The sequence below is a fragment of the Vigna unguiculata genome, chromosome 3 (assembly GCF_037176805.1).
Source record: "Vigna unguiculata cultivar grain cowpea cultivar isolate G323 ecotype 2 chromosome 3, ASM3717680v1, whole genome shotgun sequence".
NCBI lineage: Eukaryota > Viridiplantae > Streptophyta > Magnoliopsida > Fabales > Fabaceae > Vigna > Vigna unguiculata.
The window spans coordinates 54,398,463-54,470,551 of record NC_140794.1 but is presented as its reverse complement, the minus strand read 5'-3'; the positions used below and the strand labels follow the sequence as shown (position 1 = coordinate 54,470,551).

The 72,089-nt window shown below is 31.7% G+C and overlaps 5 protein-coding genes and 1 pseudogene across 12 annotated transcripts; 3 read left to right on the top strand and 3 right to left on the bottom strand.

Annotated features, from left to right (window-relative positions):
- Nucleotides 1–12,357: 12,357 nt before the first annotated feature.
- LOC114177222 (protein TPX2-like) lies at nt 12,358–20,191 on the top strand. 3 transcript variants are annotated; one of them, XR_014993455.1, is made up of 17 exons: nt 12,358–12,736; nt 12,938–13,096; nt 15,438–15,579; nt 15,874–15,979; nt 16,567–16,617; nt 16,950–17,047; nt 17,143–17,218; nt 17,308–17,370; nt 17,524–17,607; nt 17,727–17,782; nt 17,874–17,952; nt 18,951–19,013; nt 19,109–19,171; nt 19,354–19,431; nt 19,553–19,597; nt 19,763–19,839; nt 19,938–20,191. XR_014993455.1 is itself a non-coding variant. In XM_028062489.2 (16 exons), exons 1-16 carry the CDS (start codon nt 12,547–12,549, stop codon nt 19,954–19,956), a joined length of 1,404 nt encoding a protein of 467 aa, XP_027918290.1. In that variant the 5' UTR covers nt 12,359–12,546; the 3' UTR covers nt 19,957–20,191. The 3 variants fall into 3 exon arrangements, 1 of the variants encoding a protein (XP_027918290.1); XR_014993454.1 differs by having other exon boundaries at nt 19,553–19,839; XM_028062489.2 differs by lacking the exon at nt 19,553–19,597 and having other exon boundaries at nt 12,359–12,736.
- A 2,331-nt stretch (nt 20,192–22,522) lies between these two features.
- LOC114178475 (Nucleotide-sugar transporter family protein) lies at nt 22,523–25,730 on the bottom strand. Of its 2 annotated transcripts, XM_028064406.2 has the most exons (3): nt 24,309–25,730; nt 23,203–23,280; nt 22,523–23,030 (listed from the first exon to the last, which is right to left on the bottom strand). In XM_028064406.2, the coding sequence occupies exon 1, from the start codon at nt 25,441–25,443 to the stop codon at nt 24,385–24,387; it is 1,059 nt and encodes a 352-aa protein (XP_027920207.1). In that variant the 5' UTR covers nt 25,444–25,730; the 3' UTR covers nt 22,523–23,030; nt 23,203–23,280; nt 24,309–24,384. The 2 variants fall into 2 exon arrangements, with proteins under 2 accessions (XP_027920207.1, XP_027920206.1); XM_028064405.2 differs by lacking the exon at nt 23,203–23,280 and having other exon boundaries at nt 24,309–25,729.
- A 5,597-nt stretch (nt 25,731–31,327) lies between these two features.
- On the top strand, nt 31,328–35,110 carry NUDX14 (nudix hydrolase homolog 14). The gene is made up of 7 exons (XM_028062175.2): nt 31,328–31,761; nt 32,052–32,157; nt 33,048–33,125; nt 33,675–33,767; nt 33,855–33,947; nt 34,108–34,206; nt 34,657–35,110. Exons 1-7 carry the CDS (start codon nt 31,556–31,558, stop codon nt 34,891–34,893), a joined length of 912 nt encoding a protein of 303 aa, XP_027917976.1. The 5' UTR covers nt 31,328–31,555; the 3' UTR covers nt 34,894–35,110.
- A 468-nt stretch (nt 35,111–35,578) lies between these two features.
- Nucleotides 35,579–47,601, bottom strand: CCS (copper chaperone for SOD1). Of its 2 annotated transcripts, none has more exons than XM_028064610.2 (6): nt 47,264–47,595; nt 47,154–47,180; nt 46,987–47,059; nt 46,285–46,419; nt 38,384–38,607; nt 35,579–36,115 (listed from the first exon to the last, which is right to left on the bottom strand). In XM_028064610.2, exons 1-6 carry the CDS (start codon nt 47,489–47,491, stop codon nt 35,852–35,854), a joined length of 951 nt encoding a protein of 316 aa, XP_027920411.1. In that variant the 5' UTR covers nt 47,492–47,595; the 3' UTR covers nt 35,579–35,851. The 2 variants fall into 2 exon arrangements, with proteins under 2 accessions (XP_027920411.1, XP_085527720.1); XM_085671594.1 differs by having other exon boundaries at nt 35,816–36,159; nt 47,264–47,601.
- A 6,240-nt stretch (nt 47,602–53,841) lies between these two features.
- LOC114179476 (non-specific lipid transfer protein GPI-anchored 9-like) lies at nt 53,842–55,781 on the bottom strand. The gene is made up of 3 exons (XM_028065825.2): nt 55,307–55,781; nt 55,144–55,176; nt 53,842–54,223 (listed from the first exon to the last, which is right to left on the bottom strand). The coding sequence occupies exons 1-3, from the start codon at nt 55,617–55,619 to the stop codon at nt 54,123–54,125; spliced, it is 447 nt and encodes a 148-aa protein (XP_027921626.1). The 5' UTR covers nt 55,620–55,781; the 3' UTR covers nt 53,842–54,122.
- A 13,916-nt stretch (nt 55,782–69,697) lies between these two features.
- On the top strand, nt 69,698–71,259 carry LOC114179325 (21 kDa protein pseudogene; annotated as a pseudogene). 3 transcript variants are annotated; one of them, XR_014993707.1, is made up of 2 exons: nt 69,698–69,840; nt 70,332–71,259. The product of XR_014993707.1 is annotated as a 21 kDa protein pseudogene, transcript variant X1 (transcript). The 3 variants fall into 3 exon arrangements; XR_014993709.1 differs by having other exon boundaries at nt 69,719–69,840; nt 70,337–71,259; XR_014993708.1 differs by having other exon boundaries at nt 69,723–69,840; nt 70,329–71,259.
- The last annotated feature ends 830 nt before the right edge of the window (nt 71,260–72,089 follow it).

Below are 72,089 nucleotides of genomic sequence, written 5' to 3'. Positions count from 1 at the left end.
AATAATAATTCTACTAATATAAATATTAATATTAAATTAAATATTAATACTAACCATAATACTAATACTAATTGTAATATTAATAATAATAAAATCAATTTTACAAATACTAATAATAATATATAATAATAATAACCATAATTAAATAATACTAATATAAATATCACAACTATAAATTAATATTTTCTAAACTAGATTAAGTATCTTTAATAAAATAATTACATAGAGAATAAATAAAAAAAATATATAGTAGAATTTTAAAAAAATATATTAACTTTTAATATTAAAAAAAGTGAACATGATAATAATAATAAAACAAATAATAATATAAATAAATATACAAATAACAAGCATGACAAAATGCACTCTCCCATACTGTATTCCACGTCAAAATAAGATGTAAAGATAAATAAAAAAATATTTAAAATATAATCTCGTATTAAATAAAAATAAAATTCATGTATAACTTAAAATCAAAATATAGGTATATTATGAAATACGAAACAAGTCATATAAATAAAAATATAAATTAAAGTATATAATAATAATAAAAAATAAAAATATAATAACATAAATAAAATTAAATAATAATAATAATTATAATAACAATATAAAAAGTATAATATAAGTATAAATAAATATACAAATAATAATGATTAGAGATGACACTCTCCTTGGTAGGGATGACAACGAGTCGGGGCGGAACGGGTTTCACTATATCATACTTATCTCCATAAAAAAATGCATCCTCATCTTTGTACCCAAATCGGGTATCAAACTCTTATCTCATGTCCATCCCCATGGGTAACGGACATATTCTCATACCCATTTCAATATTAATTAATTAATTTTTATAAAACAATAAAAAATTACGGTAAAGATAACATAATATATTAAATATTCAATATTAAAAGAAAGATTGTTACTTCAATATAAAATATTTATAAAGAAATTATAATTGTATACATTTCAAACTAGAATACCAAATAAAATTTCATGAAAACCAAAATATTTATTAAATTTGCAAATATTAATGAAACCTAGTTGATTAAAATTTAAAAACATTTTTATAAATATATAAAAGAAAATAAATATTCAAATTAAAATAGATTTTAGATTTCTGTATACTTCCATTTTTTTTATTCTAATGAATATCTTTTTTATATACTAATAAAAATTAGAATACATCACTTGATCAAAATTGCGCAAAGAACAAATATTAAACTAATAATAATAAAATTTTAACATAGACCTTGTATCTTTTAAAATTCATATATGTTAGATGATAATAAAAAAAATCATGGAAATTACATTAAATTTTTATATTATAATAAATAAAATTTATTTATACAATTATAGTGACAAAATTATACCATGATTATAATGAATTAGAAAATAAAACATAATTATATAAAATATATCAAAATAGTATTTGACATGATAAAAATAAACAAATAAAAATATTAAATAATTATCGAATGTGTGTCTTATAAACAATTTGAGACACAATTGAATGGAATTGCATGAAGGAAAGCAAATGTAAAATGTATGATTAATGTATGATAAGATGAAGAATACCTTAAATATATAAGAAAACTTTTCAAATATCAACATAGTCAATAGTTGAAAAATAACGAAAATTGTTTTAGCGAAACAAAAAAGGTTTTTTAAATGAAACAAGAATTAATAATAATAGAGTCAAAAAAATAATTTTTTTTTATGTTACCTAGTAAAGGAAAAGTCTATGATATTAAACACTTAAATGGAGAGTCTTAAAAATATATATATTAGAGATGCGAATGAATTTAATGAAAAACCAAACAATTAGAAGAAATAAAAAATAGAAAATGTGTAGTAATATTATATATATATATATATATATATATATATATATAAGGTTATTTAATTAATTGTGAATATTTTAATAATTTAAGCAGGAACGAGGATATGGCGGAGACGGGTATGGGGACGGGACAAATATGTACATCCTCATACCCATCCTCATACCCAATTGAAAAGTCGGGGATTTCTCATACTCATACCTAATTGAAAAGTCAGGGATTCCTCATACTCATACCTGTATCCAGTTAATGCAGAGATTTCTCGTCAAAATGAAGACGGGTTCGGGCAATAACCACGGGGGGAGTTTATTTGCCATCTTTACTCCCTAGTACATTTTACATCAAAATAAGATATAAAAAAAAGTACAAGTAATTGAGATATGATAACGTAATAAATATAAATAAGATATATGTACAAATTAGAATTAAAATGTTTGTATGTTATGAAATATGAATCATCTAAACAAAATAAAAATAATTTGAAATTAATATTAAAATTTATAAACAGAAGCACATATGAGATACGTAGAGTTTACAAAAAAGATATATATTGAAAGGTGTTGTTAAGTTAAAAATGTAGACCTTTCGTGAAATCTAATACAGTAAAAAAAACAATACGAAATTGATATTAAAATTTATAATAATTAGAATACTAATAATTAAAAAATTTATAACCAACTAATAATTATAATTATAATAATAATAATATAAATATTAATTCAAATAATAATATACAATAATTAAAAGGAAATACGAAATATTCATAACTATAATTCCTAAACCTAAGACGGAAATACAAAATACATAATTAAAAATTGAAAGATAGATTATGCTAAGTGATGAAATTATTAAGAGCACTTGACTAAAATTCGTATTAGTTTCTGCCTTATAAATAATGAACATATATTTTAGGTGTATTAATATGTAGCTCATGGCCTAAAATATGGTTAATGAGAAATTTCAAATTTAACGTGTGGCTAAATAGAGAGGAGTGTTGGTTTTAGCACCACAAGCGAGTATAATTTGAATGAGCAATTGAATTATTACTTTTGTTAGAGAGAGTTTTGCGATTCATGCAGAGGAAATTGATTTCGGTGACCATTTTTCTTTTTTGTGTGTAGCTAATTTTCTTTGGTAAATGGTTTACTTTATGGTTAAAAAGTGTTTGTTATAGAATGAAGAGAAAAGTTAGTGGTGGTTGTGTTTTCCAAACATTCAACACGGAACGAAGAACTGCAAAGCCACCTAAATTATCCAGTAAAGCATCCTCTTCAACTAGGGTAGTTGTTGTGAGGTCAATAACTTAATTCCCTTCAAACTTACAATACCAAATTCCATTAAATAAAAAATAATAATACTTACATTTTAAGAAAGAAGACCAAAGTTTATATATAATCAATTGTAGGTAATCAATTATGCACAAATATAATGTTTAAAAACCAAATTATTATCTTTTTAAATATTATGTTATAAATACATATTGATTTCTTTTAATGAGAATAATATTTTAATAGTTATATTAGATAAATAGTTAATGGTAATATTGAAATAATAACTAAATAAAATTAAACAATTTAAATTTTAATATTAAACAAAATAAATTTTTTCAATATATTATTATTATTTAAGACATAACAAATTTATATATTATAAAATTAAAACTATTACATCAAATCTTAATTTATATATTAATTTTTATAAAATGTATTTTTTTATATTAAATTACTTTTTAAATATATTAATATACAATAAATCTTATTCTATTACATCGTATTAGCTATAAATTATACAAACCAAACAAATATATAAATTAAATTTTAGAAGACTTAATTACTTATTTGATTTCAAATTTAGTTGAAAAGTTTCATGTTGCTCCGTCCTTACAATTTTGTTTCAATTGAGTTCCAACTTTTTAAAAAATTGACTCAATTAAGTCTTTTCCGTTAGTACCTTACAAATGGTATTACTGTCACGTAACTGCAATGTGTAGTTTTTAAATTTTTTTAATTGTTTTTGTAAAAAAAAAAATTGTCCACAGGTCCCATAGTGACACATGTGACACTATCAGTGTCACGTGATAGGACAGTGCCACAATGTGTCAGTTTTAAGTATCATTATCATGTATTCAGTTTAGTCTCTATATATGTTTTTTTTTATTCAATTTAGTCTCAACTTTCTTCAAAACAGAGCAGTATTGTCTTCTCCAAATTAAGACCAAATTTATTAGTTGTATAAAGTTTATATTGGTATTTTTATTAAAAATTGACTTTTTGTTAAATATTTCTGGATTATTTTGAAACATTACTTTGTTTATTTTAATAAGTCCCTATTTTTTATTTCCTTTTTTAAGTTTGGCATATTACTTTGTTATTTATGGTATAAATATTATTATATTTGTTAAATAAATTTAAGTTTTTCATTTACAAAGAGTAAGTATTTAAAACTACTACATTATAAATTCATATTTCTATATAAGATTAAAACTAATTAATTTAAATGGTATCCAATGGTAGAGTTGGTTTAAAAATAATTTCAAAAATATTTAATAAAAAGGTCAATTTTAATTTAAATATCAATATAACATTTGTATAAATAATAAATTTGGTCCCAATTAAAAGAGGGACTATAGTGTTCCATTTAAAGAAAAAAAAAATTGACTGAATTGAATCAAACAAACTCATATTTTGCATTGCCTTGTCATGTGGTACTAACGTTGCTACATGTCTCACCATAGGACCAAACATTAGAACAACAAAAATTTGCAAACAAAATAAAAAAATTATTACGAATTGACATGACATTTCTCTAACATAGTTTGTAAGATATTAATAAAAAGACTTAATTGAGTCAATTTTTAAAAAATTGAGACTCAATTGAAAAAAAAATATATAATTGGGAATTGACTTAAAACTTTGCAACCAAACTTAGAACTAGGCGAGTAATTAAGTCATTTTAGAAATGTAAGCCCCTTTTTCAGTTTTATGAGTTAGGCCTGGCCTCTTCGTAGGCCCAAGGCCAACCCTACAGTAGAACCCCAATACCTCACTCAACCTTCTCATTTTCGTTTGTCACCTTTCCAGAAACAACTCCTTCCCCTCTCCTGTCTGCTGCTAGGTGCTCTGCTAGGGCACAATCTTCTTCCACCCTGAGCTAACAAAATCGACCCTGTACTTCCTGGTAAGTCAAACTCTAGAGCCTTTGGTCTTCTTTTCCCTCATTTCACTGTTTGAGCATGTTGGTTGGTTAGGGTTCCATGTATTTACCTCGTTTTATCCTGGTAATCACGTTTCAGCTCGTTACTCGCATTTCTGGAGCAGAGGTATTCCCTTAGTTAGGGTCTGTTGTGTTTGGTGCTCAAAACAGAGGTAAGGGAAGCTAGATTTAACCATTCAAAGCTGTTTTTGGGTGTCTTTTTGGTTTGTTGCATGTTTATAAGCTTGAGAAGTATGTGTAATTGATTGAAACTGGGTGCATGTGTTTTTGGGTGTTGGATTGAACTGTTACTCTGCTGCATGTGTGGGGACAGTGGCGAGAACTGTCGATCTCGCCCAGGCGAGCTCATCTCGCCTAGGCGAGAGCGCCTGAGACTCACCCAGGTTCTACTCGAGCAACTCGCCCAGGCGAAAGGCCCTTGTCTTTGAGCGATGCATTGTCTCGCTCAGGCGAGAGTACCTCGCCCAAGCGAGTTCTCGAAGAAGAACCTGATGTGCTCTGTTTGCGTCCTCGTCCAGGCGAAGGATTTGATTTTGGGCGAAGGGTGATCTTGCCTAGGCGAGCTGGTCTCGCCCAAGCGAGATGCTCGCAGAGTGCCACTGTTCCAGGTCTCGCCTAGGCGAGAAGGCCTAGCTTAAGCGAGACAGTCGTTGCAGCTTAGGCGAGGGCTTCTAGCCCCGGGCGAGAATAATGTAGTTTTATGTTTTTGGATTCCTGTTTACCTTGGGTGTGGCTAATTATCTCGAACATGCAAGATTTTGGTGTGATTCCATGAGTTGTATGAGTTGTATGCACTGAAATTTGTTTGGTAGCATGAGTAATATATGAAACTTTGTTTGGTTGGTTGAGAATGTGCATGAGAAATGAATGTCGGGATAACAAGTGGTGGTTATGAGATATGAAACATGAGATTGGTGTGATATAGGCGTAATTCCATGAGTCTCGTGGGGAGACTTCATGGTGGCGTGTAGTGTGTATATTGAGATATGGATTCAAGTAAGGACCGCATCCCGAAACTCTAAAGGGTCAGTGAGTCTCATGTAGAGCAAACTGACCCAAGTGGTGAGAGTAGCGGGAGGCCCTAGTCTATGGCAGGATAATGGCCTTAGACGCTTAAAAGCTAACCTTGTGTGTGGTAGGGTGAAACCCATTGGCAATGGCTCTGTAGAGCAGTAGAGGCCACCACAAGTGCAAGCGTCCAGTGAATCCGATCCTAATATATTTATCCGGATAATTGAGTCATAGTGTCCTGCTTGTTTGCTACAATATGATGCCTTGTGTTTGTGGTGTAGCATGTTAAGGAATGTTTAAGTACTTGTCCGTTGTATCATAATATGATTAAATTGCACTAGCTTACCCTTGCATTTTCTGTTTATGTTCTTGTTGTGTTTTTCTCTTTTGCGATGATCACCCTTGGTGGGAGCAAATGGAGGAAACTCTGGGAGTAGGCCTGGTGGTAGCAGTGGTGCAGCTTAAGGGAATTTGTTGTGTGACTCTCAGGAGCAGTCTATGGCCCTAGTGCCCCTTGTAATCCCTAGCTCTAGGAGCTTTTCTTTTGCATGACTGTGAACTTTCTCTTATGTTGTGTATGGCATAGTAGTATGCCCAAATTTGTTTTCACTGTACACTTCTAGATGACTGTAACAGTTACCTCTCCTACGTTTTATGTTCATCTGAGTGCTTCTCGTTATTATAACTGTGTGAAACTTTATTTAATAGTGTAATCTATTAAAATGGGATGTCACAAGAAACATGTAAAATGGAAAGAAAAAATATCATAATTTTACGTGTCATACAAAATATCTTATAGGAACATTTTTAATATATATATATATATATATATATATATATATATATACACATTTTTAATATACATACATACATAAGATGAAAAAAAAATAATATCAAACTAATATTTTCCTATCAAGAGAAGGGAGATAGTTACCATTTTTTTTCTTAAAGAGAACCAATGAGAACTAAGAGCGAGAGAATAAATTTATATATAACTTTCTATTTCTTTTTTAAAACAAAAAACAAAAGAAGAGAGGCAAAAGTAATGACTGAATGTGAGAAACTTACAATGGAAAAGAACAAAAAATATATCTCAATAAATTTTATTATATTTTATTATGTTTAATTTTTTATTTTATTATGTATTCATATTATATATTATATTTTATAAAAAAAAAAGTAAAAATCAATTTAAAAAAAAAATTAAAAAATCTTTGCGGGGGGCCATGGCCCTCTTGCAAACCTTCTAAGGTTCGCCACTGGTTTAGAGTCTTCACATTCGAAACTTTCACTCTTAGAGACTCTTGAAGTGCCACTAGAGATATTTCTTCTTCTTTATAGTAGAGACTTTAAAAATTTCAAAATCATTCTTTTGTATCAGTACATTATTGTCTAAAACTTCAAAAGGGTATTTTTGTCTTTATAAAATTTGTTATATGCATTTATACCATCTTAATTAATGTATTTAATTATTTCAACTTTCAACATAAAAATGAAGGAACCAATGCAAATTAATTATTGTTAACTAGTACCTTTAGGGCACGGGTTAACATTCTCCATTAATTAATATTGCATTTTGTAAAAATTCATAAATAATTGTAATATTAAATAAATTATAACCTTAATAATTATTAGTGCACTTTTACTTTATTTAAAATACAAAAATACCCATAAATTTTATACATCTATAATTGATCATTTATTATAATTAAATAATAATTATATTTTAATATTGTTAAAAATTAAAATATAATTAAAAGAAAAAATTTATAAAATTAAATGGATATAAAATATTGTTTTTTAATAAAAATACATTTAACATAATATTGTATTAATTACAAAAATAAACAATATTTTTTATGTTTAATTATATTTTAATTTTAACAATATTAAAATTTAATTATTTTATTATATAATTATTTTTAACTTTTTTGTATGAAATAAATTATCAATTACAAATATATAACATGACTGCTTTTGTCCTCTAAATAAAGTAAAAGTGTATTAATAATTATTAAAGTCAGGAAGTGCCCTTAAGGCACTGGTTAAGGAATAATAGATATGCTTTGATATCATCATTTTTACATTGAAAGTTGAAATAATTAAATACAGTAATTAAAATAGTATAAATGCACATAATAAATTTTATAAAGACAAAAATACTCTTTTAAGTGTGTAGACAATAACTTACTGTTACAAAACAAGTTTTTGGAATTTTTAAGGTCTCTGCTAAAAAGAAAAAAATCAATTAAGTCTTAAATTGACACTTTAATTATTCTTTTTTTGTAACAATTTTTAGATGTTTAACAATATTTTTTTTGTTGGTTTTTCTGTTAATTTATACTTTCTTATGTTTTTTTTTTAAGTTTTAGATGTTTAACACTATTTTTTTGTTGGTTTTTTATTATTTTAAATTTTAACATTTAAATATAGTTATTTTATTATTTAATTAGTTTTTAAATTTTATTTGTGAACATTAAATAAAATATTAAATACACATGTACAATATTTATGGACATTTTTGTCTTTTAAAGAAAATAAAGTTGCATTAATGGTTATTAGGTCAGATTTTATTTAATATTACACTTATCTATATATTTTTGTAGGATTCAATTCAATGTATATTAATTATGCTTAACCAGTGCCCTAAGGGCACTAGTTAGCAAGACCCTTAAAGTTATGATTCATTTAATACTATAATTATTTGTGAATTTTTACAAAAATTAATGTTCATTAATTGCTCATTAAACCATATCCTTAGATAGCATTCTCTAATAATTATTAGTGCGCACTTTTACTTTATTTAGACGACAAAAATACTTTCTTTGATGAAAAAAACAAGAAGTTAAAAAATAATTAAATAATAAAGGTTTAAATACTATTTTGGGTCCCTATTTGGTCTAGTTTGTTCAATTTAGTTCCCTTTTCTTTATTTGTGTGTTCAATTTGGTCTTGCTAAATTATGTTCAATTTGGTCCTTTTCGTAACGGTGTTTAAATTGATAACCACAAAGTGTGCTGAAACTGGTCACATGACATGACACTATTCACATTATGACTGATTGTGTTTTATTCAAATAAGTCTTTGTTTTAGTTAAATTTCTTCAATTTAGTCACACCCTCCATTATTTCATGATCCTTCACTTCACTAATGTTCAATTTGTTTTTTTTATTTGTTTAAATATAAAATATATAATTTTATTAAAAATTTAATTTTAGTATTAATTAAATGCGTTGTCTAGTGTTGGTTTTAACTAAGGGTGGCAAACAGGCCACTCTGACCCGTTTTGGTTCGTACCGCCCTTGATTCGTCAAAAACGGATTGGAGATGTCTGACCCACCATTAGAAAATGGGCCAAAAACTTCAACCCGCCACTTTTTTTTTTTAATTATTTATAAAGTTTGTTGATATATATACTTGTAAATATTTAGAGCATATTTAATTATATAAATAATTTTTAAGCTTTTAATTGATCAATTAATATATTTAATTGAATAAATTAAAACAATTATTATATTTACATGTTAAATTACTTTATTAGAACTTATAATTGAAACTTAAATTGTAAGTGTCAATGATTTAAATTATAATAATATTGCATATTTACATTTATTCAAAAATATAATATAGATTTTTTTTAATTATTTTATTTAAAAAAAATAAAATTAAAAATGGACCAACTAGTTAAGAGTAAATTGACCCATTTTTATCGATCAATTCGACGTACTAGACGAAATGAACTAAAACGAGTTAGCAAGTTAAAAATACCAACTCAATTTATCTTTTTTTTAACAGACTAATGGGTGAACCCAACGACTAAACCCATTTTAGCATCTAATTTTAACCGCCACACAATTTTTATTTTTGTCACATAACCCACTAACTAAAAATTTACACCACATATAACTACAAAAAAATTAATATAGCTGCAAAAATAACTGTTTTTAAAATTATTAGCGTCAATTTAAAATGTCTCAATTAATTTTAAAATATTCTCGTCCAATATTTAACTACAATTATAATAATATGGAAAGTTATTACCTTTTTAAGAAAGAAATAAATTTATTTAATATTTAGTGACACTTATAATTACCAGCAAAATCACAACTTTTCTAAAATAAAAATAAATATGAAGAAATTAATCAAAATATAACTAAGAAAAAATAGAAATAAATTTATATGAAAGAAAATTTATATAATAATATATAACAAATACAGAACCTCTATTTGAACACTAAAAACAAATAAAAAAAATTAAGGTATAGAAGAATAGAGAATACTTCATAGTCTTTGAAAAACTTGACGAAATATTTATATGTCAATTATTTAAAAAGTTCTAATAATTATTTAAAAATATTGTACCTTATATCTATAAAAAAAATAAAAATTAAAACAAACTTTTCAATTAATATTTAAAAATACGAAGGAGTCGCAATAAGTTTACTCAAAACATAACTGTTCATTGGATTCTCATAGGGTCCTTAGTTGGATATGGGAGTCAATATTAGTACAAGGAGTGGGACCCAGCTGCTCACTATTGCGACAAGACAAGAGAAACATGCACCTGCAACAATGCAATAGTTTAGCTTTAATTTTATTAAATATTCAATGTTCAATAAACAAGGCAGAGTTATTTGTTTAAGATAATTAAAAACTACAATTAATGTAATATTTAATTATTTATTTTAAAATACATATTGTATTCAAATAATTAAAAATGGTCAACATTTATTCAAGTAGTACTTAGTTATGCTCTTTAAATAATTTGTATAGCAAAATTTATTCTAGAGACTAATCATTATTAAAAGTATTAAATATTTACACCCAATTAAAAAAAATTCTAAAGCATTTTCAAATATATTAAAATATTTATATTCAAGCATCCATTTAGTTTAATATAAATTTATTTATTGGTTTAGTATCTTTAATTTATACCTTAACAAAAATCATGTTTATCAAATTCAATTTATAATTTATCTTATATTTATTTATTTATTTTGTTTATATTTTAACGAATATGATATTTAGACTAAATAAAAAAAATATAAATTTCAATTTTTTAAAACAAGGTTAAAATAATCATTTAGTTTTCTAATTCTTATAAAATATTCAATTAGATTTTTACTATTTATTTGGTTTAATTTAGTTATCTAATTTTATAAAATAATTCTAAGTTCTTTTCATTAGATTGAAAATAAATTTTAATTAAAATTAATATTCAAATAACTTTATCTAAAAACTTAAATATTCAAATTAATTTTATTTTATAGACAGAATGATTTAATGTATAAATTATAAAAAAAAATATTAATCTAAAAAAACCTAATTAAATCATTTTAAAATTAAAATTACTAAATTAAATAAAAAAATGAAAAATATAATTAAATTTTTCATAAAAATTAAAGAACCAAGGAATTTAAACCTTAAAACAATTAATACCTCGCTATTTTGAAAGCAAATGAAGATTTAACTTGTAAGTAGATACACGCATAATTAGTAAAGAAATATTGTAATTATTCTAGAAAAACACAATGGTAATAGAAATTGACATCTAAAAAAAAAAAACAGAAACAAGGCAGGCGCCGAAATTACAGAATCTCTCGTGAACAGGATCATCTTATCCCAAATCTTGAAAATTAAACTAATCCTAATTATCAAAACATAATGTCACCCCACAAGTAACACACAGTAGACAGAACAATGAAATTCCCCAGCTTGTATAGTTTTCTTCGTCATATGGATAAAATATTACCATAATTTCACCAATTTCTTACTCCCATAAATATGTAATTTAAGAACCATCCTCAATACATTCAAATTTTGTATGCTTATTCACACCTACCACACTTTGACAAATTTGGTACCCATATAAGATAATATATAACTAAATTTTTTTATAAGTAAAAATATTATTATAAATTAAATAAATAAAAATTTATAAACAATTTTTTTTCAATTTTGGAGATTTTATATAGGTAGAATTGGTATTAAATTCTTGCAAAAGAGTATTTTTAAAACGAAAATTGAAAAATTAATTAAATAAACGAAAAAGCTGCAAGGGGTTCTGTGCTTTGTCTCCTGCTGCCACCTTCCAAGTAAAGAATGGTAGTAGTACATTCCTCTTCACCTCGCACTAATATATTTCCTTTTAAAAACATAATTAATTAAAATTAAAATTAAAAATGGTATGATAGTACTACTTTCCTCTCCTTCACCATGCACTAAATATATTTCCCTTTAAAAACATAAAATAATAATAAATTACCATTTATTTTAATTATAGTTTAAACCAAACCCCTTCAGAACAGAACCCACTTCCCTCTTTCACTGTCACTGAGCAGCTATCTCTCTGTAAGCCCAAGAAACAGATTCTTCGGTGTTGGGATTAGATTAGGAGCTCCGAACCCGCATTGCACTCAGTTCACCTACTAAACGACAGCGTAGAGAAACAGATAGTGTCAGTGTGTGTGTGAAAGAGGTAATGTCGATGACGATGGTGATGGAGGAAGACGAAGACGCAGAAATAGAGCACGTCTTCGTTGCTCATGAAATCGATCTCGATTACGAGTTCGACGCTGCTCGGTTCTTCGATTTCACTCGACCGGAGACTCCAGCGGAAGCTCACCAAGCTGAGTTTTGGTTTCAAACTGCTGCTAGTTACCCTCCTTTGCGTTAGTATCCTTCTCTTTCTAACACGCTCGTCAAATATTTACATGAAGCGTTTCGTTTTCACATTTTTCGTTTGCCACATTCTGCCAAATTGTTTGCTATATTCGTTTTCCCTTTTTATTTTCGTTCTTTTCGGTCTACACACCCTTTTCTGCTGTTCTTGCTGAAATTACGAAATCTGTGTTGTTTTTTCTTTGCTTCAGCGTTTGTGAGAAGGCTGGTTATGAGAAAGGATTTGTTCTTGGACGATTTTAGCGATTCGCCAAAATCCGAACACCTGAACTGCACGAGTAATGTTGATGATGAAAAATCCAGTGTTCCGTTACAGACGGGAATTTTGGACACGGCTTTTGAAGATAATGGTATGCCTCCACCATTTTACTTTCTTCAATGCCGTTTGCTTGTTCTACTGAGTTTTCTTTATCTTTATGCAACTCTCATTCCCTCTGAAAGTTGTCCAAAACGACGTCGCAATCAACTTGCTTTTGTATATTTGTATATTCTACTTGTCTTTCCAGTGCTTCCTTTTGCCTGATGAATTTTTCAATTTCTATTATTATTTAGGCCTTAGGTGATCCGATTAAGCAGTAATTAGTTGTTACACTGATATTTTGTTTAGTACAGCTTCAACACTAGGGAATAATCATTTATCTTCATGAAACTCTTTTCTCAAACTAGCAAAAATAATTTATGATTTCTCTTAAATAAATTGGACCAAACACACTATGTAGTTTATGTATTGTTTTTGTTAATGTGAATTAAAAAGAATGGAAATCGGGAAGCTTAGTTTTCTGGCCTGGGATGTTCTGTATTTACATCCGCCTTTGTTGGGTAGGGTCTCTCTGTTGGTCATCATGTGGACCTATGTGCATTAAAATGTTCCGTGTTCTATCTGCTAGTTGAAGTGGAACCAATGAAAGTCATTGTTGTTGAATGTGGACACATTTTCTACCGCCTGTTACTTAGCAGAGAGTAAAATTTTACCAGGCTTGTTCTGTACAAGCCTTGGCGTAATTTTTAAATTATCACACTCTTGTTGAGGTCCTTCTCAAATAACTGCAACAGTGACCTGTATGCAGTACATATCTCTATTCCACTCGAAGTGGTAAGTTGAAAACTTTGTTATGTAGTGGGTTTATACAGAGATACATTTGTTACATCCAAGCTTTCTGAACTCAATACTTTTTCTTGACTTGTTGCCAATAACTTGGTATGCAATTGATAAGTGTACTAAATCACACAAGTAATAGAGTGGGAAGTTCAAGTATCATTTCCAAGAGACTTGTACAACATTTAACAACTCTTACAATCCATAACTCAATTAGACAACAAATTTCACAAAAACACCAAACAATATACTTCTACTTCCTTCTCTAGGATTCACACCTTTTGTCTAAACTTGAATAATAAAAACCCTATATCTAGCCATTTTTATTATAAGTTTGCATTAATGATCAAGATTCTGATTATGAATGACTAAATGTTCCACATCTATGTCTAACATATATTCCACATCTATGTTAGTATGTGAAATCTATTAGTTCTTTTATCCTAATCAGAGAGTGATGGAAAAAATTATATTGAATAGTGAAATTTACAAAGAGTTAAGAATACATTACTCCTTATCGGTCTGAATACTAGAATAAGAATAGAGATGAATGCCTCCAGCTTTCAGGATGCGTCTCTACCTTCTCTCCTTTTAGGTGAACTGTCCTTCTCCCAACAACAATAAGTGTACTGGAGTAACCAACTTTATAAATATTTTCTCTTGTTGATAACTTTCATAATCAATTTCTATTGATATTTTTCTTATTTTCTTTTATATTTCCACTTATGTGCAAAATATTAAAGATGTAAACTAAATATTTATCTTTTCCAATTTTATTAAATAAAACATAAAATCTCTAGAAAGATAGTAATAAAATAACAATAAAAGATCAAAATAAATAAAAAATAAAACATGATAATGCCAATATGCCTTCTTCTTTAACTGTTAGGACAAAAAACACTTGGTGGAAATATCTCTCAATTATTGGTTGGAATTCTACAAAATGATAGTACAAGACCGCTAAAAGTACCTACGGTAGCAATCTGATACCAATCATCCAGATGCTAATGTATGAGGGCAGTAAATATGCTCAGGGGCTTAGCACATTATAATCCTTATTATTATGTGAATAAAAGTATCATCAATTGATTAGTTTCATGAATGCATCTTTGGAGCAATCAGTTTCTTTCTAGAAATTAAATATACAATATCATGTGCTAATGATATTGTTTGATATATAATCCTGATTTTATGTTGCAAGTGTCTCTTGTGGTATGGTTATTCTTGGTATGACTGTGATTTCATTTTTTCTAAGGATTAACTCTCCCCAAAGCTTAAGGTGGCGACAATGTGTGATCTCACCTTACCTTATTTAGTCATGAAAAATGATGGGGCAGGAATCAAATTCCATACTACATAGTCATTTAGGCTTATACTATGTCAATAACTACTCTCCCAAAAGTCTAAGCTGTTAGATGGAAGTACTCGAGTGGTGTATATCTTTAACACGGAATTATTTTTTCCCAGCTTCTGATGTTTATAATATTGCTTTTGCAATTCTCACTCATTTTCTCTATATATCTGCCTTTTCTCTCTTTCATCTGTTCCAACTTATTCTTATTCTGCTTGAAAATTGCATTTGTGCATTTTTCTAGGACTTACATTTGGAAGTAAGACAATCGGGAATAATTTGAATTCTAAGGCTAAGTCTGCCGTGTCCAAGAGTTCAACACTAATGAAACCTACCACCAGTCAATTGGCCAAGCAAAATCTCCCTGCTAAAATTGTTGGTTCAAGGTGAATATTAGAATAAATTTCCATTTTTCATATTTAAAGTGACATGGTTTTTTCTTTGGGCGTGAGGAATAGAATGGCAATATAAATTGCCATTTGTTTTGAAATGTACCATTTCATTGAACTATACTACAGCATCTTTGTTTGCTTGAAGCGGTGAAATCACCAAATTGAGCGGGCATTTTATTTTCAATGAAGTCATATTTTTTAATAAGTATGTCTGTATATCTTTGATTTTTATTTTTTTTATGAAAAAAAAAACAGATAACCCTATATCTGCAACTCTTCCATTCTCAGATTTCAAAAGCTACTATCTCAGAATGAACAAAGTTTATCTATCTCTTCTGGGGTAGAAAGTCAAGCTGCCAAGAGGCAAAAACTAGAGGGCGGTCTCTTGTGTAAGGTCTGCGAGTTGCTCTATTCTTTCTTTTATAATTTTACAATACTTAAAGAAACTGCCTTAAGATTTGTCTCTTTGATCATAAGTAGATGTATACCAGAAATTTATCACAAAGATGACTATATAATGCTGTGAAATTTTACTCAGTTTCTAGCAAGTGGCAAATGGTTCATCTTCAGAAACTTTTCCTAACATTGTTACATTTGGATGTATCAAATTGCTCTATGGAACTTAAGTGCTTGGTTGATATTTGTCATGGGTAGCGGTCAAATGCATTAGTAGATTACATTTTTAGGGTGTGTTTGCGAGTTGGGTTTTGGACGAGAAGGGATGGGAGAACAAACTTCTCATTTCGAATAAATGTTCTCTATTTTTATTTTTTTGTTTATTTTGTATATTACATAATTTAAAAATAAAAAATGTTCTCGCGCTTTCCTTTACCCTCAAACATGCTCTTAGTCTTCAAGGTTTGGGTGGCAGTGGGAAGTACTTAAAATGTGGATCAGGAACTCGAATGCTGGTTAAGTAATGTTGACATCACATTTATTTTAGACAGGGTGCTTGAAATGCTTACTGTTTTGTCTCTGCAGGTTCCAGATGTGAAGCCTCAAACCAATTTTTTCCACAAGACTCGAATGAGGGTATGAATCCTAATGCAGAATTGTTGAATCTTCCCTTGGTAAATGTAAATTATTCAAAAATTGTCAAGTATTCTCTTGATATGATTTGCACGGTACTTGTATTTTTGTCCTTAAGACGTTATTCGTTATTTGATTTTTCAAAAAAAGAAGTAACAAAAGTTCATTTTTTTTTCTTAATACAATGCTGTTGTTGAGTGGAAATTTGTTAATGGCTAAAGGTATCCTCTATTAAGTATGAATTTTGTATATCTTTGAGGAATATGATCTTGTTTCTTAAGGGGGCAGGAAAAAGGTTCATGTGATATACTCTACCCAATTGTATGTTCGTGTAGGATGTCATGGTTGAACAAAACTCTACATGTTCGAAGCTGAGGCTTACTATTCCAAGGGAGCCTGACCTTAGAACAGCACAGAGAGCACATAGGATAAGGTTTGTGATTGTGAATGTATGATGTTCACTGAAATTTGGATGATGAGTGTTCTTCTTTAAGACAGTAGCCATTAAGAAATAAATGTGTTCTGCAGACCTAAAAATGTTGCTGAGGCAGAGCGAGTAACAGTTGCAGCTCCCAGATTCAAAGCTCGCCCATTAAATAGAAAAGTTAGTTCTTGTTTAAGTATAATTTCTTTTGTTTGATTAATTTGGTGCATTGTTCTCATCATCTTCACTAAATTATGTTCACAATCTAGATTCTTGAGGCTCCTTCATTGCCACCTCCCAAAAGGAGCACTCCACGGTTGCCTGAATTTCAAGTAAGCTCGAGTTCTGATATTTAATTTCTCTATTCATCCATATTTATCACCATACTGTTATTATAAAAGGAAAAGTACTGAACAAATAATCAGGAAAATGATTTTGTTTCTACGTATTTATCTTTAAGTTCAGGTTTCTGTATTACTTCTCAGGAATTTCACTTGAAAACTTCGGAGAGGGCAATCCAACACACATCTGCTACGTCATCTTCACTTCACTGCTATGATTCTGATAAGGTTAATTTCATACACTTGTTATGTATTTTTTTATTGTTGATATGCGTTTTTTTGTTTCATTTTCCTGTTGCACGATAGATATGATTAGCTTGTCTGAAACCGAAGTTATCTGGTTGCAGGGTTGGGACAAGCATACTAACGTTTCTTTAGAAAATAGAATCAAGGATTTAAGAAGGTAATAAATTTGATGATAGTGATAATGGTCTTTCAAACTTTGACTATTCATGAAACAGTTGTACTAACTACAAAATACTCTCTGTCCATAGACCTACCCCAGGAGGTGCACCAACGTATGATGGATTGGGGTTTACACACATTTTTAAAGCTCGGCCACTTAATAAGAAGGTAATGAGACGTCAATAATAAATTTGGATGAGGTACATGATAGTAACTTGTTAGCAAAGAATAAAATGTAAACCATTATTATATTTTCTGGTGGCATGATGAGATATGATTTTAAAATTTTTCATTATGATTTGAAAAGTTTTCCATTTGAAATAGTTTATACAATCTTCATGCTTCGATGATGAAAATATAACAAACTTGCACAGACGGTAGTGTTTTTATTGCATGAAACAATAGTATTTATCTCTTTCATAGTAGTATAGGGCAACATTAAATCATTGATATCTCATCACCATCAAGCTGTTATATAAACACAATTCATATTAAAGCCGGGTCTAACTTAAGTATATCATTTATAAAAAGAAGTTTTTCCTGAATTATCTTGACTATGATATACATTATGGCTTATAGATGCATGTAGCTACTGATACTGACTTCTTTCTCAAACTCTGCGTCTGGGCCTCAGTATTTGTTAAGCTATATAAACATAATTAAGCACGTAATTTGATAATAAATGCAGCGCTATTCTTTTACCATCCATTTTAGTTAAGATGAAGCTGCAAGTGAAAAACACCTTCTATAATTTTGCTGGATTCAATAGTATCTTTCCGTTTCAATCCTCTTTCTTCTATATTTTTACGTCAAATTTTCTTTCAAACTCTAATTTAAGCAAGTCTTCAGAAGAAAGGCGATTCTTTTTTTAAAGAGAGTTCAGGATTTACATATTGTTTCAGATAGTATCAGAATAACTTTCCAGGGGGAAATTTTGTACACAATCCTAAAGGCAATATAAGTAAAACTGATGAATGAAACTATTATGAGACAAGTAGATAACTCTCTATTTAGTTCATCTTATTGTCTTTTCATTATTATGTATGAGTAATCCGAGTTCTGAAAGATACCTGCAGAAGTCCGAAATTCAGATTCTTTTGTTCTCCCTGTTGTCTGTAATTTTGTCTTTTAATTTCATCTTTCATTCTTCCAATGTCTGACTACAGATAACTCAAAGTAAAGGAGATGGTGGTTTCCGTAACTGCAGACAGGAAACAACACTCCCAATGGTATGGCATAGTGCTTATTGATTTTTTCTTCCCATGACATTTTCTTTCTCAGAGTAGAAAATATTAATAATTGCGCCTTGCTTCAATTCATACAGGAATTTGATTTACAGTCTGAAAAGGAGGTTCAGCAAGATCCGCCAACTGAACTCTTTAGCAAGGTGATTTTTCTTTTCCTTTTTAATTTATATTTCGGGCTACCTTTTTGCTTGGTGTACTTTCTTGAGTTAATTCTCGAGCCTTGCAGCATGTAACTTTGGCGCTTGAAATTTCGTATGGTTTTGTTGCTAATCATAAGATATATTTTAACGATTTCAATCTTTCAACTTTCTTGAAATGTTAGCTTTCTCTGGCATCTGAGTGCCAGCCAAATAATGGATCTCATTTCAAACTGCCTCAGCATTCCGGGATGTGTAGAAAGGTTTACCATCTACATTACTTTCTTTTTATAGTTTGTCCTACAATTTTGAATGGCACGTAAATGATCTTGGATTACTTTTTCGTGTTTGCATTATATTGAGTTATTTGTTTCTTGGTGCAAGGACTCAAAATAACATATATTAAATTCTTTTCGTCCGGACCAAGAGGTAATAATATATTAAGAATGTATTATGAAGAACACGACTTCTGTAAACATTTGCTTTTCCTATAACTTTCTAATTTTTAACATTTGAATGTGATATTTCTATCTTTAGTGATTCACCATTAATGACAAATTTCATCATCTAGCTGAGCTCAGACACGTGTTGCAGGAGAAGACTTTTATGTTTGGGGCAAGTCAAACTTCTCGAGGGAATCGCGGTTGCATCAATCTGATGGGTGGAAGGAGGTATGGGCTCTTCATGTTTAATTCGATTGTTAAATCAGAACTCAACATCAATTGATTGCTTATATAAGTGTGTTCAACATCGAACTGAAATATTCCAGGAGCTTAGGAATTCGGTGACTAAACTAGGGAAAATGTGCAACCTGCTTAGTTATGGGCATCAAACTAGAATTTTTGCTGACATGAGATTGACTGTACATAGTTGAATCTGACCGCGGATGATAGGTGTATATTTTTTTCTGTACACAGAATCTTACATTTTTTTTCTAGGTGAACAGCTTGTATCTTCTGTAACTGTCCTTGATCATAATTCAAAAAGTATATGATTAAAGGCGAGAGTGTTGCAGTCCCTTAAGCTTATGTTTAATTTCTCTTTTCATAGCATTAATCAATATGTAATTTATTTATCCTAATTTCTGGAATGGTATATGTAACTGGACCGAGTTCGGATGCGCAATCGACTGGTATATCCCTTTCACATTTCTTGGTCATTTCTCTTTCAACTTGAATTAACTTTTTGAAACGTATATGTAAGAGGTGGGAACAAACTTCCAATAAAGTTACTATCTAATCTCAACTCTTTGCACTTGTCATTTCTTCCTTTCTGATCTAGCCACAACCTAAAAGGAGCTTATATTTGTTGGTCCTCTATTCGATGAAGGGCCTAAGAGGACCACCATTTCACATAAATTAATTAGTATTGTATATCCGTCGTTAGACGTTGAATATAATTAAATGCCACTAATACAGTTGGCCAATAACTTGGCTCCAAACAAAGAACAGATGACATGTATCGCCATTTGGATTTTCAAACAAAACTAAATACCTTTTAGTTCCTAGAAATGACTGTTACATTCTTATGTCTGTTGCAAAAATTGAAAATTTAGTGTTGATTATTAGGAAAGTTGTAATTTCTCCTTTTATCATGTTCTCTACACTTCTATTCCTGTGAGGAGTGACGGAAAAGTGATTTTTTTCATGGAAATATAGGAAGTTATTATTTCATCAACGCAATTTTACTTAAATTATTTTAGATTTTAATTTTTAAGAAATACTAAAATGTTTTATCCAGTTATGTTTTGAATGTGTTCAAAAATAGCATTATTTTTAATTATAATATTCCGTGAAATGTTTTTATCATTCCTCTATTTTCTTTTTGCACTCTCTTGTAATTTTTATCATTCCTCTATTCACTCTCTTGTACTCGCAGTCAAAATTCCAATGCTTGATTTCATTCCCAAATGGCAGGCGCCACAATATCAAATGAAAAATTTACTTGATCCGTCGGCCGGACTAACTTTTTTTATTGTATCACCTTGTAAATAAGATTGATCAATTTATTTCGGCCACTTCCCAAGTCTTCAGGAATTATTACAGATAAATGTGTAGAGACAGTATTTGTACATACAAAATTTGACATAAAATTGTTTTAAAAATAAATATTATTGTTCTTTACAGGATTTTATATTCTGAAAACTTAGCATGATTTTATTTTTCATTTTTAACACTATCAAAAATCTCTTTGGCAGTGACACACGATGTACCTCGAGACTCTGGTAGAAGATAGATACAAGTGGTAATCAATTTTAGATTATAACAGTGGAAGTGTTATTGTGAATACAGGTTATTAAAGACATAATAGATGTTTAATTATTATGAATGAAAACAGTGGAAGGGTTGAAGGTTGAAATTAAGTAATTTCTTTTATTTAGAAAGTTTTTTATTTTTAATATTTTCTGTTTAAAATAATAAGTATTATCTATTTAAGAAAGCACTAATTTATTTGTTCTCAGAAAATAGAAACAGAAGCTTCAAATGTTACAAGTTGATATTTTTTTTTATATCGTTATTAATTATCTAATCAATCTTTATTGGAAACCTTGATTTATATAGTTCATACATAAAAGAAAATGTATTAAAAGTACGGACAAACAGAAACCACTCAAGGAGCCATGCTTCTATTGCACTATAGAAGCTGAAAACTTTAGTGGAGCAGCTTCCCCACAACTCTTAATATTAATATACACCCTCAAATATGTCTAGGGTCAGACTGCACCGAAAATCCTAATGGAAGATTTGAAGAAAATGTTTGTCTCATCTTCAATGTGTGTAAAAGTTGACTGAAGATAGTTCAATTATTTCTTTGAATCATTGAATGTACACCTAAGATTTTCTTATTCTTGTAATGCCTATGTATTGATACTTAGGTAGGGATCAAGGGTGACCAATGTTTAATTATTTGCTATGTTGCATTACATTAAAAAAAACTTATTGTCTCTCATTAAGGCTATTTATGATGAGAATATCTTAGTTATATACTTTATTTTGTTTATCAATAAAATATCAGTTCCATGTTATTTATCACTAAAATATCATTTCCATGTGGATCCACATATGTGATTTTCAGTTGTTTAAAATTATAGCGAGTTACTTATCAATTTTTTTTATAATGAGCAACATTGAACTTTGTTTTCTAGGGTAAACGAGAACACGGCTCAAACGATTCCGGAAATATAGTATCTATGGGAACCACAATCTTATCGAATTCAATCTCTTTAAAAACATTAATGTTTTGTCCCTACAAAAGGTGAATTTAAAATGAAAATGAATTGCATGTCCCACAAATACGCGAATTGAACTATGATCACGTGCTGTATTAATTTAATATTTTAGGTAAGAAGTCACATGCCGCCTTGGCGTAAACAAAATCCATTAGTGGCATTATTACACACCTAACATCGACCTAGTACACAAGTCAAGTGAAGTTCGTATATTAGTCCCAAAACAACTTATGAAGAATAATTTATTAAGCTGAATCTGTAGTGGGATTAGCAACATCCTAGCAATACTTAAATAGCAATTTGACCGGCTTTAAACATGGACATCTCCCTACCCCTTTGACAAGTTTGGAAATTTAACAAACCAACATCTTAAACATATATATATATTCTGAAATACCCAATGCAACTTTCAATCAGATTGACTAAGATGGAGTAACAGCAGCTAGTTTCATACATTAGGCCAAATGGATGCAATGAATGTCATTTTTCAATATTTTAGATGGTTGTTGTTGTTGTTGAAGTGTAACCCACATTGAAGCTTAAAGCACAGTTTAGGACACAGGTGATTGGTGGTGGTGAGTATGAAACATGACAGTCTTTTCACTTAGTTTAGCGGCCACACTACGCTTTGACCTAGCAAGCCAAGCAAAACAGAAATTAGCAAAATCAGGTGCAATTTAGGCAGGGAGGGAAGAAGTGTTGTTGATGTATTTCAATTTGAATGCATTTTGTGCCTGAGATATCACACGAGAGCATGGGGAACCAGACTTAGTTTTTGGAGTTATACTTAATCGGAATTACTCACCATAAGAAAGCCAATAAACATTCTCCCCAATATCAACTCAATTTATGCAACTCAATGTGTTCAATTGTACATTTGAACCTGCACAACAATTTCCATACATTTTGAACCAAGCAATACATACAAATCATCTTTGTTCCATTCAACTGCTGAAAATGAACTCTAATTACTAATGGTTCTTTAAGCAGAGAAATAAAATCCTGCTCAGATGTTAAAAGATTTGTGCTGAAAGAGTAAAATAATTTACACTAAACTTGGCTATATCCATCAAAGTTGCTGTAAACACTAACACTCAGAACAAGTGGCCATGAAATATAAACTTCCAAAAGGTCCTTTGAAACTAGCCAGATTATGATTAACATTGACAAGCCTTATCAATAACTAAGCTATCACTGGGACTGGTTTCAGGGTACTCAGTTTACTCCAGAAGTACTTTAAGAGTAATTAATAAAGTTGGCACTGGATATATGTGAAAGAAAGAGGAGCAATGGGTGACTACATAGAACTGAAATTGGAAGCTTAATTTCATGAATCGCAGAACAATACAAAAAGAAACTACAATTCCTTAACAAACAAACACAAACAAAAGAACAATGTCTGAATCGTTAATATTACTGCATTGACAAATCGTCATTATGAAACGGTTCGGCGGATAAGGTCAGCCCTAGATGGCCATAAACCGAAAGAGGCAACCATACAAGCAGTTGGCTCTAAGCTCACAATCGAATCTGACAAAGCACCAAATGAGGAAAAGACAAGAGATGAAAAAAAAAAAAAAGATTATGTGATTGGCAAAATGCAGCGAGGGAGAATTTTCCTCCCTCACGAAATACACATAAGTTTTCGTTCTTTGAACGTTTTATGTATGTTGCCAAAGGGCACAGAGCGTTTGATATATAAGCTTACACAACAGGTGAGAGAAAATCAGAAACCCAACCCAATCCAAGAACAACAAAAGTAACCCTTCCCCTCTTTCTGTTTCTCCGTCATTCCTATACAGTCCAATTGCTGTAATGAACTCCCTCCAATATCCACGGAAATAGAATCAAATCAAAGTAAATCGGCGCAACATAAAAAAGAAGAAGAAGATAAAAGAAAGAAAGAAATACCCGAAGATGCAGGGTGGGTTAATAATGGCTTTATGAAAAGGCAAAGGAGAAAAAGAAACGGCTTCGTGCGAATCAATCAATGAGTCGTAACTTTGGACCTCTTCTTGGCTTCGCTGTAAAGCACCACCCCCATGATCGTGATTCCAAAACCCGCCATTCCCATAACCGTCACCGGATTCCTGAAAATCAAAACCGAAACCACAGCCGCCACGGTGGCTTTGGCATTCCCCAACACCTGAAGCGTCAACGCGCTGGTGTGCTTCGTCACCAAGAAGTTGGTCAAGTTGACCAAATAAGCGACGGTGGCATTCCCAAGCAGCAAGAACAAAATGAAAGGGTCTCCCCTGGCTTTCTCCACAGTGAGAGCGAACACATTCCCTTCGATGTAGAGAGTAAACGGCAACAGTATGAAAGCCGCCAAGGGAGCCATGTAGAGAAGCAAGTTCATGGAGTGAAGCTTCTCCGCCTCAGAGGTCAAGAGAATCCCCTGAACCACGGACTTCAAAGCTCGACCGGCAGTTGAACCGACACACACCAAAAACCCGAACAGATGAAACAAAGGCTCGCTATTGCTCGCAACCACGATCCCAAAGACAACGGGCAAAAGCGCCAGGTAAACCTCCGCGGTTTCCTTCTTGCAGGTGATTACGAAGGCGAAGATGGCGGTGAAAAACGGCGTCGTGGCGCCGATGGCTTGGTTGAAGGAGACGGGAAGGTAGCGGAGCGAGGTGTTGCCGCAGACGACGGAGAAGCAGAATATGGCGCTGAGGGCGAGGATCTTGAGGAACTGCTTCTTGGAGTGGATGTGTTGGAGGGGAACGATTTCAAGAAAGTTGATGGAGGCGTAGGAGTAAGCGGCGCAGGATAGCATGTGGAGCATTGTGAGGAAGATGGGGTAGCGGTAGCCGTAGTAGCTGAGGAGGTACTTGTTCAGGAGCAGGACGCCGATGTTGGATAGGTACCACGACGCAATGATGAGGGCGGTCACCACCGTCGGCGAGAGTCCCCCGCCGTTGGATCCGAAACTGTTACGGTGCTCCCCCGGCGGCGTGGGCGGAATGTCGAGCACCTGCTCCGTACTGTCGAGCCTAGGATTGCTCATTCGGCGCGTGGTCCATGTCTGCGCCTCCACCATCGCCGACAGCACGCTCCGCTTTCGGGGATGCTAAGGTTTTTGTTCGGTTTGAGCGGCCAGATCTGAAGTGAAGCGGAGTAAGGCGATGGTGTTGTGGGGAGGGAGAGTAATATTTGATCGCACGATGGGGTTGGGAGATTTTGGAGCGTTGGATGAAGATTGGAGGGAAGAATAATAAATAATTAAAGAGGGTTTGGTTGAGTGTTGGGGTGGGCCAGGGTTGTTTTGCGTTCCCCAAAGATGGATGGCTTACACACCTTACATCCTCCGTTTAGTCTCTCCTTGCACATGTTCACCTTCCTGTCGGTGTTCTCTTCTGTAACATCTTGATACCGATTACCTCTTCTTCTCTCTTTTTTCTTTTTTTTTTTCCCTCTCAAATTTCACTTCCTTCTTCCATTTTTTATTTACCTACTATATTCTAATATAAGATATGCTTCCTGTATTTCAAATTATACAATTATTTCAACTTTTTATTGTTTCAATTTTTAGTTCAACTATTATTTGCATGCACTTTGGATCTGTCATTCAAAATTCAGTTCGAAGAAACTAAAAATCCTCGTAACTCTAAGAATCATCAATTAATGTGAATTTAAAACTTCCCTTGGATCTAAGAAGTCAACGAGTTTTAAAATCCCATGATCGAAAATTAAAAAAAAAAAACATTATTTTTCGTGGAAAAAAAAACATTTGTGGTTTTGTGGCATAAAATATGGAACTAAAAGGATCTAAAGCTTAAGTGTTTTAAAATGGACTTAGAATGTGAATGCAAGATTGTAACGATAGGAGATGCGATCTTTGTCCCGTTGATAAAGTGGTGTGCTTATGATATTTGAAAGATTAGCGTGAGTTAGTGGTGTTTTGTTGTGTGGGCTTAAAACAAAATATAACGCGTCTATTGGTGTGTGGATTTTTTTGAATAAGTTTTAAGCAACAACTTTGACTGCTGCTCTAAATTTGAGGACTCTTTTTACAACGTCATTTTGTTTGATTCCATGACTTCGCACAAAATCCGGGTTTCTGCACTGTAATAAATAAACCACTCCAACTACAACTTCACGTTTCTAATTAAAACACTCCTTTATGCTAAACACCTTAAAAAATACATTTACTTATTATAAGAATCGTTAAATAATATACTTGGTAAAAGAAAATTTTTGTTATTCGTTGATGATTTTCACAAATTAATAATTAGTGTTCTCATAAAAATTAACAAATTTCTTTTATTTAAATACATTAAAGTCTTGTTCTCATGTCACTGTCTTTAATATATATGCTGAAACATTTGTATTTATTACAGCCTTTTTTTCGCGATACACTTGGCGTGTTACCACGTTCAGTTGCTTCCGATCAAGTCTGAAGGGAATTGATTAATTAATTAATAATGCAGACAGAGTATGGCAAGGCCAATATTTTAGTTCTATTTTTTATTTTTTTTGAACGCAGTGAAATGCTTATGCTGCATTGTGACAATCAAAGAATAACCGAATCTGAAAATTTTCGCATATTTTGTAACTTTCAATGGATTAGTTGCAAGCTTCATATGTTATTCTTCATCTTTAATAACATTAAAGTAATATTTACCCTACTATATATGAGGATTATTTTATGCCTTTTTTTTTCTTTTGTCTTTCCCCGAGTTCAGGTTATAATTAGTTATTCTTTTTGGGATTATATTTAGGTCTAAATCAGGAATTCATAATCCTTTATTATGTTCATTGTTGTTATGATAATTAATTATTTGATTGATCTGGGGAAATATGAATGATTTTCTTATTACACTCAATTGCTTCCGGAAAGAATTTTATATTTTCGACAACATACCAATTTGTCATTGGAATTGGCAAGATACCTATTAACATCATAATAATTTTAAATCCAAATTATTTAATTGTAAGAAATGGAAATAGAGAGATATACAGAAGAAAATAATTTTGTAGTGTTGATAGTTGGAATATTACAATAACAAGGCAAAAAAGCATCTAGTCCAATAATTGAATGTAGTAAATAGGCAAAAGAAACAGTAACTAAAATTAGTAATCAGTTTATAATCTATGATACCTGGATGAAGTTGGATTATGTATGTTATCTAGGTTTAGTGGAAGATTCTTTTTTAAATATAAAGAATATAATATTGTTGTTGGAAGTGGTTTTCTACAAGTTGAAACGAAGAAAAAATAGGTAAAGGTTGATAATTTTGTATAAAATCATCCCGAGGGACTTTAAAGTATGGGTATAAGGAACTAAGTAAAAATAAATTTGGGAATGAAATTATGAGATCTATTTTCGTTTATGTTTGAAGTTTTATTAAAGATTTTAACCTCCATGAAATTCTCACAATAATTTTTTTTTCTAGAGTTATGTATATGGAAGTTATGGAATAACATTTCTCTTTCAAAAATCGAAGAGTTTAAAAACCTTTTAGTATTGTGGGAAGACACGTCTCATTTACTATGATTGAGAAAGTACGTTGTAAATGTCTTATATAATAGATAATAACTATTATCTTCATTTATACCAAAGAAGATTTACTTTTACGGTATATATATCTTTTTCTAATTTTATTCTTAAATAAATAACTGTATTTTTAAATTAAATTAATGATTTACTAATTTTATTTTTTAAATTTAATCATTTTTATTTAACTTTTTTTTTTAAATTAACTATTTTTTAAACTAAATTAATCCTCTTTTACGTCTAGCCTTTACATGTCATATGCAAATATTATTCAATTATTTACATATTTTGGTTTCAAGGGTTGGAAAATATAAGGTAGAAGTGAATATTCTTTAATTTGCCAATAATACAATTTTCATAGAAAAGGCTTGTTGGAAAAAATGTAAAGTACTTAAAGCTATCCTCGAATGTTATGAAATGACATCATAACAAAAGACAAATTTTAATAAGAGTAGATTTGGAACATTTGGGATTAATCATGAAGTGGTTAAAAGTATAAATGACAAATTAAAATACGAAATTTTGGAATTTCCTTTCATTTGTTTAGGGATGCCCGTAGGTACTAACCAAAGGAAGTAAAGTACTTGGGGACCTCTTATGTAAAAAGTTAAGGAGAAACTTGGGAGTTGGAAAAGGAAGATAATTCTCGGATTGGGAGGTTGTGTACTTTAAATTTTGTTATTAACAATTATTACATTATTTTGCATATTTTTCTTTAAGACAATTAAAACAATGGTGAGAAAATTAGGTCATATGTTGGTGGATAAGGAGTAAAGAACAACTATATGTTTTAACAAGGGATTATTAGGCAAATAAAAGTGAGGTTTGCCGCAAAAACAAAACTCAATGCGGTGTAAAATCCTTAAGGCCAAGTAGGGTGGGAAGAATGATGATAATGCTAATAAGAATAAAAGAAAAGTATATATATGGTGGAAGGATTTCAAGAAAGTGTACGGAGAAGACAAATGTTAAAATGGATGGTTTGATGAAAATATTACAAGAAAAATTTACAACGGATATGAAGTAAGTTTCGAGTTGGTCTTTTGGATGGAAATAACAACAAGGATAAATGTGTAGTGAGTTTAATTGTTTATTCACAATATCATAACAAAAAAACGAGAATGTTAATGAGATAGGGAAATAGGTAGAAGGAATATGGAGGTGGAACTTGGTACAGAAAAGTAGGCTTGTCAAAATGAGTTTAGATTTATGGGTCAACCTGATCGATGACATATTTAATTATAAAACTTCATTTTTTTTAAGGATTAAATATGTTTTCAATCTTTAAATTTTGATGTGAAATTGAAATCTATTCATATTCTAAACTTTAATATAGGTTGGTCCTCAAACTTTAAAAATTAATGAATATAATCTTCTCAATCCAACTATGATAAAAAAATTTAACATGTCAAACTATGTTTTAGGCTAATGTTTGAACTGTTTATACTGTTTCACTCATTTCAATTTAAATGTTAGTTTGAAACATCGTTTAAGATGTAAAAAAATTAACAAAGTTTGATTAAAATGATTATATATATTTAATTTTAAGGTTTGAAGACCAAAATATATAAAAAATTGGAATATAAACGAATTCCAATTTTGCATTGAAATTTAAAAACTAAAAACATATTTATCTGTATTTAATATGAATATTTATCTTTTTCTTTAATATGGGTTATAATCTACTTTGCAACAACCTTTTATAAATATGTTTCATCATTTTTTTCACAATAATTATTTACTACTGATAATTATGTGAATTGAACCTTTGATTTTGTTTCAAAAGGATTAGAATATTAATTGTGCTTCAATGGTTTGTATTTGTTTGTTCAGTTATATTAAGTAATACTCTTAATTTTACTCGTTATCTTTACTGTATCAATTTTTAAGTACGATCAGTGTTTAGTAAAATAGATTAATGTTCTCGTTATATTATTATGAAGTTGAGTTAATTATAATTTGAAACAAGTTTGGAGAAGTTTGGAGAGTAGACAAGCACAAAATTTTTAAATCATAAAAAGAAACTAAAATTCAATTAACTTTATTTTTTCTTAATGCTCACCGAGTCACCCTACGTGATTACGGATTGTCATGTTCCAAATTTGTATAGGGAGTCAAGTATATCTCGGGCCTACCTAGGAATGAGTACAATCCCGTCTCAATAAGTGGTAGATACATATTGGCTTAATCCACATCTAGGCGTAGGGGGTACAAACGTAGATCTCGGTCTCATCTAGGGATGAGTACATCGTGGCCTCAACAAGGGGCAAATATATCTTGGCCAAATTCACATTTAGACTTAGAGGTAGAGACATACATATGGGTTCAGGCATACAAATGTACATGCATACAAACGTACATCCCAGCACACATGGGTTCAGGCTACATAGGTACATCCCAATACATATCTCAGTCATTCAGACGTATAGGGATGTCAAAACAATTCATACTTGCGAATAAAACCCGCAACGAGTAGAATATGGTTATTGTAAATGGATATCCGCAGGTAATGGATACAAATTTATTTTAATACTCGCATGTTAACGGGACGGGTACGGTATCATAATATTCATACTCGTGGATACCTGTACCCGCTATACTCTAATTTAAATTAAAAAATAATAAAAAAATATGATTAAAATATTAACATATTCATTTTGAATGAGTTATTTTTTTGTTAATTAGTTTAAAAAAAATCATTTATTTGTAAACTGTCATTCAACACTATTTAAATGATGAGTTAGTTGGACTTTTGTTTAAAATTTATAAATGTTATAAAATATTGTTAAATATTTTTTTTATTTTTTTTGTAAATATCAACGGGTACTCGTGGATATTAAAAAATTATGTGAGTACTTACCGACAAATATGAATACATAAATAGGACAGATATTTATCCAGATAAAATACGAGAGAGCTACTACTTCTGTATTATCCGCCTCGCCTCGCCTCGTTGACATCCTGCAAACGTACGTCCCAATAGGCTTAAGCATACATATATACGATGTACATTCCAGTACATAGGCGCATACATCACAGATGGACAAATGGGATATGAGCTATAGGAGTGCATTCAAGAATTATGGCAACATAAGCGGCATCAGGGAATGTAACGATTATGGTTACTATAGGCCATTCATGGAGTTTATTGATATTTATGAAGAGAATACAAACAGATACAATGGTAAGGTAACGAAGTTAAGAGTTAAATTCAGGTGATATAAAAAAATTTCAGTCCAAGTAAGAAATCTATCTTTTATCTCTTTGTCACCCCATAACTGGAAATCAAAGATAACTCGCTCTCATACAAGAAACAAAAATTAGTATCAAGTATCGAAAGGGCTTCGATCAAAATGCAAAGAGCTTCAATAAAAATAAGAATGTGATATATTGAACGAAAAAACGCGAGAGAAAGTGTATGACCAAGATAAGACACAGCTGGAGTAGGACGGTGGAAGAAGATGAGAAAGAACCACCAACAACTTCGGTCTTTTACACATTCCCACGGAGGTGTAAGAAGAAAACACAGGGTACAAACAGAAGTCCCCCAGTTCAAGAATTTGCAGATTTGGGCCAGAAAAAGCCTCGTTAATGAGCCCAAAAATAGGTGGAAGTGATTCTGCATCTTCTTGCTGAAGCCGAAGTATGAGCTTCAATGGCTACGAATGTTGGCGCTGTATGTGGTGCGCTGAAAAGGTTCAGTCGGCCTCACGCCTCCAATTGGGTTTGGAAGAAGAAAGTTTTCTGCTGCAAAATGTCCACCGAGTCACCTTCCTTGACTCACACAATCACACTGCCTAATAAACCCAATGAACCCGTTCACATTGTTGCTGCTCCTGGCGTCTCCCATTCTGATTTCTGGTCATCATTTATATTTCCTCTTTTTCTACTACTTAATTTTGAATGTGAGAGAAACGTAGATATAATCAAATACGATCTTGTTCCTTTGTTTTAAAATTCTAATAGAATCTAGAAGGTTTCATTCGGTTAGGTGTTATTTTTTATTGGTTCCCGTGAGAAACAATTGTAAAATAAGATTGACATGCTTGTATGTCGTTGTTGTTTGATAGGGGTAACTTGTTTCATTTTCTGTAACATTAGGTAGCTGGGGGGGTCCTTTAGGATTGTTGTTCACGTTGCCCTCCTTGCAGGAATGCTGTTGAATCCTCTTTGTTCAAGCAGTGGTTGCATAACTTGCAAACTGAGAATGGGATTCTAGCTGATGGCACCATGTCTCTCAGACAAGTTCTAGTTCAGGTAATCAAATATGTTTAGCTAAAACTTTTGATGAATGATACTTTGTTCGTGGAAGAGGTTTCTCTGCATTACTCTAGATCTTGGATCTGCATCACATTGGTTTAAATTTTGGACTATTTCACATTTAAGACGAAGGATTGGAATCTAATATATGCGACACCAAACACAACATGCATATCTCAGTCTAGAATGCATGACAAGCAACTTAATTGGTGTTGTTTTACTCTTTCTTTCGTGGCTTTAACTAAGATTGTGATCCATAGAAGGTAGTCATTTCAGAAAATATAGTTATAAAGCTTTTGTAGATTATAAGAAGCATATGTGATCTGATATGAGGCTTTGAGTATGGGCGAAGGGCAATGTTCTTGCGTCTGCAACTTCTGACGGCTGAATTTTGAAGGTCTCCTTCACTTTCACCTTGGTGATGGATGGAAATAATGGAGGAAGGAGTGATAACGAAACCTCCGTGACACATTGGTACTCAAAAATTTGAGTATGCAAAGGTTCAAGCAATGAGGGTAATTGGGCAAGTATATGCTCTGATGACCATAATTGGGTTTCCTATCCTTGCTTTTATGGAGGAGTTGCAGTGTCCAATTAGAAGTCTTCCTCTTTGACCTAATAAGTCTGGGGGAAGGCTGTAGTTTCCCCTTAGGTGTCTCTATGCGAGGTAACAAAACCTAGGGGCCAACTCTAACATTAGTTAGGAAGATGGGTTAGATCATATTGGGTTTTGATGCTACAGAGTCTTGGTAACCTTGCCCTGAACAATTTGTTTTTTGATCATCTAAGGATTTGTTACAAGGGAATTTAAGTAAAAGGATTTTTACATTGTATTCTTCGTTTATTCATATTTCCTTATAACTAACACAAATTTTATATATAAACAGGGAGTTGACATGTTTGGAAAGCGCATTGGGTTTCTCAAGTTTAAAGCGGATATTTTTGACAAGGAAACAGGGAAAAAGGTATGAGATGGTCTACATAATAGCTTTTCAATATATTAGCATTATGTCCTGCATTACTTTACTTACAGCTATGAGCTATGAATATTGAATAGTAGTACGCATATTGTCTTAACCTTCTCTCTACAAATTATTAAAATAAATGCACTACAATATCTGAGGGCAAGCCCAGAAGCAGTCATAAGGTTTTTGCTTTGTGACCTGGATCCATATCCTCAAAATAGCCTCTCTGCATCTAACTTCCCAGACCGAATTAGGTGCCCTTTGTGTTGTGCTACACCTTGCAATCTCACATAAGCTGGGGCTTTGTTAGATTCTCGTATGCTTGGAACAGCATTGTATTTCCACACACATCATGCAAAAACATGAGGGATTTGACCTGCCTATAGTAATCTCATGGCCATGTATCAAACACATCCTCTTTAGGGATTTAAGATGATTAAGACCTTGGACTTGCCGACTGTTTAACAAATATTTAACCACTTCAATTATCTATATTGAGTGCTCCCAATGCTGATCTCATTCCTTTATAATAAAGTACATTATAATTAGATTCCAGGCATTGTATTTGCAAGAGGACCAGCTGTGGCGGTGCTGATACTCCTGGAATCAGAGAGTGAAACATATGCTGTTCTTACAGAACAGGTAGATGCTGGTGCCTTGCAGCTTTTTTGTTTTTTGGTTAATTAGATTTATGACTGAATTTTTGTTATGACTATTCTTATTCATAAGGCAAGGGTGCCTCTTGGAAGAATTATTTTGGAATTGCCTGCCGGAATGCTGGATGATAACAAAGGTGATTTTGTTGGGACTGCTGTTCGCGAGGTCTACTTTTCTCTCCCTCTTACACAGTTCTTTTTATACATAGCAGTGCTGAAAGTGCACGTTTTGTGGCCTTTTTACTTGTATACACGACATTTTTTATCTTTTCTAGTACTATATGTCTTAAACTATACACGCTTTCTTGTATTTATGACTTTGATAGGTTGAAGAAGAGATTGGTATCAAGTTAAATGTAGAAGACATGGTTGACCTCACTGCTTTCCTTGACTCTACAACTGGATGCAGATTTTTTCCCTCTGGGGTGTGTTTCTGAGACTTTTGTCTTTGGGTTGCTTTTTCAAATTTCATGATCCTGCTTTGCAAGTTTTATTAATAATTTGGCATGGCAATAAGTATAGTTTAGTATCGTATCGTTATGTTAAAATGTTGCATTTATCAAACAATTAAGAAGCAGTTCAATTTCTGGTCATGTGAGGCTAATATAATAACTGTTGATTAATAAACCTTGCAGACAAGCCTTATACCGCTACATACTGAAAATATTTTATTAGTCCATAAATTTGTTGAAATGATTTGCTCGGAGTAAACTTATCAAATTAATTGACTTGTAAAATGTTTCAAAATTATTCTTAAGAAAGCATTGAAACTATCTAATCACTACATTTCTTTATACATTTAGCTGATAGAGTTTGTCCTTACTGCTTTTATCGCTTGGAAATCTAATTTTCATCTTTTTTGTTTTGGTGATAAGGGAGGATGTGACGAAGAAATCAGTATTTTTCTTTACAGAGGGCGTGTTGACAAAGAGATAATCACACAACTACAGGGAAAAGAGACTGGCCTTCGTGAACACGGGGAGCTAATTAAGGTACGCGTGGTACCTTACAAGAATCTCTGGCACACAACAGCGGATTGCAAAGTTTTGGTGGCTGTTGCACTGTTAGAAATGGCTATGAAAGATGGGCTATTGCCTACTTTGTCTACTTAATTAACTATTAGAAATAGAAATATATAAAAAAATAGTTCTTTTAACGACTCTAACTTTATCCCTGTTGCATATTGTACCCGACAAGAAGAATTGATTATTATTGTTGTGCTTAGCACTATTAGGACCTTGCAAATGGATACTTAATTGTACACCATTGCCATCAATGATTTGATACGGCCAACATAACATATTTAAAAGATGACCTAGTTAGAAGGAAGGATAGAGAAGAAGATTGTGAATTTGATCTTTTTTCTCATGCTAACGATTTGAAAAAATAAAGTTAATTTGATGAGATTTAGAAGGAAGAGACTGAGTTAAATTTTCTAACCAAAAACTAACAACTACCGATAAATTAAAACAATATTTAAAAGACTGTTTTCCTATTGTTTCTCTTTTAATCAAATTAGTGAAGCATTTCTAAGGTTATTACCAATCGGATGGATTATCATAACCGTTGTTAGAAAAGACATGGAGAAGTGAAATTTAAAAATCAATGCAGAAACACTTTTTCTCGTGACTTGAGTAATTGGTCAAACTATACCCAAGTCTCATACTGTATAATTAACACCCATTTTTTAACTAGAGAATCATCGATAAAATATACTGTGTGCATTTTAAAAATGGTTAGATCAAATAATTAAACAAGGAATTATGTTATAATACCTGCAACCATACACAATAATCCTAAACTCTGAACAATTTTTACTACATTTTTTTTATTATGCAATTTTCTTAATGTCCAACAATTATTAAAATATCTAAAATAACTCTAATTTATGTCAAATTAACATCCATCTTAACCAAAAAAATAAGTTCATAATTCTGGAGAAGAAATTCAGAATAAATCAAAGAGAGATGAATTACATCTGAAAGAGGTATGCGATCTTCAGAAGTACAATATTGCTGATGGGGACAAGACAACTAAATAGCAATGCTTTGCTTTCAGTGAATTACTGTGTCAGGCCTTGCTGGATACAAAATCTTTATCCGTGGCATCCCATATAATGGTGCCATCACACGTACAGAGCTTTTTATAGTTCTCACCGACTCCTGCACTTCTGGCAATTACTGCGGCAGTTATACCATCTTTTGTTTTATCTTCTGTTGCATATACCACCACAGATCTTCCAATAAGATCAGCCACCCTCAGCTTTTCTTTGACTCCAGTGTAGAAGGCATCACCATTTTCATTGGCTTCTAGTGTTCCCAGGTCGCCAAGTGGCTGAAAATCCAATCAACCGGATCTCCTTATGTTTGGTTTGAAATCTAAAATTTGAATATTTTTTTTTTATAAATTAACTTTACAGTTTTGAACCCAATATGAAAAATACGGTTTGAATTGACTTTTTAATCAGATCGTGCTTGAAACACAATCCATATTTAGGATATATTAAGTCTATTAACTAATAACTGCAAAATTGCCAATTTCAACTGTTAAAACTAAAATCCGCTGAAATCCGACAAAATGTGAACGAGCTAATTTATACCAAAATAAAGAAAAGACTTTAAATCATAGTAGTTCATATTTTCCAACTTCCAAACACAGAATTTAATTTATAAATTGAATCAAAATATTAAATTATTTGACGCAACATTCTTAACACTCTATCACTAACAACAGAACTCAACCAAAAAGAGGTAAGAGTACAACAAAAAAACTAGACCGACTGCAAGGGACTCAAATCACCGGTCTTCATTTCCTGCTCAAAAACTCTATCCCTCCAATCAAATAATGACACTCAATTAAAAAATCCACCCCATTTAATTTAGTATAACTGTGTTTGTATGAACAATTTTACTTTAAATTTATTTTAACCTTATAAAACAAACTTGTAAAATAAAATTTGCTCCTAGTTATATATTATAATGTTTCTAGAGAAAGTAGGATCTTCATCATGTTATAATATTGTGTCATTAACATTCTTATCTTAAACATTATTTCCTGAAATGAGGAGCTGACACATACTGAAATACTATAAACCACCATAGACGGTGGGCTGAAACCTGTGGAGTGTCGTTGTTGGCCCCCTAGTCTCCTCCCTCAACGACAGCCTATGCAAGCTCCTAGACATGATGACGTAGATCATGGGCCTAGTACTAGTTAGTCACTGTTGCAAGCAAAGACAACAACAATCCTCTTCTTGATATATACCAATTTCTAACCTTTAGATTTCCACCCTGAAATTTATCAACATGTTTTCTATTTCTCTTCGATCTCATACTGCAGATTGTACTAGAAGAAGCATCACTCTCCACTCGCCTCGCCCCAAATATAACTGCACTCTGGTTACATCTCTTACCGAAATCATTTTGAAAACTTAATTAAGAAAGGAATTGACACTACTGCATGTGTGAGACAGAGTGTGGGACATGGGATTTGAGTCCGACGACCAGTAAATGATTGTGGAATTATAGTAAAAAGGAATGTCATGCATCAACACAATACTTACTGCTCAAGTAGAGGCAAGGACGCAGAGAATGCATTATTCAATTTGGTAAAATAGGCTTTTGTTCCACTCAAAAAAGGCTGTCGGAGGCCTCAATCTAGTCAGCCCGAGATAATAGGAACTGGCTTTGAAATTTCCATAGTCTTTGCATATGGCTTCTTTTTGTCAACTCTGCATATCCCAAGGAGCTCAAGGGCCGACCTCCTTAAAACTTCTCATTGGATTAGTCCAAATCAACGGATCAGATTATTTTGAGTACCCAGTCTCAAGCCAAAGGAACGAAGAGACCACCATTAATTACTATCAGCCCTAGGAAGTTCAGGGGCTGACCACCTTAAAACTTAGTCGTTGGATTAATCCGAATAAAAGGGTAGGATTATTTCCTGAGTGTACAGTTTTAAAAGTATCTTGTGTAGCCTGAAGAAGTTTTTTTTTTGAGGTATTCTATGTGCATCTTCCTTCCGACCTACCAACCCCCACCCCTCTCAGTGGCAGAATGAAATTTCTAGAAGAGATGTCAAACATCACACTTGAGAGGAGAGCAGCCTCAATAACAGAAGTATTCTACGAACTTAATAGACATCATGATGCGACCCGACACTTTCTGATAGAAAAATATTCACTATCCTAAGCTAACTGTTTTGTAATAATATATACACTAGTGATCAATCCGTAAAAGAAAGATTAATTATTGAATTGGTCCTTACTTTGCTTCATTCTTATGTTTTAGTCCATTCCAACACCAAGTAACTTAGGTTTTCTAAAACTGCTACAAAACTGAATCTGGCAGAGTAAAATTGACAGAAATTTTCTGAACCACTAGAAATATAAAACAATTCATAGTTTTTGTAGTGGTTTTTTTACACTAATTTTGAGTGGGCTTCAATTCTGTGGCAGATTTAGAGAACTAAAATACTTAGTTTCCATGTATACGGACAACACAAATTGTGGGCAAGTGTAAGAACCAAATGAATATTTAAACCTAGAAGAAATATGTCTACCATGTAAAGAACTTTTTTTTAAAGGTATGTGGAAAATCATACCTCTTTGGTGTTTTCCTCAGTTATTGGATTGAATATTTTACCAGTGCTTGCTGCACCTCTAGTCAAATCTCCAAACTCATTAATAGACCAACCGTGCTTTCCTGGTGACAGCCCACTAAAGTTGGCTTCAATCCTAGCTAGTTCCATGTTTACTTGAGCTAGGCGAATAACACCAAAAATATCTGGACCTTTGAATTCGGAAACAGCAGCAGATATCAAGAAATCTGAAAGGCAAAAAAGAAATATTTAACTAAATCAGAAGTTATAGTAAAGCTGAAACCATGAAAACAGAAGTAAAAACATATTGCTGACAATCATATTATTCGAATGAGTCCCTTAAACACAAGTGGCGCAATGTGTAATAAATGATGTAACAACATAATTAAAAACAAGGAAATCAGGAGACACCATAGAACTACAAATATTTATTTAAAATGTATCTGCTGCAGTCTAAGCTAAACAAAAACAAGGTTATTCCAAATTGGGGTTGACAAATAGATGTACAAACAAGTCACAACAACTAGGGGAGAAACAATGTGTTAGGTTTCTTAGAGCTAGAAACCCAAGCTACTCGGGTAGAACTCACTCACACCAACACAGAAAGAAACAGAAACAGACTTTTATTATTCTCTCAAAGAATGCGTCCAGGGAAAGACAACAATTCCCCCCTCACAGGATCTGTTATGACTCCTGTTTACACTTACAAAAACAAAACGAATACCCCCTTTTACAACACTACCCCCCTTCTTATTTATACTTTTCCTAAAACAAACTTTCATTCCCAAACAACCTACTAACAGACTAACTAACTAACTAACTCAGTTCTTATTTCTTCTCACATACACCTTTAATATTCTATCATTACTCCCCTCTGGCTGAGCAACCTTGTCCTCAAGGTTGAAGTCAGGGAACTGTTGTTGGATAGTTGTGACGTCTTCCCAAGTAGCTGCTTCTACCCCTTTATCCTTCCACTGAATTAAGACTTGCGGTCTTGCATCTTCCTTCCCTGGTATAGGTCCCCATCTGTTATCCAATATCTTCTCTGGGAACCAATTAGAGGTCCTGCCTTGCAAACCTTCTGGCAGGTCTTTCTCAACTTGATGAGTGCCTACTGCTTTTTTTAATTGTGAAACATGAAATACTGGGTGGATCCTGGCAGTTTCTGGAAGTTGTAATCCAAAGGCTACTGGACCTACCTGTTTCAGCACTAGAAAAGGACCATAATATCTAGCAGATAGCTTTGGGTGCAGTCTGGTGGGCATTGAGACCTGTCTATGGGGGCGAATTTTCAGAAAAACCCAGTCCCCTACTTGGGTGGAGGATTGTTTCCTGTGTTTATTCGCATATTTCGTCATATGCTCTTGGGCTCTTGCGAGGTGGAACTTGAGTTGGCTCAAAGCTTCATCTCTGGTCATGAGATCTTGTGCTACTGCTTCCACAATGGTTTCTCCTGGAATAAATCTGCTGATGGAAGGAGGTGGTCTGCCATAAACTATTTCAAAAGGGGATTTTTGGGCTGCCCCGTGAAAACTGGTGTTATACCAGTATTCTGCCCATGAGAGAAAGTGAGACCAAGATTTGGGTTGTTCTGAGCTAAAGCATCTCAAGTATGTTTCTAAGGTTCTATTTAAGACTTCAGTTTGGCCATCTGACTCAGGATGGTACGCAGTGCTCATGTTTAACTGTGTTCCCTGCATTCTGAATAACTCCTTCCAGAAGAGACTTAAAAATGTAGGGTCTCTGTCACTAACAATAGATGCAGGAATCCCATGTAGTCTCACTATTTCTTTGGCAAACACCTCTGCTATGCTCTTGGCTGAATAAGGATGTTTAATTGGTATGAAATGCCCATATTTACTTAGTCTATCCACCACCACCAAAACTGAATCATACCCATTGGATTTTGGTAGCCTGACAATGAAGTCCAAACTAATGTCCTCCCATACTGCATTGGGTATGGGTAAAGGTTGTAGCAACCCTTGTGGTGAAGATGCTAGGTACTTGTGTTGTTGACACACCAAACAAGCAGCCACAAAATCTGTTACCATCTTCTTCATTCCAATCCAGTATAGTGATTGGCTTATCCTCCTGTAAGTTCTGAACACCCCTGAGTGACCTCCTGTAGATGTGGTATGGTATTCAGCCAGCAGTCTTGGAATCCAAGCAGAGTTGGCTGATAGCACGAGCCTGCCTTTATGATGAAGTCTTCCATGTTCTAAAGTATACTGCCCCTGCTTCCCAGGATTCTCTTTCAGCCCTTTTATGATCTTTTGTAATTCTGCATCTTCTTCCACTTCTGCCAATATCTTCTGGAAGTCCTGCCAGAATGGTATGGACATTATAGTCAATTCTTTGTCATCCTCCTCATTCTCCCCCCTTCGAGAAAGGGCATCAGCTACTTTGTTGGATGCTCCAATTTTATAAACAATATTAAATTCATATCCCATCAATTTGGCCAACCAATTCTGCTGGTTTTGTGTGGTGATGCGCTGCTCTAACAAATACCTTAGACTCCTCTGATCTGTATATACTGTAAATTTTTGCCCCAATAAATAAGGTCTCCAATGCTGTATGGCTAAAACTAAAGCCATCAACTCCTTTTCATAAATGGACTTAGTTAAGGAAGTGTCCGATAGGCCTTTGCTGAAGAAAGCAATAGGACGTTTGTCCTGTGTTAGCACAACACCCAGCCCACTGCCTGATGCATCACACTCAATGGAAAAAGGTTGGCTGAAGTCTGGTAGTTTTAGAACAGGGGTTGTTGTTATAGCTTTCTTTAGAGCCTCCATAGCCTTAGTGCTTTCTTCATTCCAGCAGAAACATCCCTTCTTTAATAGACGTGTTAATGGTTTTGCTACTTTTCCATAGTCTCGGATGAATCTTCTATAATACCCAGTCAACCCAAGAAAACCCCTCAAGGCTTTAAGATTTTTTGGCAAAGGCCACTGATGAATTGCTGCCAGCTTGTCTTGATCCATCTCTACCCCTTTTTTAGATATTACGTGGCCCAAATATTTCACCTCTTGTCTCCCAAACTCACACTTCTTTTTATTTGCAAAGAACTGTTGCTGCTGCAGTGTATGCAACACCTGTTTTAAGTGACCCATGTGATCCTCCCATGATTGGCTGTAGATTAAGATGTCGTCAAAGAACACCAATACGAACTTCCTTAAATATGGCTGCAAAACTGTGTTCATGGCACATTGGAAGGTTGCTGGCGCGTTGGTTAGCCCAAAGGGCATGACCAAGAACTCATAGTGGCCCTGATGTGTGCGGAAAGCTGTTTTCTGTATATCCCCTTCATACATCCTGATTTGGTGATAACCTGCCTTCAAATCAACTTTGGAGAAATAGGTAGCACCATGTAGTTCATCCAATAACTCTTCTATCACGGGTATTGGAAATTTATCAGCCACAGTGACCTTATTCAAGGCCCTATAGTCTATGCAAAACCTCCAACTCCCATCTTTTTTCTTTACTAGGATGACTGGACTGGAATATGGGCTATTGCTGGGCCTGATGATTCCAGATTTCAGCATTTCCTCCACCTGTTTTTCTATCTCAGATTTCAGCAGATTAGGGTACCTATATGGTCTCACATTGACAGGGTTTTCACCTACTTTGATAGGTATTTTATGATCAATCCCCCTCCTTGGTGGCAGCTCCAGTTTTTCTTGGAAAATGATCTTATGTTCCTGCAAAACCTCCTCCAATTCCTCCTGCTGCTTGGCTGACAATCCTTTCCCCCCTTCTTCCTCTTCGTGACTGGTTAATCCCAACTCCCACACTAAGGAGATTGCTTCAATTTCAGTTTCCTTCAACAGGGCTTGTGGTGTCACAATTCTTTTTGTCAGAGTGGGATCCCCTTGAATGTTCACCACTTTTCCAGCCACATTAAAACTCATGGTTAAGGTGTTCCAATTTACCTTAACTTCTCCTAAAGATGCTAGCCATTCCACTCCTAAAATCACATCAACTCCTCCTAATTCAAACAGGAAAAATGTCTCTTTAACAACATGATTCTCCAAATTAACTTCTACATCTTTGCAACACCCTTGTGTTTGCTTCTTGTGTCCATCCCCTAATCTGACACAGTAAGGAGGGGTATCTTCCACCATTAATCCCAATTCTGTCACCAATTGTGCTGAAACAAAATTATGACTCGCCCCACTATCAATTAAAATTAGTACCTTTCGCCCATTGATATCTCCCTGCAATTTCATGGTATTATTTTGCGTTAAGCCTCCTGCTGAGAACAGAGATAGCTCCATTCTTTTGTTTTCCAACACTCCAATTTTCTCCTCTCCTCCATCCTCCTCTCTGCCCTCACTATTCTCCTCATCTTCTGCTAGAATTACCACTCTCAAGCTTTTTTTTGGGCAGCGGTGGCCTGGCCCAAAAGCTCCTCCACAATGAAAACATCTTCCTTCTTCCCTTCTCTTTAGGTACTCTGGGTAAGGCAAGTTTCTGACTGCCCTGTTTTTACTCCCTCCTGTTGTTGGATTTCCACTTGTCCTAGAGCCCATAGATGAGGTTCCCCCTCCTTCTTTCCTTGCTGTACTCATATTGCTGGGAGAAGACTGAGAGTTTCCAGCCCCTTTAAAAGTCTCAGTTCTTGATACCACACCCATTCCTCTCTGAAATCTGGTGTCTGCTGCTGATGTTGTCCGATAGGTGTTTGTTCTTCCTGCCCATGATTCATTAAGAGACTCCTCCACATCCCTAGAGATCTCCATTGCCCTCATTAAATCCCTTGGATCATGTGGCTTTACTTGGCTTCTGATCCGGCTTTGTAATCCTGCAAAAAAATACCCCAGTAGTTGTTCTTCTGATAAATCTGGAATTTGAGCCACCAATCTTTCAAATTCTTGTACGTATTCTTCTACTCCCTCATTCTGCCTTATGGATGCTAATTTCTCAAAGACTGTACTCCTATCCTTGCCTCCAAATCTTTTATTCAAAGCTTCGACAAAACTCTCCCAAGATGGGTTCTTGGATTTCTTTTTCCAGAAGCTAAACCAATGACTAGCGTTTCCTTCCATACTTATGAATGCTAATCGTAATTTCTCTTTTGGAGAAATATTTTGAATCTCAAAGAACTTTTCTGCTCTAGCAATCCAGCCCATAGGATCACTACCTTCAAAAGTTGGTAACTCTACCCTTTTCATCCACTGCTTCTGGACCTCTTCTTCACTGTCAGAATCAGACTCCTCCTTTCTGATCATCTTTACAACTCCTTTCTTGTTGTTAACAGAATTCTCCCCATTTTCAGAACTCTTCTCAGACCCTTCTTCTGATTTCTTGCTATTCTTAATCATATTTCTGATTTCGTGAAGATTTTCTTGAATTTCCAAGATAATCTTCCCATTCTCGCTGGTCCACCTTTCCAACGCAGCAACTCTTCCCTCCATGATAACAGGCCCTTGGATCCGGCAGGTCGGACCAATTGTTAGGTTTCTTAGAGCTAGAAACCCAAGCTACTCGGGTAGAACTCACTCACACCAACACAGAAAGAAACAGAAACAGACTTTTATTATTCTCTCAAAGAATGCGTCCAGGGAAAGACAACAATTCCCCCCTCACAGGATCTGTTATGACTCCTGTTTACACTTACAAAAACAAAACGAATACCCCCTTTTACAACACTACCCCCCTTCTTATTTATACTTTTCCTAAAACAAACTTTCATTCCCAAACAACCTACTAACAGACTAACTAACTAACTAACTCAGTTCTTATTTCTTCTCACATACACCTTTAATATTCTATCACAATGAGAGTATGAAATATGAATAGACAAAATTTAGTGAAAACGTGAAACCAAATACCATAGTATCTCATCTTGCTCAAGGAAATACTACAGTTCTTTACCCACATATTGATGGTATACGTATTACAAAAGCATCCGATAGCTGATATTTCACACATGAACATTTTTGGAGTGTCAGTAAAACAACACAGAGGGTGGGGGTGGGAGGATTCAGTTTAAACTATTTTCTTAAGTCAAAAGCCAATAAGACATTGATGGAAGAGTTGTTTTTACTCTATTGTTGTTTGCGATTGACAATAAGAGCAAACAGAAATCCTATATAAGATATTCTACTGCTTCAGTAAAATAAAAAACAAAACAGACAAACAATAAAAATGGTACAATGTAGGAATAAATAGCAGAGAGCAGCAGTAGCCCATGTAATATGCTCATTTCCGATCTTCAACCTGTAATGCATATAGGTAGAGGCTTCAAAATGTCTCACAATATGGGTACAAGATTGTGAAACCTTAGATAAATTTATTTTAAAAAGAATGGTTCATATAACTGCTCCACCCGTCCAACTCTGTTTTGTGTTGCATGAACCAAATTGGACTGACGCTCAATAGCACATTGAAGCTGAAATTCACATTTCTGGTACTTCTGCTTACTCAGCAACATCATTCATGAAGGAAAGAAAGTTAAAGACAATGATCAATGGAGGAAACATATAATCAAAAAAGGATGCAACACTAAGCCCAAGAAGGGAAGAATCGAATCAGGGTCTCATTTAAGGATGGGGAAGGGTTATTCGGCCAGTGGCAAACCTTGGTTGAAACATCAACAATTTGAAAAAGTGCTGGCATCACCGCCATCCAAGTCATGAAAATGCCTGCCAGTTGATTCGAAAATCTTTCCCTCTCGCTCCAAAAGGGCTTGCCTTTGGGAAGCAGCCTAGGATCTAGTATCACCAGAACCACAGCCACAATGAACACGATGTTTGGGAACAAATTGATCTTCGAGGAGCTCATTCTTGCATGGTCAAAATCAGTAGAGAAGATTTTGGGATATCATGCAGACAACATGGCTTCCTCCATCATGGTTACAAGCCATTGAAGTTGAGCCAAATTAAGGTCCCCGGCAAGAATGATCTATAATTTGCGCTAGCCAACTCCTTATTTCCAATTTGGAGAAAGTGTTGGGTTCAGATCCATAGGGTGAAAAGGTGAGAATCAAGAAAGAAAGGATCAAGAGGGAGGGATAAGTTGGAAAAGAGAAAGATAAAGCGAAAAATTCCGAACTTTCAATTTTAAAATAAATATATCTTAACAGTCAATAATTGTTTCCCACAGTGAGAGAAATCCTCAAGCCTGTCTTTGGATTGGAAACAAACAGGGGCCAAGTCTCCCAACCTAGCCTCAACCTAATACATATATGAAGTCATATACATATAGAAATAAGGTCATTGAGTCCTTGTAATTGGAGAGAATATAACAAACGTATCTATCATCAAGCCACATAAGTAAATTACCAAAAATGTTCAAAATAAGAGCTAAAGCTTCTAAATTTGACTTTGTGTTCATTTGTTGTAACAGATTTGGAACCAAAAAAGTGGAGAGTAAGGAATAACCTATTAGGTATACAAGTTGTGTGCCTTAGTATGTTACGAGTTTTTCAAAGAAAAGGAGCTTATTTCTCTCCCTGCGACAGTGAAAGAAGAAGTAAATGAACTACGGTGACAAGGATGTAGTTTAAAGGAGCATACAAACTCAAGTTTAATAGGTGAAAATAACCACACTAAACATCCAACTTCATAATTATCACACTCATTCCTCCAAATAAACAAATAAAGAGTAAAACCACTAACCTTATTTTTGCAGATTTTACAATCTCATGTAAGATGATTAACTTAGAAAAGGTAGTACTCTACATCAAAATGATTTTGGTAAAATTGACTTTGAAATAAACTCTACACTAAAATGATGGGGATGTGTGTCCAAATTAATCTCACTCACATTTTTTACTTTGAAAAAGTCCCAGCGAGTGAAATTGGTTTTGGGCGCCAACAAAGCATGCAAAGTCGTTAAGGAAAGCTTAGCATTACAAAATATACAATTTAAATCGTGACAAAGCAAGAAATTGACTAGCAAACCTTCCGGTATTCCTTGTCCAATTAACCGGGCTTTTCTACCAGTTTGCTCCAAGGCTTCAGTCATAGTCTTAACCGGCGTTGAACCAAGAATCCTTACAACCTGATTGCTCAAGTCCACCTCTACGTTCTTAACTCCTGAAAAAAAATGCGAGGACCCAAACAACGTGAATCAAGAAATCTATGGGGTGCTTAAAACCATCAGAATTGTGAATCGATTTAATTTAATGTCAGCAAATCAGCTCAAAATAAACCTGTTCTGGTCTAAAGTTCCTCTACTTAGGTTAGAGTTTACCTAGTCTAATGGCATTCAAGCGTGTACAGCCTGTGGGAATATCTTCCTATATAAAAGTCCCCCTTAGCATCATTACTGGAAAGTTTTTAATTGTTTCCTTGATGTTCTCTAAAATCTTGGGGACAGAAGACTGCGTCCATATTTGTTTCCCCTCAATCACTATCCAGATTGTAGGGAGGGAGAAGCAACATTATAGGTCACGAGAACTTATCTTATTAAGAGGACATGGGCTAGGCAACGGTAACTACTATAGCTAATGAACAATATCACAATATACCTCAAATCCTGTCTGATAAACATTGATCGGTTGGAGGTTACAAACTCCAATTCTATTCGTTCATAGTTGCAAACACGTTGAATGCAGAAAATAAATCACACAAGATGGTCCAAGCACTTAACTAAACACTTACCATTAACCTCGTGCAACTTATTTTTGACAGCATTAACACAACCTTCGCATTTCATATCCACCATGTACTCCGTCTGACATCACAAAAGAAAAAAATAAAAAAAAGGAACTAACTAAGAATTTGACTTAACCGAGCCAAATAGCGAAGAGAGAGAACATCTAACTGACCAGTAACTCGGGCAAGACGGCATCAGGCTGCGAGAGAAAAGAAGAAAATGATTAGATTAGCGGGGAATTAAGTAATTGAGAGAAAAGTAGGATAGATAAGAATGAGGAACCTGAGAAGAGAGTTTGTGGTCCATGTGGAGAACAGAGGGAGGGGTAGCAAGTGTTTTGAGAAGGCCGAATCTATTGGGGGAATTGGAAGATTGGGAAGAGCGAGAGAAAGAAGAAGATGATGATGATGATGAAGAAGATGGAGAAGATGAAAGAGAAGAGAAGGCGAATGCTGCAGGAATAGCTGCTACAGCAGTTGCTGTTGTTGCTACTGACCTCAGAAATGCCATTTTACTCCCAACTATTCCTTCTTATTTATTACACAGAACAAAATGCACTCTGGCTGGTAGGTAGGTAGCTACCTCTATGTTTGTTTCATGCCACTTCATTCTAGATGGATCCACATTTCTCCACCTTCCAAGTAGTTTTCACTAATTAGTGAATCCTCCACCACTTTCATTTGGATTTTATAATTGGGTCCATCAAAATTAGTTCAGGCCTTTAATTTCTACAGCCCTAGTATTACTAAATGCACCCCTTTATTAACAGAAAAAGACTAAAACACCCTCACTCATTGCACCACATCAACATTATCACTACCTTCACTGCTCCCTCCCACCATCACCCTGCATCTTCTTTCCCTACTGTAGATGAAGAAAAAAAAGAGAGGGAGTTCGTTCCAACAAAACTTATTCCGAAAAACTCACCCTAGAATATATTATATATGTTTTAAAAAACTTGTTCCTCTATATTTGAGAAATTTTGTTCTAAAAATCTTATTTTAAAAAATTTGTTACAAAAACTTTGTTCTAAAAATACTATTCTAGGTAACTTGTTTCGAAAATCATGTTTCAGGAAATTTAGAAAATAAATAATCTGAAAAGTCATTTTGACTAAGAGTAAAAGGATTATTTTAAAAGTACAGGGGTGCAGGAAGAAAAACTATGGGCTAAAAGCGGACCACAACATTTGAGGCCTAAACACACTGTTTAACACATGGGTTTTTCTAATATTATTTTCATTGAAATTTATGCATATAAAGCATCAAATATTAATGACCCCCTTGCTACCACGAAGCCTATTTGCCTGAAAAACATGTGCCTCAGTAGGCATTCAAAGTCATCATTTTTAGATATTTTAAATATTCAGACTTGTATGTTGGGGGTATGTTTTTACAACTAATGATTATTGAATTATGGATCTTGCTAATCAGTGTCCTAGGGACACTGGCTAAGGATAATTAATATATACTGATTTTACAAAAGTATATATATATATATATATATAAAAGTGTGATATTAAATAAAATTTGATCTAATAATCATTAATTCAACTTTATTTTATTTAAAAGATAAAAATGCCCATAAATATTATATTTGTGTGTTTAATATTTTATTTAATATTCATAAATAACTAAAAATTTTACAAAAAAATAAAATAAAATAAGGAAGTTTAAATTAATAGACAAACCAACAAAAAAAGTAGTGTTAAATATCTAAAAATTTTACAAAAAAAGAATAATTAAAGTGTCAATTTGAAACTTCATTAATTTTTTTTTTTTGCTTTTTAGTAAAGACCTTAAAAGCTCTAAAGTCTTTGTTTTGTATCAGAAAGTTATTGTCTAAAAATTTAAAAAAATATATTTGTCTTTATAAAATTTATTATGTGCATTTATACTATTTTAATTATTATACTTAATTATTTCATTTTTTAATGTAAAAATAATAGTACCAATGCACATTAATTATTTCTTAACCAGTGTCCTTAGGGCACTGGTTAACATTCTCCTTGAATTATTAGCACACTAATTCTAGATTTAGTGATTCAACCTATGGTTAAATTGATTTTAACAAAATAATATAAATAATTTAATTATAGACAAAATAACATCATAATTTAATAATGACACTAAAATGTTAAAAGTAAAATATCATAAACTTTTAATGTTCAAAATTGAAAAACCTAATTCTTTTAACCGCACACAACACTCACCAGCTCATTTCTCTTCTCCATCTCAACCTTCTTTTCTCCGATACTCACTCAATCTTCAACATTTTATTGACAAAGACGGTTCTTGGAAGCACTCAGGAGTAATCTATGTTGTCTACCGAAAATCTTGGTTAGAGTAAGCTGAGTTCATCCTAGTTTTATAGGAAAAAAATGAATTATTTTCTCTTTTTCTCCATTTTTTTCGGTGTGTATGGGAGTATTGTCACTCCTATGAATTCACTAAGTTGTGGTGAACACATTCATGTCTTTGGATCGCTGTTTTAATCATCTGTTGTTTGTCTGCTGTTTTTAGGTTGAAGGGAGGGTTACTAAGAACAAAATTGTTTTAAAGCTCTTAACAAGTGTAAATAAGTATATTGAGGTAAGGGAAGCTAGGTTTCTTGAAAATTATGAAATGAATTGTTTATCTTGGTCATTAACTCTTGATGCGTTAAATGGATGAGTGTATTGAATTGGAGTGGTTTGTGTATTTTTTGTTTGAATTTGGGCTTTGCATGCTGAGAGTAAGTGAAAATATGTTATTTTATTTTAAGCGAGAATTTCTAGATTAAGCGAGAAAAATCTAGCTTGAGCGAAAATAACAAAATTTCACTTTGTTCTCCGTTCGAGTTTTAGCTTAAGCAAGATTTTCTAGTTTAAGTGAGAATCCATGTCACTCAAACAAGAATTTCTAGCTTAAGCGAGAGCTCCTGTTGTTCAAGCGAGCATGGTTGTCAAAATCACGACCCAAAACGTAAGATAGTACGAGTTTATGATCTTCTGCATCCTCTTTGATTCCGCTCCACTTAAAATACGCGATCTTCAAGGATCGCCTTTGTAAATCGCAACTCGGCTGGGAGCGGGGATTCCGGCGATGCGGTCCCTTCCAATCGCGACGGTGCTAATCGCAGCAGCACCACCAGCTTTACAACTTGTAGTGGCAACGGCACGAGCTTCGCATCACAGCGGCAACAGTACGAGCTTCGCATCGCAGCGGCAACGACACGAGCTTCGTATTGCGACAACGACACCAACTCTGCATCACAGCGGCAACAGCAACAGTAGGCTTCGCAGCGGTAACAATAAGCTTTGCAGGGGCGGCAGCAGCAACACTAAGCTTTGCAGGGGCAATAGCACTTTTTAACCTAATTTTCAAAAACCCTAAATTTCTAACCTAACAAGCCCAATTTTAAAAGCCCACTCAGAAGTAAAACTGCATAATAAAATCATAGTTGTAGGTAAAAGTAACTTTTATTTAAAAAGTTACTATCTCCCTCTCTATCACACATCTAAAGTTAAGAAAATCAATCAGTGGGATAACAACTCCTTTATTTCCTTTCTCTTATTAAATTAAAAAAGGTTTAATTACTCGTATAGTACCCAGTCTGGGGCTAGTGTGTCAAATAGGTACCCGGTTTTAAAAAAGTGTCAATTACATCCCAACTTTTGAAAATTGCTTCAATTAGGTCCCTTTCAGACAAAGTTGACTAACGCCGTTAGTCAACGTGCCACGTGTCAATCTGTGGTTTTTTTGATTTTAAAAAAAAAATATTTTTTTTGAATTTTTTTTAAAAAAAATTAAAAAAAAAAATGCCACGTGTCAAGTCCCTGTGTGTGACACGTAGCATTGTCAGTGTCACGTGGTATTGCAATGCCACGTGTCAGTATCACTATCATATGTCATTGTGTTGATTTCGATTTAGTCCCCATTTATGTTTTTTCGTTTCAATTTAGTACCTACTTATGTGTATTTGATTCAATTTTGACCTAATATTTTTTAATAATTAAAATATTTTTTTATAAAATTAAAAGTAATTAAGTATAAAAGTTTTACAAAAATTAAGTATTTGATATTTATATTAAAATTTAGTGGCAAAAGTCATTTTATTAAGTCATTTTTAATAAAAAAAATTAGTATAACATTCATACCAATAGAAATTTTGATTTAAAATTAGTAAGACACAATATTGTTCTATTTTGAAAAAAAATAAAAATTAACAAAATATGAGTACTTAATAAAAAAGTAATTAATAAAGTAATATGTTAAAAAGTCGTTTTTAATAAAAAATATTAGTATAACATTTATACAAATAATAAATTTGGTCTGAAATTGAGAGAAACATTATAAATATTAGTACTTAATTTTGTAAAAATATTTATACTTAATTATTTTTAATCTTATAAAAAATGGATTACAAAAATATTTTAATTATTAAAAAAAAATTGGGACAAAATTGAATCAGATATACATACTTAGGTACTAAATTGAAACAGAAAGACATATATGGGGACTAAATTGAAATCAACACAATGACATCTGATAGTGACACTGTGGCATTACAATGCCACGTGACACTGACAATGTCATGTGTCACACATAAGGACTTGACACGTGGCATTTTTATTTTTTATTTTTAAAAAAATTTTAAAAAAAAAATTTAAAAATTAAAAAGTTTTTGAAAAAAAAAATAAAAAAAACCACAGATTGACACGTGACATGTTGACTAATGGCGTTAGTCAACTCTGTCTGAAAGGGACCTAATTGAAGCAATTTTCAAAAGTTGAGATGCAAATGATACTTTTTTAAAACCGAGTACCTATTTGACACACTAGCCCTAAACTGGGTACTATACGAGTAATTAAACCATTAAAAAATCTACTCTTCAAAAAGATTTAGAAAATATTTTATTAAAATTAAAAAAATTGCTTTTTAAAAATCAAGAAAATATTTTATCAGATTAAAAAATCTGCTCTTTAAAGATTAAAAAAAATATTTTATTAGGATTAAAAAATTTGTAGGATATTACGATCTATGTTACGATCTTCCTCCGATTTACGATTTATATTTTCCTTTCCGATCTTGAGTAAAATCTCGATTTTGACTACCATGCAAGCAAGTATTTCTAGCTTAAGCGAGAGCTCTTATCGCCTAAGCTAGAATTTTCTAGCTTAAGCGAGAGCCCCTATCGCTCGAGTGAGAATTTTCTAGCTTAAGCAAGAGCTCATGTCGCTCAAGCGAGAATTTCTAGTTCAAGAGAATTTCTAGCTCAAGCGAGTATGTTGTAGAATTTTAATTCCTTATTTTTCATTTGTGATTGACTGAGTTAATTTTAAAATTATGATGTATGAAACTATGTATGACTGATAGACTTGACTTAATGTGTTTTACATGAGATATGAGTTATTCTAAGATAACATGTTAAAAGATGTGAGAATTTCATGGAGAAATTCCTTTTGTGGTCAAATAGTGTATGTAATGATTTACGGATTCAAGTAAGGTTACATCCTGACATTCTAATGATCATTCAGACTCACATCAAGTAGAATGGTTCATGTGTTTAGTTAATTTTAAAATTATGATGTATGAAGCTATGTATGACTGATGTGGTATTTTTGAGACTTGATTTAATGTGTTTTACATGATATATGAGTTATTCTAAGATAACGTGTTCAAGATGTGAGAATTTTATGGATAAATTCCTTTGATGGTAATATAGTGTATGTAATAATTTATGGATTCAAGTAAGGTTACATCCTAACACTCTAATGATCATTTAGACTCACATAGAGTAGAATGGTTCATGTGTCCTGGTCTAAGACATGATAATGACCTTAATTGATCATGGATTAACCTTGTGTGTGATAGGGTGAAACCCATTGACAATGTCTTTACATAACAGTAGAGACTTCCACATGTACAAGTTTCCAGTGAATCTGATTTCATTATATGTATCCGGATAATTTAGTTAGTGTGTCTTCTATGTTTGATAATACATGTTGATTGTGTTTAAAGTGGCTTGGTTTATTATTTGCTCATTTTTATTTTGACTAACTTAACCCTTCTTCTTGTGTTTTTGTTTACTTGTTTGTCTTTTCCTTTGCAATGATCATCAAAAATTTGTGTGAGCAGATAAAGAGATGCATGTTGATTCTAATTAGGTGAAAGATGATGCTATTGTTTAGAGTAAATACTATAGATCAATCCCTTTCTCTTAACATCCTTTTGAAAACTCTTATCTTATGTTCATTGTCTTTCTTTGTGTTGTTTTGTGTCCTTAGTTATATAATCTTTTAAAAATATTGGGCACCTTATTTATGATGATGGGCCCTCAACCATCGCACCCGGACGAAACCCGACCAACCTTTCTTTAATAAAAATGAAAATAAAATATTATATAAAGAAACAACTATGATAAGAATTAATTCGTTGACGTTCTGCGAGTATAAAAACCATATTAATGTTTGTATACCAGGTTATCAAGTACAAAACATAAGATAAATTATATGTTAATTTTTTTTATTGTTTTATAAAAATACCCACAATAGAGTCCCCATATAATTTTATCATCGTAGTTTGCCCAGAACACTCTCCAAAACATATGATTAATATAAAGATAAATTATATATGTTTAACTTTTTATTGTTTTATAAAAACACCCACAATAGAGTCCACGGATAATTTTAGCATCCTAGTTTGCCCACACGCAAAGAACTCTCCAACATTTACCCTTGTTTAAAACATCAATGTTATTAAGCTCACATCTTTACTTCGTGTATTATTTCTTGGCTCATTTTAACTTTTAAATCAACACACATTGGTTTGGTTCTAACTGAGTTATCTGTAAGAAAACTGGGGAAGAACTGATAAAATAATAATAATAATAATAATAATAATAATAATAATAATGATATAATTCATAATACAACAATCCAGTTTATATAGACGGTGCAACACAAAGCACCACAAATAAGTGTAGAAACAAAAAATTGAGCAGAAGAATGAATGTCCACTCCGTAAATAAACTATTTTACTCAATTGAATCATAGGTTTCTAACGAGGAAAAAGAACAAGAAAATACAATGAAATGGCTGAACAGTACAAAGATAAGTTGAACATAGGAGATAGGAGGCTCCGAAGACTAAAATGCGACCTTAATTAAACAGCATAGATACCCAAAATAAGAGAAGGAAAGAAATTCCGGTGAATGTTACTTTGGCTGCTCCTGATGGGGGGGTACTTCCTCCGGGAGTGGCTGCAAGGACAAAATTCAATATTTATGAACCAATAAAACAAAACAACGTGTACTTTACAAACTGCAAATTTATCACAGATGTGTGGATCACACGCAAGTTCATTTCACAAATAATCAATCATTTTGTGGTTACTATTGTGTTCGACGGAAGGTTCGTGCCATGATAGGCCTCGTGAAAGATAGTGGGTGACAAAAATGAGAAAACCAAATTGCATGTTTACGCTTTATGCTTCTTCTGACTTAAATCCAAGCTCGTCAATGAATACTGTACCACATCCATTATTATATATCTATTGCAATATCTTTCAGATTTCCCATTGCATTTGAAAACTCTATTCGTCATAATGGATGTGGAATGAGAAGGGAGAAAATGTTGTCATAAAAAAAGTAGGAGAAGCGGTAGGTAGACAAGAATACGCGTCATTTTGGCCATTTCCAAATTCATATTTGACTATCTCATTTAATTCAATTTTAATCATATTTATCAATTCAAAATTAACTTTACCAAATTATTTTACTCAATTCTGAACTGCGCTCTTCTTTTTTCTTTCCATGATTAAAAACATTTGATCAAAATTAAATATAAGGAATGGGATATTCATAAATTTAAAAAAATAATACAGAGATACTTTTTAACTAAATGAAAGTGTACCACGTCAAATAGAAGTTTATTCTGAAATTTAACCGTAAAAAATTCTTTAATGATTATTAAAATAAAATAACAAATTTATCTGTGAAATAATTAATAAAACATTCGTGAGGCAGATTATCTGAAACGTATGTTAATGAAAGTGATGAAAGTCTATATAGCATCTCTATTAGTATCATCTATCTTTTTCTGTTGAATATTATTATCTGCCACACCATAAACAAAGCACATCAGAAGAAATTAAATTTGGCGATGTGAAAGACGTTTTTACCTGGGGGTGCCCTTGAACCTGGAGCAGGAGCCCCTGAAAATTTGAAAGTAGAAAAAACAGAACAAAATTATCAACCATAATTAATGCACCCATGTGAAAACACACTCAATAACACCTATCAAAATCAGGCTATGAACAGAAGAAGGAAGATATGTGTGTGTACCATTGCAGCTGGAGAGATCACTAGTGACGCCGCAGCTGCGACTGAGAGCGAGAGCGCTTTCGACAGTGATATTGAGACCTTGAAGCAGGTTAGAGTTGTAGAAAAGGTTGCAGAGGCAAGGGAGTTCGTTTTCGACGGTTCGCTTCAGTGGGTCGCAGCAAGAACTGGGTGGGGTGCTGTTGGAATTCAAGTATTCCCCGCACGGAATCAGGTCTTGGGCGCAACTGGCGGTAGTTCCGGATTGCGCCTCTGCCAAACTCATCGTCAAGGCCAAAACCACCACCAACCACACCAAACATTTGCTTCCTCCCATTTTCTCGTGTTTTTTCCCACTCCAACGATTGATCCTGTCTGTCGGAAATTTTGATTTCAGTGTCTATGGAGTATGGATCCCCTTTTCCCCTCTCTCTCTCTCTCTCTCTCTCTCTCTCTCTGTATATCTTTCTGCGTTTCTCACCAAGGGCGGTTCCTTTTGGGGTTGTTATGTTAGGTGAGGTGCGGTTCTTTTCCTGCTTTATAGACCCTGTTGCTGCCTCGCTGGCACGATGATGTAGACTCTGATTAAATTCATGATTAATTTTTCTGCTCATGAATTTGGTTTTTAATAAATTTTATAAGAGTTGAAATGTATTTGGTGATGTGAGAAATTATTGTTGTTGTGAATTGGCCATACTTTATGAGGATCACACGCGTCACTTCATTATATAAAGGAGTTAAGTATATTTTTCAGCCTAATGTACAAGGTTTAAAGGCGGTGTATACTGAAAACATTTTTATTTTTATTTTAGATGGTAAACATTTTTATTTATTTTTTAATCTATTTTTTAATTTGCTTCAGAATTCAATTTTTTATAATATGTCATTAGTTCATCAGTGGATAATAATGTTTGCAAGTGGTGCTTTATAAATAAATGATGAAAATAATATAATTTAGAAAGGTTAAATCAAAAAATTCAATATTTACACACACATATATATTATAAGAAAATACTTCAGAAAGAAAATAGAGTAAACTGCAGAATTTGCATAAGCTACCTTATTAGTATCTGTGTTAAATTTCTGGCATATATTTCTCTTTTACGGATAAAAAAATTGTATTAACATTTATGAAATTTTGCAGAAATTGAAATTAAAATTATTAGTTATGTCAAATAAGACATTGAATAATATATGGCGACACATTAGCACGATTGCGTCCCGACTGAGATTTGACTTGGCTTCCTTCTTCATTTTCTTCCATTAATTATTAATTAATTACTCTAAAAGGTCCAAATAATTGCTAGTTTTTACAGGGATCTTTTGAGGGATTAGATCCTCTAAAACTTGGAACAAAACTGCATGGATCTTGGCCATTGTTTTAATTTAATATTTGATAACTATAGTATAACAACGGGGAGATTTGTAACTGCACGGATGTAGTTATGCTTTCGAATTACAGCGGGTCCTTTTCCAGTTTTGGAGTTATAATTAAAACCGCAAGTATTGGATACTAAAACATTGTGGATGGACCATGGACTTGATAAAGGAGATTAGGTTTTGTTGACTTCATACTTCCAGCACATTTGTTAGTGAACCCCTTTCCACTCACCACCACATTTGTGACTCCACTTGAGTTTCTAAAGCCTTTTTCTGCAAAAAAAATATATATAATATTTTATTATCATTATTGCAAATTTATACTTTTATCAAACAATCAATTTCAGTTTTCAAAACAAAGTAAAAAATATTGTACCATAACTATAAATAAAAAGTTACATATTATGTAATATTATATACGTGATTACTCTTAGTATCTGTATACTTTATCCATTTTCTAATAATTAATGTTATGTGTGTAATACTCATCAATAATAACTATGTAATAGATTTGATATTTCAATGCATTTTATTTTATTTTATTTCAATTTATTTTCTCTTGATCACTCTTTTATATAGTTTATAACTGAGTTCATTTCTTTTGTCATAATTATTATTCTATATAATTTTTTTTTCACATTCCGGAATTCATCATGTCTAACCCTCTCCTTGTTGTAAAAACGGTGATTTTAGTATTTTACAAAATATATGATCGTTGTTGTAGTGTCTTTATCACTTGCATTCATTTTGATCTTCTCCATTAACTCTTGTATGGCAAATGCTTTTGTTTTATTTTCACAAAGCAGTTACAACATCTTTTAACCGTTGTAGAGTTATCATGGAGGTGTTACAATTATCCTTGTTGGCCATGAGACTTTTTTAGCCCATCACAACCCCCATTTGCACCTATAAATATGTGGTCTAGTGCTCTCCTAAAACACACATTATTGATTCTCTTGGCTCTCTTCTCTCTCCTTTTAATTTATTTTCTTTTATTGTCTTGGGTTACCTCCTCTATAAGGAGAAGTATTTTCTTGCTAGTTCTGAGATCCTCGAAAAATTAAGGAATTTCTTATTGTATCATGGGAGACTTGCACAACACATCGCAGATAAGTCCTTAAAGACTTAAGGATAGTGAATCTACATGTCTTAAGAAGTGCTCTTTTGTTTGTGATTCTTCAGTTTTCCAACAATCTTAAGGACTTATAGGTTGATGATATGGTCATATGGATTTTGGAGAGAAAAAGGATTTTTGTCTTGTGTGTTTTGAATAAGTGGTCTTTCACATGAAAGAACTAGAAATAGTGTGGGAGTAAACTGAGAGTTGATCCTGACATGGAAAATGATGCAGTGGACCACCATTATCATGTGTACATGAGTAGTTGTTTGTATACTCCCTACCTATAAATGAGGACAAGCACGACCACGTATTTGCTCATTTGCCAATCAATTTTAAATATTTATGAATGTGGGGGTGTAAGTAATTTTACTCAATTATTTGGAGAAAATTAAAAAAAAATGAGTGAATTTAACCTCAATTTTCAAAGGAAAAGAAAATAATTATTTTTGATGACTTTTCACCTAATGATATTTAATATTTATAAAGAAGGTGTCATTATATATATGTATATGACATACTAATGATTAATATATGCAATGAGATAGTCTTTATAACGTTTCTATAATCTACTTTTGAAATATGAGTTGTTTCTAGGTGAAGGCAATGTGATTTTAGAAGAAGAATAAGGGAGGGAGATAATATAAATTGTGATTTCATATCCTTTATGATACTAATTCTAAATTAAGAAAAAAAAAAATAGTTACAACATCTTTTATTGCAGAGCTTTTCAATTATCCTTGTTGGCCATGAGATTTTTGTAGCCCATCACAACCTTCATTTGCACCTATAAATATGTGTTTTAGTGCTCTCCTAAAACACACATTTTCTCTTGACTCTTTTTCCTCTCCTTTTATTTTTTTCTTATTGTCCTAGGTTACTTCCTCTGTAAAGAGATATATTTTCTTTTTAGTTCTGAAATTTTCGAAAAATTCGGAAAGTTGTTATTATATTCGAAGTAACTTGTGCAATCCACCGCGATTAAATTCTTAATGATTAAATTTTTAAAAACAGCGAATCTGCACGTTCCAAATAATATTCTTTTATTCATGATTTGACGGTTTTCCAATCCTCCTCGCATCCTTTTATTTGCTAAGGTGGGTAACTTCTAAATTAGTATTTTCTTTATATATTTTTTTACTATAATTATTTACTAGTTATGTTTAAATGTAATTATAAATTCGAATTATTTTGTCTAAATAAATATTTAAAAAATAAAACAATTTAAATAAAGTGAAATTCAAATTTCGTATTTAAAATTTAAAAAAATTATTACACTGTTTATCCAAATACATGTTAAAACTAGAGGAATGTAATGATACGTCAGCGATTTAAAAAAAGGTAGAGTAATGTAACGAAATTATATAACGAAAAATGGAGGATGTTTGAACCTGATAATGTTTGTAATGTTGTAAACAAGAAAGGTGACATCACAGAGCGGAAATTGGTCCAAATGCGATTAAACACGAAACTTCTTATAGTCTTATTAGACTCGTAACTCCGTAGTTTTCTTTTTTCTACGCCCATTCAACAACCATATTTTGAACATTCATCACATTGACCAATAGTAACTAAATAAATAAAATAGGAAAAGATTCGAGAAGCCATGAGACGCGGAAATCAATTAAAAATGATCGAAATCTATATCAAATGGATTCTTCTATGTCCACACAAAGAGGAGAGGTTTCTTCACGAATCAGTCACATTCTTGGAAAGGTCTCATCAACAGCCACCTATTGACTCAAATATCAAACAAGAGACATTCTTATTATATATATTCTTATTTTTCAAGATGAACATCATTTAAATTTCGCACCACTATGTTTCCTCATAACATAGCTTTTTTACTTATTGTGGTTAGAAGAATTTTTTTTTCATCTCATATTCTAAATTTTATAAATCATTTATCATCACATAAAAAATTATTAAATAAATAAAATGAAAAATATAAAGAACGGAAGAATACACCAATTAAAAATTTAATAAAATCCAAACAAAGAGAAATTAGAAAAGTAAAAACAAAACATGGCAGACAGAATATAAAAGTATTTGAGAATAAAATTATGACGAGAGGTGTGAACCCAGACAAAAGAAAAGAAAAAAAAAAAACGGAAGCGTTTGGTATCGCACGGATACTTATTAAACGCCAATTACTCGCATTCACTTAACGCGCAAACCTGTAGTGGAGGTCAACGGTCAACGCAGATGCTGTAGCGGCGGCACCCGTCCAATTTCCCCTTCCGTTTCCAATGTAAACATCCACTTGAAAAAATTGCTACCAATTATTTTTTATTTATTATTTTAAAAGTTTCAACAAACGAGGACGCTTTTTATAAATTATCTTCATTTAAATCTTTTAATATGTTTATACGAAATTATAATAGTAATAAACACAAAAGCTATACTCAATAAGATGGGTGTATAATAGAGAATACGAGAGCAAATTCAGAAACATCAAAATTATATAATTGACTAAAAAATATATTCTTGTCATTATCATTTGGTCTATGTTAACTAAATGTTACCAGACTTGCTAAGGATACATTTTTTGTGTTATTTTTTCGATATATTTTTATAATATATTAATTATCACTAATTTTAACGTTTTATAATATAATAAAAGAATATTTAAAATATTAATATATTGTATTTTTAATGTTCTTAACGTTTTATAATATAATAAAATAATATTTAAAATATTAATATATTGTATTTTTAATGTTCGACAAAAGATAATATCTAAACATTTAATAAAAAATTTAGACTCAAAAATAAATAATTGTATGACAAGAACCGGTTAAGTCCAAGAGAGAGCACAAAACAAAGACATTATCGTTGGTCTTATTATTATATGAGCTAGTCAATACCTCAAATCCTTAAATAGTGAGTAGCTTCATATTGGTTTAAGTGTTTATATTACATGTTGTAAATATATTGTTCCAGTATACATAATTTTAATAAGGATAAGGACTATTGGCCTAAATATTATCTTTAAAAATATATAAACCTTTTCAATCTAATATGAGATGTCTTATTGTTCCTCCCAAAGGGTATTTATCTGGAAATTTGATATCTAATTCAAATGGTATTGATTACCAAAGGTGTTGCCGCACACAAGCAATAAAGCAGGCTCGTATGGTGCTATATATCGGGTGGTTTTTAATTGCATTGATTTTGACTGAATCAAAACACTTAATTGCGTAATAACTATTTCATATTTTTCTTTTGTGGAACAAGCTCATGTATTTTAAAAAAAAATAGAAATTGAGTCTGAATAACTGGAACTATTTTGCCTAATTGAGAGTTGTCAAAATGGATTATTCAATTTGATCTGATTCAGTTCATAACGAATTGGTCACTTAGTAAGTCAATCTAATCCAACTTATTTATTAACGAACCTAAAATATTCGAATCCGGCCAGACTCATCACGGGTGGATGGATTAAACGGATTAACTCATTTAATTAAAAGAATTTAGATTTTTTTTTCTTCAATCCTAAATAAAATTGTCATATTATAGAGTTATAGATTCAAAAAAGCTATCTTCAACCGAAAGAAAATATACTAAAAGCCAAAAGAAAGTGACATTAAGTTGATAACTATAACTTTGGTGTGTCATTTTACTTTTTGAATTTTTATTTTATACACTTTTACACAACTATATTTGTTCTAAAATCTACACAAAGTTATATCATTCATTATATGTCAAAAATGGACCAGTTACACTATATATAGGTTTACACTTTTAAATATAATTTAATATTTAAAATTTATGAATGGGTTGGTGAGTCAATCCGACTCATCACAGATTCAACTCGGGTAAGTCGGATTCTTAGTGGACCAAGTCCATTTTTGATCCATACCGAAATTTGTAATTTTTTTAACCCAACCCGATCCAAAACTGTGGTGAGATCAAATTGACTCGCGAGTTATAACTCATTTCGACAGCTTTAGCCTAATTCTTTTGAACTTTAACATAGAAATAAAATATATATATAATCTTCATAGGTAACCCAAAAATATGTTTTCTTTTTGACGAAAATAGTCATTCATAGTTTATACTTACATCGAATTTCCAAAAGCCTAAAAAATAAAATAATAAAACACTAATTTTGTTTAAATTTTATGGTAAATTAGAAAAGTATTACATAACAAGCTAGAGAAGTCAATGTTGGATATGATAAAGGAAAAAGTGCATTGAGACACAACACAATTATATCCAATGAGTTTAATATTTCTAAACAGAATATCATAAATATTGGTGCCACTATGGTCGAAGAGAAATATTCTTGCATTTTCCGTAGGCTACACCACTTCAAAGGCCACCATTTATTCCACCGTGTTTATTTTTTATGATTCTTTTGGACTTGCGAGCCTATTTTACACCGATCATGGAAATCAAGAACAAACCTTTTAGATCATACTAAATTGACTCATTATAAACGTGTTTGTTTTTAGCTTCCAAAATGGCATCGGATAATGTTAGGATGCAAAGAGTCATTTACACTCACGTAAAGATAACTATAATAATAAAAATTATTTAAAAAAATGTCATTTTATTTAAAAAAAAATTAAATTCTTAAAATAAATAAATTGGTATATTAAATTGTATCATCTAAATACACCGGGTTTTTAATATAATTTTAATGATGTATAAAAGGGGTATATTAGCTTTTATGGGGTGCGGGAAGAAAAAAGTTGAGTGTAGGAAAAAATTGACCCGCAGAACTTAAATCCAACGTTGGCCCAATCAGGTTAAGGGCCGGCCCAATCATGTTTAAGGCCTACTGTTTATGTCCCAATTCAAACTTTTAAAAATAAATAAATTAATTAGGGACAAATTCATATGGAATTTTTATTAGGGACCAAGTTGGAACACTTTGAAATGTAATTTACATTGTAACAAGACTTTTAATCACTACATTATTCTCATATTTATGGGTATATTTTATTTTAGTATCATTTCTCTTTAATTTTTTGTATTTTTCATCATGGGTATGAAAACTGGTTGAAACACGTGAGTTAATTTAACTCGCTATTATGGGTTCGATTTTAGTGCACCGAAAATTTTAAAATTTATCAATTAACCAAATAAATTTAACCCACTTATTCATTTATTTTATATTAAATAGGCAAGTTATTATCAATAAAAACATGAATTTTTATATGATAAAATCGTATGAAAATTCATCTCATGTTAATAAATAACACAAGTTTAAGTTTGATTATAAGAGCATATATTTCACATCTACTCCAATAATCAGAAAGTATTCAAATAAACGAGTAACTAAGCCAAACCTATTTAGGATTAATCCTGTTTTATATTAGTAATTTTCTAAATTTCAAATCAAAGTTCGGTATCGTTTTAATGTTAAATTCATAATTTTAGCCCACAACTTCTTCCTTTGAACGCAGAAAATTATGTGATTACATATAAATTAGAATCACAGTGAAAATTGCCGAACTTTGAAATTGTTTACTAGGTCCATAGTTTTTTTTTTAAACTTAAATTTTTTTTAAGCGTAAACATCTCAAAACATTTATTTAGAGAGTTTAATGGTTATCTACCTACCGATATTTTAAAATCGTATAATTCAACAAGCAAGACACTATTTTAAAATCTAAACAGATAATATTAAATTATATGATATCATAATTTTATAAAACTTTTACATGAGATTAAACATTAATGAGTTAGTAGATTGTTAAATAACATATGTAACAATACTTTTAATATTCCTAACACATATAATAAATTTCGTTAGAATTGATAACAGATCGGGTCGGGTCGGACACGAATAATACCTATTTACAATACGATCCGTAATAAAAAAATATAACCCTACCCATCGGATAATCATTTAAAAAATATTTGCGGGTTCCCGCGAATATATGTGAATACCCATATATATTTAAAAAGATATTTTATAAATTTTTAAAATAAAATTTAAAAGAAAATAAAAAATAAAAATAAATTTTATGTTATTTTTAACTAAATTTAATCTAATTAAATATAAATTTATTTTATTTTTAATTAAATTTAACTTAATAAAATATAAATTAAATTTTAATTTTAATTTTTCTGCAGATAACATATATCTACATGTACAGATGGTATGACACCGCACCTAACTCGTTTATAGAAGGATATTAAAATACCCGCTACCTGTAAGTAATAAATAATCGCGAGTACTAACAAAAGACAAATTGTCATCCCTAGCTATAACAAATTAGAACTCATAGATATGATACCATGTACAGGACTTTAAATCAAACTCAACCTAACAAAACTAAAGATGTCAAAATGAATTTCATCCCGTGAACCAACCCATGTTCGCCACAGAGTCGAGCCGGGTTGGGTTGAGAAAAATTTTGTTTTACAAAAGCGGGTTGAATTGAACTTGACTCACTTAACCCACAAGTTAAATGAGTTTGAGTTGGGTTGAAAGTGGGTTGACCCACTTAACCCACTAACATTTTTTAAAATTTGTTGGTTATAATTATTTATTACTTCTACTTATATAGGTTCACAATATTATATTTTATATTTTTAAATGCTACGATGTTGGTAAAAAATATTTGAATAATTTGAATGTTTAATTAATTTGTTTGTCAAGTTATATAAGTTGATACGTTAATCTTTAACAATTATCTCCATAATAATATTTCGATAATTAGGTGAACACTTCCATTTCACTATTATAAAAAATAAATTAAGTTATTCACTCTCATTGTAATGTAATAACTATATAAAACAAATTGTAAAAAAAATATTCGTAAGTGAACCAACCAACTAGCCACCAATCCGTAGTGGGTCGGATCGGGTTGCAAAATTTCTGACTCACTAAAAAGTTAGTCGGATTGAACTAACCCTTTTTTAGTTCAACCAGTGGTGAGCCAACTCGTGTGAGTCAAGTTGACTCACTTTGATATTACATCATGACTTAAATGGAGAATGACTAATGCATAACTTTACGACAATATTGTTTAAAGTTATTAGTTTGTTTAAATAATGGCTCAATTCTTTGTAAAATTGGTTGACCAAACTATGTTTGGTTTAATCAATTAATGGGCTCTAGTTTAATTTTATTTCAAGTTGTCATAATTAGGAATGACAACGGGGCAGGGCGGGGACGAGTTTCACTATCTCATACCCATCCCCGTAAAAATTATAGTATGATTGATATAATGAGTTAAAAAATAAAAAATAATTAGATAAAATATACTAAAATAGTATTTTACATGATGAAAATAAACAACAAATAAAAATATTAAAAAATTAACAAATGTGTGTCTTATAAACTATTGAAAGAAATCGTACAAAGGAAAACAAATGTATAATTACGGGTATGATAAGATGAAAAATATCTTAGACATCTAAGAACACTTTTCAAATATCAACATATATACTAAATGGTTGAGAAATAATTGTTTTAGCGAAACAAAAGAGTTCTTAAAATGAAAAAAATTAATAAAAATAAGTAAATATTTTTTTTTATATTACCTAGTAAATGAAAGGTTTATGCTATTAAACACTTAAATTGAGAGTATTAAACATACTCATGTGGAAGGAAAATATACGATAAATAAAAATATTAAAAAATAATATAAATATTCAAATATGAGACATAATTTTTTTTAATTGACATACATCATTTTAACATAATTACATAAATGTTATGATAAGATGAAAATGAAAAATATATTAGAGATGCGAATGAGTTTCATGACAAACCAAATAATTAGAAGAAATAAAAAATTGAATATATATATATATATATATATATATATATATATATGTATATATAAGGTTACTTAATTAATTGTGAATATTTTAATAATTTAAATGATGACGGAGATATGGCGGGAACGAGTATTATGGCGGAGATATGTACATCCCCATAACCATCCCCATACCTAATTGAAAAAGTCGGGAATTCCCCATACCCAGTCAATGTGGGAATTCTCCGTCAAAACGGGGACGGATTCGGACAATACCCATACTCATATCCTAAGTCAATCATTCTACAAATGGGATTCAGATCACACTTTGACACCCTTACACAAAACAATACTTACTTGTAAAATAAATTTTGTACTTATCATTTTATAATTTCTTAATAATTTTAATTTTAATAAACTATAACAATGTTAATTATCAATAGCAAATATATATATATATATATATATATATATATATATATATATATATATATATATATAATAATTTAAAATAAAAATAGATATAAAAAATTGGAAATTAACATCAATGAGTAAACTGAGGTTTTATAAGAAAAAAAAAACTAGATAAATTTTTTCAGCAATTCTCGATTGGTTTTGTACCGGTTTAGTAGGTTATTGACACGTTCACACTGATTTTGAAAATTTCAATTTATGTAAAAGGTTTAAACGGATTCGTGCGGTCAGATTGTAATAATTATGGTCAAACCCGTTATAAAATAGTTTTCTGTTATCCTATAACTTGACTTTATCATTTCACTGCTTTTAAATAAGTACAATAGTTACAATAAATAACTTTATCTTAATGTGACAACTTTATCTATTTGATTCTCTTATTATCAATTATAGTGTTGATTTCTAAATTAAATTTCAAAAATAATAGATATAATTTTTTAAATTTAATTGTGTTAAAATTTGTTTGGCACGTTAAACACATTATATTTTATAATTATGTTTTAGTTTTAAATGTCAGTTTATAATATTTTTTAAAAAGTCAAAAAGAAAATTAATTTTTTAAAAGATAATATTTATTTATTTTTAAAGTTTAAAGATAAAAATATATTTAAGTTTAAAATATTAATAAATTTTACTATGTCTAAATATAAGAATGAAGACATATTTAATCATATAATGTAGAAATGTCATTAAAAATTTTAGTATTTATTTTTGAAGTAAAACTTTATTTGGCCTAATTCTTATATTAAATGAGGATGAAACTTTTGTTTAATTTTTATTTATTTCAGAAAATAAGTATATTTATTTTTATTTTTTTATAATTTTTAAAATTAATAAATATACTTTTATAAAATAAATCTACAGAAAAAAATATATTATTATTTATACCAGAAATTTTGTTTTGGTATGCATATTTCTTTTTTCAATTTATAAATTTTTTATTAAATTAAAAAAATTACTTTATCAATTTTATCATGAATATTTTTTCAAAAATTAACTATTTCTTTTATTTGATTAATTTTCTAAATTTAATCAACTATTCAATTAAAATAAATGTCTATAAAAAACTTACCTATAAAATAACAAAATTTATCTATAGTCAAATTGTAAAAAATATTTATTTTTATTTTTATGATTATAATAATAATAACATTTTTTCTTGTTATTATAAAAAGATAAATACATATATTGAATATTGATAGGATACATATTTTTTCTAATATTAAATATAAAAATTGTAATGGTATAACAATTAAATAAATAAAAAAATATTAAATAATAATTGAATCAACTTTAAATAATTATAAAAAAAATAAAAATAAGAAATATGATTTTTAGAACTAAGTTAGGAAACTAACTAAAAGAAATAAAAAATTATGGTTGAATATATGTTTTTTGCCTCTCAACATTCAAATTTTAGTCCTCTCAACCAACCAAATTTTATTAAATTTATCTAATATTTTAAACGTATTTTATGATAGCATTTGAATTGTTTATCTTGTTTAACAATTTTTTGTTCCAATGTTAGCTAAGAAACTATCATGAAATGCATTTATAACGTCAAATAACTTTAACAAAAATTGTTTAAAATGATTAGATTCATGCAATCCTAAAGTTAGGAGACTAAATTGAGCCAAAATTTTGAAGAGAGACTAATTCCAATTTTTACTGTAAGTTAAAGTTAAAGTTAAAGACCGAAAACATATTTAACCTTAAAAATTGATAGAGCTGTCAAAATGGGTTGGAACCCGCGAGCCAACCCGGCTCACCACGGGTTTGGGTCGGGTTGGGTTGAAATATTTTTAGAAATTTTAATACGGGTTGATTTTTAACCCGACTCATTTAGAACCCGGCTCATCCGGGTTGAACTCGTAGTGAGCCGGGTTAGCTCACCAACCCGTAGATAAAAGGATCACACAAGTGTTTTTATTTTTTTAATTAAGTTGGGCTTTATATTTGGGTCATGTTAGGTTGTTTTTTTATCGAACACATAAATAATTTGTAATTTTTTTTTATTTTGGTTTGTATTTGGATTGTATTAAAGTTTATTTAGATTTTAATTAGAATTACAATTTAGTTTTGACTGAAAAAAATAAAAAAATAATTTTTTTTTTAATTAAGTGAACTCATGAGCCAACCCGTTTAACCCGCCAATCCATGATGGATCAGGCCGGGTTCGAATTTTTTTGGCTCGCTAAAAAGTGAGTCGGGTTGGGTTGGCTCACTAAATCATCAACCCGATGAGTCGAGCCGGGTCGGGCCAAAATACCCGTTTTGACAGTTCTAAAAATTAATATAAATTTGTTAAACCATCTAAAACTGATAAAAAAAGTATTAAAAAAGAAGACAAGAATGAATAAATATGTAAATGTCAATCTTTACTCGTACCCATAATTATATCCGATCAATTAAAACGAATTTGAATATTACAAAGGAAAGACTCATTTGTTATTAATATTTAACAGTAAGGAATATTGGAGGAAGCTTGTAAAACAAGTTGCCTTGTTCTTGTGGCCAAATACCAAAGATGGAACCTAAATTGCATTCACTTTCCTTTGGCTTTTAAAATATGATTTATTTTATTTCTTCATGCAATTGCGCAGCAATTGGCGCCAACACACCAATGAACAAACTTATTATTTTCTTCATCTTCTTAAAAGTGCACAGAGAGGAATTTATACAAATAAACCATAAACCTTTTGTTTTTGTCTTTACTTTGAACGTTGTGTCCTTTAGCTACACAAGGAGATAAAAGCATATAAATAATTTGATATTTGTGCATACTAATTAAAGATTGAAGTTAGATATTCAATTTAGAAACACGATTAAAGATTGTCATTTTTACTGGCCATGAACAAGAAGGAAAAATAGTTTAATTAATTCTAAACAAGTAGCCCCAGCTGGTTATAAAAAAACAATATAAGTAGGGCTAAAGTCTGAAATTGGGCCATATGTACCGAACTTGAACTAAATTTGAATGCACACAATTGGTTGTTTTTCTGTCCGATCTGTGTTTTTATCATGTTCAAATCTCCATTGGACTTTTGAAGGTTTCACATGATTGTTAAGGTTATGTCTGCTTTATGATTTGGACTTCAACGTGTTGAAAATGCAAAATGAAAAATAAGACATGTATTTTTCTTATTCTTTTCACATCTTCATTTTGAAGCTTTCTTCTCTTCCCAAATTATTTTTTCAATTTATCTATCTTTTTGTAAGCATCGTTTGAGAATCATAAATATAAGCCCTTATTTTACTTCCAATAGTACCATACCCTTAATTTTCTATGACATGACATTTAGTGCAGCACACAAAAAATATAACATATCTTCATCTTCGATTTCTAGATGTTTATAGCATATTGATACTATATAGCATAGTGTGTACCAGATTTATGTCTATTTATATACTCATGTCCTAATTCTATGCATCCAAGGCTGGTGAGCACATGAAAAGTGTGTCTCATTCTTAATTTCTTAGAGTTTCTTGTATTTTGTCCAAATGCACCGTAATTTATGTCTATTTTTAATCTTTTATATGCTGATTTAGCCACATATATATTTCTATTTCTTCATCGTTTCATATCCATTCATTTTTCCTATCTCTATACAAAGTACTTCAATCTCTTGTATCAAATTGATCAGCATGTTTATCTCTCGTTCAAACCACTTTCTTCTCCATGACAAGTTTCATGTTCATTAATTTAAATAGTATATATAACCTTTAAAATTGAAATAGTATATAACAATGGATACCTTTCTCTGAGGTTTCAACAAGTCACTTATCTTCCCAAACTTAATTTTATTTCGTATCCCTCTGTTCTACTTCATATTGCAGTCAAATCAATTTTCTCATTGTTCTCTCTAGTGAGTATCAATTATTTTTCTCTCTATCTTTTTTTATTTATATTTTTTCTCAATCTAATAATTTTCACCAAATGTAATTTGTTTGAAAATAATCGCTGTGATTATTTTGGTGATGGCATGATCAACACATAGTTATGTCACCTTATACACAGTACTTGGTACAATGTTTTCTGACCTTACAAGATGACGATGTGTTTGATTTTGTTAGATAAATAATATAGGCATAATGCGGTAGAATTATAGCATGAAATCTCAGATCGTGTAATTTAATTTCTCCAGTTTCATCCCCTTATATGTGATTTCAATTTAGAAATCAAGAAGGATCATTTGAATCATTGCTCAATTCTGAGAAAATCTAACGCGATTAACGTTATAAGCATTAGTTTTTTAATATGTCATGAAATAACTTATTTAATCTTTTCTTATTCAGACAATATTTAATCTCATTTTATTCTTCGTTTTTCGGTTTGGTCCCAATCCAATATGAGAAGCAAAGTGAGTCAATGGCGTGGAGGCGTGGAGGAGAGATGGTAAATCAGTGTTAGGCAGGGAGACACATACACAACCTAATTACTGTGCTTCAATTTTCACCACTACATAAGGGACCATCAAATTGCCATCTTTTACTACTACATTCATCATCCTAAGACTCCATTGTTCACAAAATCATAACCATGGCAACAAAGCTTCTGTGGCTTTCTCTGCTGATTCTAAATCTGCTCCTTCACACGTCTAGCACCGTGGGATCCGAAACTGCGGCAACAGACTTCATCAAGTCCTCATGCAAGGAGACAAGGTACCAGGTGGCGTGCGTTAAAACGCTCTCAGGCTACGGCAGCAAGATTGGGAAGAGCGAGCAAGCACTAACGAGCGCTGCGCTGAGCGCGAGCGTATCGAAGATTGTATCATGCGTATCGTCTCTTAAGGAAATGGAGAAGGCGAAGGAACTGAAAGCAAGAGAGCTGAAAGCGGTGCGAGATTGCATAGAGAACATGAATTATAGCGTGGATAGTCTTAACCGATCGGTGAAGGAGCTGGACCTGCTGGGTAATCCGAAGGGGAAGGATTCACGGTTGCACGTGAGCAATGTTCAGAGTTGGGTTAGTGCTGCTATCACTGATCAGGACACGTGTATTGGCAGCATTACTGATGCTAGTTTCAAGTCTTCCATCAAACATAAGCTTCTGGATGCTTCTCATGTCACCACTAATGCTCTTGCATTGGTTAATCGCTTGGCCTCCAACTACCACACTCAGACGCCATGATCATGTCTGCTTAAAACATTCGTTTCTTCCATTATTTTCCTGCTTTCGTATGTTCATTATGCCCTCTGCAATGCATATGCATGCTGTGTAAGTGTAAGTGGGCAATATAATTGTTGTGCTTCAATTGTATTCCTGATTAATAAATTTGTGGCTATGTCTTTGCCTCAAACCCCATAGTTGTTCACTACGCTTATTGGTTTTTATTAACCAATAACAGCAACCTTCCTTTGTAAACGGGAGACCGAGTGTAGTTGACCTTCCATGATACATACACGTATCACTACTTAAAATTCTCATGGAAATTTATTTATAAATTTGTTAAAATAATTTACAATGAAAACTTTCTTTTGCTATTTTTTCTAAGAATGTTAATTGACAAGTAATTCTTTTGTGGATAATTATTTTTTGTAAAATTATAAAATTTATAAATATTTCCTACAAAATTGGTTGCGAAAAGTGTTTTATACAAAATATTTTATAAAAAATTTGACAGTAATTCCCTGCAATTTTTTTTTCATAACAAAATTTATAAGTATTTCCTACAAAAAAAAAATCAAAACAAAATTAGCAGAAAATATGAATTTTTTTAGTAGTATGTATTATCTTTGGAACATGCTAAATGTGGAAGCAAAGGATGGACAAAAAAATTCAAATGAAATTCAATTTATAATAATTTAAATTTATATTATTTTAAGTTTATTTAAATAGATTTATTCTAAATTAAAATCCATAATTTTGAATTTTAAGTCAAGTCAATTAATTGGATTTTGGATCAAATTTAGATTGGATTATTTTTTGGATTTGGTTCAAATTTAGATTGGATCAAATTTTTTTTGGATTTTTGAAAATTTAAAATTAAAGTGTGTTAAACTCAAGTTAAGGTGATTGACCAGGTTGAATCAAGTTGATTAAGGTCTAAGGTCAAACAAAATTGATCTGGATCAAAGATTGAGTCGAATCAACTCAAGATAAAGGCCAAGCCGA

What these genes read in the sequence shown, in the direction of transcription:
- LOC114177222 (XM_028062489.2), top strand. Translation starts at nt 12,547, where the DNA reads ATGTCGATGACGATGGTGATGGAGGAAGACGAAGACGCAGAAATAGAG. An exon ending in CTCGGCCACTTAATAAGAAG is followed by an intron (nt 17,953 to 18,950) that starts GTAATGAGACGT and finishes GTCTGACTACAG; the next exon opens with ATAACTCAAAGTAAAGGAGA. An exon ending in ATTCCGGGATGTGTAGAAAG is followed by an intron (nt 19,432 to 19,762) that starts GTTTACCATCTA and finishes CACGTGTTGCAG; the next exon opens with GAGAAGACTTTTATGTTTGG.
- LOC114178475 (XM_028064406.2), bottom strand. Translation starts at nt 25,443, where the DNA reads ATGGTGGAGGCGCAGACATGGACCACGCGCCGAATGAGCAATCCTAGG.
- NUDX14 (XM_028062175.2), top strand. Translation starts at nt 31,556, where the DNA reads ATGGCTACGAATGTTGGCGCTGTATGTGGTGCGCTGAAAAGGTTCAGT. An exon ending in TTGGGACTGCTGTTCGCGAG is followed by an intron (nt 33,948 to 34,107) that starts GTCTACTTTTCT and finishes TGACTTTGATAG; the next exon opens with GTTGAAGAAGAGATTGGTAT. An exon ending in GCAGATTTTTTCCCTCTGGG is followed by an intron (nt 34,207 to 34,656) that starts GTGTGTTTCTGA and finishes TTTGGTGATAAG; the next exon opens with GGAGGATGTGACGAAGAAAT.
- CCS (XM_028064610.2), bottom strand. Translation starts at nt 47,491, where the DNA reads ATGGCATTTCTGAGGTCAGTAGCAACAACAGCAACTGCTGTAGCAGCT. An exon ending in ACCACAAACTCTCTTCTCAG is followed by an intron (nt 47,181 to 47,263) that starts GTTCCTCATTCT and finishes TTTCTCTCGCAG; the next exon opens with CCTGATGCCGTCTTGCCCGA. An exon ending in TGGACAAGGAATACCGGAAG is followed by an intron (nt 38,608 to 46,284) that starts GTTTGCTAGTCA and finishes TTTGCCTTTCAG; the next exon opens with ATTTCTTGATATCTGCTGCT.
- LOC114179476 (XM_028065825.2), bottom strand. Translation starts at nt 55,619, where the DNA reads ATGGGAGGAAGCAAATGTTTGGTGTGGTTGGTGGTGGTTTTGGCCTTG. An exon ending in TGATCTCTCCAGCTGCAATG is followed by an intron (nt 55,177 to 55,306) that starts GTACACACACAT and finishes TCAAATTTTCAG; the next exon opens with GGGCTCCTGCTCCAGGTTCA. An exon ending in AGGTTCAAGGGCACCCCCAG is followed by an intron (nt 54,224 to 55,143) that starts GTAAAAACGTCT and finishes TTGTCCTTGCAG; the next exon opens with CCACTCCCGGAGGAAGTACC.